Source organism: Actinia tenebrosa, unplaced genomic scaffold, assembly GCF_029948245.1.
Source record: "Actinia tenebrosa isolate PJP-AT-01 unplaced genomic scaffold, QUT_ActTen_1.0 PGA_scaffold6__47_contigs__length_16458017, whole genome shotgun sequence".
In the NCBI taxonomy this organism is placed as follows: domain Eukaryota; kingdom Metazoa; phylum Cnidaria; class Anthozoa; order Actiniaria; family Actiniidae; genus Actinia; species Actinia tenebrosa.
The window spans coordinates 8296629-8366106 of NW_028292583.1; the positions used below are offsets into that span (position 1 = coordinate 8296629).

Consider the following 69478-nt stretch of genomic DNA (forward strand, 5'->3'; position numbering starts at 1 on the left):
CGCGGCAAGGCATGCATACGGCACCTTTTTTTACAGTCATACGAAAACTGTTCTATCACAAGAAGTTAGAGTGATTTTACCTTGAAAGAAAAAGGGCTATAATTTTAGTTAGTACAAGTTTATAAAAAAAAAAAAAACAATACGTTAAGAGTATACTACTAACTATATTGGATACTATTGTTTCACAACTTCACACTCTAGGAGGGAAAGGACACCATCTTATGCAAAGATTAATATTTGTGATTAAAAAAAACACCACTCATAAATAGCAGCTGCCTACTGATAACATCTTTTATTTATCATTATTCTGGTACATTTTTACTAACAACTGATGATAACTTAGTTTTCTTGGCAACTTGCTTTCTCAGAAGCTCTCTTTCTAGTTCATTTTTTCTTTCCTTCATAACATGTAAATTTTTAATCAATTTTTCTCTTAGTTCCTTTTCTTGTTGCTCAAGTTTTTCATGTTTCATTCTTTCTTCTTCTTCCCTTTTTAATTTTTCTTCTTCTTGTTTCCTTTTATTTTCTTCAATTTGCTTTAAAATTTGTAGTTCTTTGGCTCTCTTTCTTTTTTCTGCTTCCTCTTCAGCTTTCTTTTCTTCTATTCTCTTGATCAGCTCACCCATCAAATGAATTGCTTCTTCTTTTCTTTGGTTTTCCAGTCTCAGTCTTTTCTCAGCAATTCGCCTTTCCTTTTCTTTCCTTGCCTCTTCTTTTCTTTGAACCTCTTCCAGTTTCCTCTTTCTTTTTTCTTCTCTCTGTTTTCTTCTTTCTTCCTTTTTCCTAAGTTCTTCCATCATTTGTCGAACCTTTTCGGCTTCTCGCTTTTGAATTTCTAATCTTTCCTGATTTTTTCTCCGTTCTTCTTCCTCTTTTTCTTTTCTATTCCTTTCTTCTTCTTTAAGGTCTTTTTCTATTAATTTCTGTCTTTCATTATTTCTTTTTTGAATATTTTTTGCACTGAGATGACACGTCCTATCAAAATCCACCTGGATATTTGCAGCAGCAGCTCTTCCTTCTCCTGAAATATGAACAACTTTCTTCCCTTTTAAACCAGACATAGCAGCAACAAATCCTTGATACTGTGAATACTGGATATAAACATCAAAATGTAAATGAGAACCAAAATAAAATGTCTGAAATTCATTCCCAGTTTTGCTCATTCTTTGTCTATATTTATCCAATATTGGGATGTCTATCGTGCGAATTTCCCCAAAATACTGAAAAACGGATTTGACGACCTCTTCACTAGGCTTATCACTTGCATCCTGAGATGAAAACCATTTAGACGGTAATCCTTTAATGACAACCGTGTCTGGTCGTTCGCCTGGATTACATTCATTCAGATTATTTGCGTCCCTAAAGAACGAATCCCACTCGTGTCTCGAAGGAAATTTCACCTTTGCTTCAACAGCTTTAACCCTCAAAGGCTCTGCAAAACCACTGAGTTTAATCATATTTCCATCTAGTTTACTTAAGAACTTAGATATGGCTGCTTTAGTTTCTGTTTCCCCCTCAAAACGAATAGTTTCCAAAGTCGACTCCACAACACGAAGTACAGCAAACTGATCTGGAGACACCATTGCCTTTAGTTTTTCCATTACTTCCCAGTTAGAAATTGAAACGCCAGCTACCTTAATCTCTGGAAGTGTTACTGAGATACATAGCTTGGCAATTGGCTTTAAATAAAGTTGTCTAATCGGGCAAATTTCGATAGCTTCACTAACATCACCACAGACCTGTGCCGCCATTTTGTCGTTGTCTAGATCCATGTGACTGGATGTTTGCTAAGGTTCCTGGGTTTTGTTTACATCATCGTCCAATATCATGGCGGTACTAGTAGAAGTCGGGGTACAAAGTTCAATCCATTCTTAAACCCAAACTAAATACGTAGTCAGATATACACTTCATTTAGACGATTAATTCATGGCTTGGTCATCGAATAGTTCTCCTGGGCATACATCGCAATCATTTCCAAGACACAAAGCCACTCAAATTAAGCTTCTAGAAAGGCTACGCTTGGAGAATCCAGTTTTGAATGTGGTTGCACTTCCCTCTCAACCGGTTCCATGTGGAAAGAACAAACTGAAGTTTCCTGACCCTAATAATGATTCTTATGTTATTCTTTCTTTGAATAGTCAAGCATCTAAGTTATCTTTGCCTGTTCACTACGAGTTTGAGGAAAAAGAAGAATTTGAAGAAGAAGAAGACGAATGTCGCTTTATGGGACACGTTAACGGATTATCCTACAGTTTACAACTACTGGCAGTCACGCGTTACTCACTAGATGGAGAAAAACTCTCATCTGAGCCATCAGAAAAAGCGTTCTACTGTTGCTGTCCTTTAACAGATAGAGGAAAAATTGATCAAGAGACAACCTCTGATGGTGTTTTCGGGTTTTGGTTTCGCCTTCTCAGTGAAGACATGCGTTTTCATTTCACAGTGGCATTAAGACTTGACGGACTTGATTTACTGCCCAAAGAATACTACAAGAATGACACGTATTTGTGTAATCTGAATTGCCAGGATGGGATTGTTTGCTCAGTAGAGTTTGATATCTATACCACAGCACGCCAACATGAAACATCGGGTACAATTAAAAAAACAAAAACCACTGGAATACAAGGGAATTCCGATGGAAAGACTGCATTATCTCAACTGTATTCGAACGACAAGTACAAAAAGTTAATTCAATCTGTGCATGAGCTAAAACTCGAAGCAAAATATAATGACCTAGAGCAGCTATTATCTCATGCCTCTGCTAGATATCAAGCAGACTATGATCTTAAAGTAGTTGTACTTCTAGAACAAGGGTCAGTGGCCAGTAGAAAGAGATTCTGTGATTATGCCAAGGAGCTATTTAAAAATGCAGTAGATTTAGTAGGAAGGTGCCAAAACAAGTCCCTTCTAACTGGGAGGATATATGTCTACTTGTCTGAAGTACATTTTAATGAGGGGTGTATTGGGAATGCTGGGGAAAGCCTAGCTGTCGCTAGAAAGTATCTGGAAAATTTTGATTTGTGTGAAGACCTAGGTGATCTATGTTTCTGTGAAGGGCTAATTCTGATGGTCCATGCCAAGAGAACACACACTTTCTTAAAGAATCTTATCCCTGAAGCAAGGGAAAAGTTTCTTGATGCAGCCAAGAACTACCATAGTGGTGTAAGCGTTTGCAGCATGGGTGATAAACTGAACTGTACTTATGTTAAGCTTGCATCTCTTGAATTGCAACCAATGCCTGTAGATGATGGCAAAGAACTTATTGTAACTGCTGAGCAAATGTCCAAGGCACAATCTTACCTGGAGACAGTACAGCAAGATTTTAAATCATTATCACAACAGACAAAACTATATTATTATTTATGCTCAGCTGAACTGTGCCTGGAGTTGAAGAAGGTTAATGAGGCTAATGTCAATTATAAACAAGCCTTGAGCCTTGCAGAAACTATTGGATTGCAAAACTATGTGCATGTGGACATTGCTCTAGAGGAAGTGAGACGATGTCTGGAAAATGATCTTGTGGTGGAAACACCTCTTGTTACGGAACAACAGGAAAATGATGAGACTTCAAGAGGGCAGGCTGATAACCTTGATGGTTACCTAGGAGATGAAAGTGATGAGGATGCCTAGCAAATTATAAAATGTTACACCAGTGGGGTAGGGACATTGAAGGAATGCTTCATTTTGGATGATGCAGTAACCAGATTAGAAATAAAATTACAGAATTATGATCTCAAGTGTAAGAGATAAACAACACTATTCTATGTTGTTAGTAGTTCTAGACTTAATCTTGGTTACTAGAGTCTCAAATTGATTTGATAACCTGAGGTAAACTCTTAGTTGAAAGAGCAATGTTTTCCTTTCGACTGCATCTACTTACTGTTGCAACTACTGTTGTTATGAGGTTTGCAACTTTCAAGGGTATAAATTGAAACTATTCTAATACATGTATATTTTAATGTACCATTTTAAGGACTTCTTTGGTGCCTTTCAAAAACTGATTCTAGAAGTTTTCAGGGAGATAAATGAGTTGCACGAACCCTGTTTTGTCCCAAGCAAATGCTATGCTGCCTATATCAGTTCCAATATCATGGATCAAAATACAGTCAACTCTCATCTTGCGTACACCCACAAGATGAGAGAAAAAGAAAAATCCCTGGCAAAAAATACTGACAAAGAAATGATAATAATTAATTTTGCTATTGCAGACACCATTACGGACACCAAGTAACAGTCCCAAGGGTGTGCATTGTAACAAGAATTGACCTCAATATTAAAGGAAAAAAAATCTCAAAATGTAAAGACAATAAAATTATTGGAAAAGATCAGCTGGTTTGATATTGCAATATTTTTGAAATCAAAAATTTGAACGGATTCAAGATTGTTTTATTTTTGTTGCACCTTCTTTGTCACAAAAATTTCATCAAATGAATATACACTAAAATAACTTGCTCTATAGCTTTAGCTTTGCTGCTAAATTAGAGTAATAATAATAATAATACATTTGTAAGGCACTTATTCTTATTCTTATTAGAGTAGATAGAATAAAAAGATTTTAGAGTTGTTATAAGCTTTATGAAGCAAACATACGTAGTTTGGATGGATTATTTATTTACAAGCTATTAAAACAATTGCTATTTACAAACAGTGTCATATTTCTTTTAGCAATTCTGAAAGAATTCCACTCTAAGGGTTCTGCTATTTATCATATAACTATCATGCACAAAACAGTGATCTATAATAATGAAGAGAAAATCTCATCAAGTTGTGCTTTTAAATAATGAAGTAAAATAGATAACATTCACTTCAGGATTTTGGAAATGGGTGGCTTACAAATAATTGTGTAGCACAAAAGTTTTGTAATGAAGAAGCTCAGTTTGTCAATTAGAATACCTTATCTGACAAATCGAATATTCTAAATGACTTTAACATAATTAACGATTGATGAAGAAAAATAAGTCCAAATTTCTTATGAAAAACCAGTCCAATTTAAGCACATTTTAAAATGAACTTTAAAACATGGTACCTTTAGTCCTGTAAAAGGGTTTAATATGTAATTATCAGTGTCTATGTTATACTGGAAGCAGGGTATGATAGGGCCGTAAAACATCTGGATTGATTATGAGGCTTCAAAGTTTGCATGAACCATTATGCAAAGTGTTTCTTTGGACTGAGCAGACGTCTAGATTGAGGGAATACTTCACTGTCTCCTTCATCTTTGTTCTCTGATAAACTGCTATCTCCATTCTTCTTCCTTTTGAAAAATCAGAAAGAAGTTAGATAAATACACTTTTGTTTTATCTAAGAAAAGGATTGTAGTCATGGTTCATCAGCTACTTAAAATCCTTGAAAAGCCCTGGAATTGAAAACGCATTTTCAAGTACACTTGAAAAGCCCTTGAAAATAACAAAGTTGCTGGATTCTCCTGGAATTCTCCTTGAAATTGTAACATATTTTCGATTGTAACCTTCTTGTAGCTCCAATAACGGCAAGGCATTGGTAACTCGTGCTATTTTCCTTTATCTTAAGTCAATATTACTGAGCTTCAAAACTTTTAAAGACATTGATAAAATGAAGTCATTAAAATAAGGTATTTTTGAGAACAAAATTCACAAACAAAATAGTCCTTGAATATCATAATTTTGGGCCTTGAAATGTCCTTAAAAAGTCCTTGGATTTTGTGTTTGAGATGTAGCACAAACCCTGAATTATTCTAATTAAGTTTAACCTGCTGGTATTCAATGTATGTTGATGTGGTGTTCTTAATTAGCAGTAATCTACTGCTTGCTGTAAAATTTTTATTGACAGATACTTTATAATTCTAGTTTTAAAAAAAAAAACAAAAATAAACTGCATTTTAGACCCACAAAATCTTGTTGACTGGTAACCCTTTCTTGAGTTGGACATGTGCTGTCTTCAAATAATTTGTAGGAGCCTATTAGGACTCAATGCACATGGCAGTGATGCACAAAAAATTGGAAGTTTCTGGAGGTAGGGAGGTCCTTTTATTAATTCCCTTCTGTGTGGGGCTATGGATATTTTCTGGAACTGCACAATGGTCACATGAAAAATTCTTTATTTTCCAATAATATTGAGGCTCACTTGTGGTAAGTTTGATCCCCCACACACATGCACAAACATTGAATGTGTGAATGGATTTGCATGGATATATTGCACAAAGTAAACTTACTATTTGAGTACTTACCTTTTTCCTGTTTTAGGTCTGCTGGCAGTCTTAGGTCTGCTTGCTGTTTTGGGTCGACTTGATTTTGGCCTTGATGGCTCTCCACCTGATGTTGGGTATCCTATTGAACTGTAACTCAAATACACATCTGATATGTCTGTTTCATTCATCTTGGGACAAAAAGGAACAAAATTATACATATTTAAACATTATTAATAAAAGAGGGGGTTACTGTAAAAGACGCTGAACTAAGAAAAAAATATACATACAAAACTAAAGTACATTCTGTTTGTTAAAGAAGAAATCAAACTTCTCATACAGGGGTTGCAACCTCCACAAAGATGTTATTATAACTTATAAAAAGTCAACAATATTCTGGAACAGACTCAGGGAGGTCCTTATCTTTCCCGCCCAGGAATCCCTCAAAATATAAGAAATAGCATAAAGAAAATAAAATTAACATATTATATATTTATTACAGAGTGAGCCTCAAAATCCTACATCCCCTCCAATAAAATAATATATGTGAGTGGTAAGAGCCTTGAAGTAAATCTAATAATACAATAATTATCTGAAATCAATAAAACACCCTAAAACAGCTTGAGAAGAAAAAGATTTTGTGACAGCAACACTTCTCACCTCTTTATGTTTATCTTTAGGATCAGGACTAGGTGTGGCTCTTCTCATGTTATTACCAGTATAGGCAATGAATCTCTGTAAATACACAAACCCACATACAATCAAGTTATTCAATTACGTTTTCTGAGTAGGGTTTTCATGAAATGTCATGCCTGGTCAAAAATAGTGCTTACCAACTGCCATTCACCTAACTCTTCATTCCAACATTTGTTATGATCCAATAACTCCTAGAACAACACAATGAATGTTATGTTAAAATGTTAACATATGTGAAGAAATAGTAACCTAATTTACTTCTAACTTAGAGGAGGGGGGGTACTACCACCCCAACTTAGGTAGGGTTGGCCGCCAGGACCTCAAAACCCTGACCCTATCCCAAACCTAAAATGATACCCTATCCTAGACAAAATGTCCAAAAATGATACCCTACCCCAGACCCAAAAGCCGAAATCCATACCCTATAGGGCGGCACATACCTGTATAGCAAATATAGGGGAGTACCCCCCACCCCTTGGATATTGTGGCCCTTGATAATAAAAGTGTTCATATGAGAGGTTTTTCAAATATTCTGCAAACAACATATACAAATGCATTATTCATGAAGTCTTACCTGAAATTCTGGTGGAATAAAACTGTCTATAATCATTGCCTGGCACTGTAACTCCCTCCTCAGTTCTCTGATATTTTCTAGGAGTCCTTCGGTTTCTCGTTGGTGTTCCTCTTGCTGATCAGCCATCTAAAATGTCCCAAAAAGCGAAAATTTCAACTAACAGTCTATCTCATTTTATTACAGCTGATTATGCTGGCTGAAAGACCACATTTTAAAAGGATATCTTGGGGAACAAAGTGACCCCACCCAGTACTTTGGTTTTTTTGTTGCGTAAAAAATATTTTATATCAGTCCTTTGTGTCTGTCCTCTTATTGCAGATAAATCCATCACATTATCAAAATCTCAGAAACACTACTTTGATGACACAGTTTAACTGCAATTTCCAGTTGCCAAGGACCAACTGAGACCTAAATTAAAAATGAAAAAATGATTTGTTTTGGTGGACGTCAATCAAAGTGTTTTCTTTAAAATATCTTAATATGTTGATTCTCAAAATTTCAAATACTTGACTGCAAAGCTATTGGTATTGAATTACCTGATCTTGAAGACACTTAAATCATAGTCAATACCAATAGCTTTGCAGTCAAACTTGAAATACTGTGTAATCTTCGAGAAACTTTATCCAGAGCGAGAAATTCACAGCGACAAGAAGTATGAGATAAGAGCAACGGTTTTTGCACTTTGCACATGTTCAAATGAGTAGTCACACCAGTTCTGGTGTAGAAACTGACAATAACAAAAAAATCCCTTTTGATTGACATCCATCCAAACTCAATTTTTCGTTTGCGATGATGGTGTAGTTGACCGCGTGTGACTGAGAATTGCAGTAATGTCAATAAGAGGACTTACACATAAAAACTATTAAAATAAAATGTATTCATATTTGTTAAATTCATACTTTCTAAATCTCCCCCCCCCCCTCCCCTACATTGTTCTATTACTTCTACAAACCTCAGATTTTGCACTCATTAGCATGCTCCAAACTTTCTTCAGCTTTTTTGTTTTTCCAGCAGCTTCCTCTTGAAGATTTGCATATTTCTCTTCAATATCCACTCTCTCTTGCTATACATAATATAAAATATATTAAAATTATAGAATTATCTGATGAATATTATATTAAATACATAGGGAATACCAACATATTTGAACATATAATATATTTAGGGGGGAATGTCAAGCGGGATGCAAGTTCTTTTTTTTCTCTCGCCACACCCAAGTTGTAATTAACTGTACAGTTGTATTTCTGTGGTGAATTAAATATTATGAAATTTAAAAACATTTAAAGTGCAAATGAACCCTTTGACAATACATTCAGTACTGGTTCTGCATAAAGTAAATAGTTGATTGGTAAAATATTTCTTGAGTTGAGTGATGCGTCTTTAAGTTATGAAGGTTTATACTTCCAATATGTTAATGATGATGACGTCAGGTAAGGTATTTGAGTGTTTTTGTTGTAACTAGTAATACTAAATGCTGGCCATTTTGAAAATAAAAATTGTAAATAGCTTTCATGTAAACCATGAGTAAAATAATGATGCTTTTTAAATACTGTTTCTATGAACCAGTTCGATTTTGTATATTTGATTAAGCCTTAATAGACGTCACACTCATTAGCATATTGGAAGTATAAACCTTCATAACTTAGAAACGCATCACTCAAATCAAGAAATATTTTACCATTCAACTATTTACTTTGTGTAGAATCAGTACTGAAAGTATTGTCAAAGGGTTCATGTGCACTTTAAAAAATTAAACTGATGGAAAAAGACCTTTCTCAAATTCACTTGAGTGGTCAATTAAACAATAGTTCCAAGCTGACCAGGTTGGACTTAAATAAATTATAAGTAATAAATTGTATGAAGACATCTAGTTCAACCCCAACTTGGATCCATCATAGATCATGGTCACTCTGACAAGTGAATTTGGAAAATTTGAGAAAAGTCTATTATAACCCAAAAAGTTCATTATCACGTCTTAGGAGCTACTGACCTCTTTTTCCTCAATGAGTTTCTGTAGTTCCCTTTCCCGTGCATGTCTTTCTGCTAACTCTTTTGCAGATGCTTCTAAGAGATGTTCTTGTTCCTTTGCTTTCTCCAGCTAATAGAAAAACAATGATTTCAGATTACAAAACAATAATTAAATTGTGAATACTGAATGGATAGAACTGTTGTAAACACATCAACACATCTATCAATAATTAAATTACAAAACAATTCAATAGACCACCCAATAGACCTCCTCGGCTCTGGCATAATAAGGCCATTTAAGGCCAATTATTGTCATTCCCTAAAGTATCATTTCTTTGTTTAAAGGGTGTGCTTGAATTGGTTGCACAAGAGAAGACACATGAATATGGCCGATACAACTCAAGCAAATAATCTTATTCTCAAGGGAATAATACATGATCTGAAATTCTGAAATTGGATAAGATTAAGCCCATGCCGAGGAGGTCTATAAAAAGACAGTCTAATTGTTTATCACACGTACCAAGTTTACTCCACCAACAATAATCTTGCTTTCAATTGCCTTCAGCTTATCTTGAAGCTTTTTGTGTTCTTCCCTGTTAACAAAAACAAAACATTTTAAATTCTTCCCACAATATTATTCTGAAACATGTTTGCTTTCCTTGTTGGAGTATTTTACTACTAACTATTGCTTACTATCTTTAATTAACTAAAGTTTAAAATCTGGAGCCTTCAAGATATTATATTGTTATTGACTAATTTTTAAATTAGTCCTTTGTTTAACGACTGTCAAAATGCTAGTTGGCAAACAAGATATCAATTTTTAAGGGTTGCCCTTCAAGAATAATGGTAGTAATTCTATTGCTCCACATTAGGAATGAATACTTTTGAAACTTATTTTAACTTACTGTGCTTGAAAAATATCTTTTTCTCTTTTTTCGAGTTCCTTGGCCGCAGCATTACGTTCTTCTTCAGCCATGTCTTTCTTTGCTTGTAATGCTGCCTTCTCTGCCTCTATCTTAGCCTGCATTTCTGCAATCTTTTCAGGTGGAATGGCATGAGATGCTGCTAATAAAAAATCATCCTGCTTGGTTAGGTCGGAATATCAGAGCTCCTATCTTGAATAAATACAGTCATGTCTAAAATAGGATTGTTTCTATATAATGCCTATCAGAGAGGGCAGCCATAAACAAAGTCTTACATATTTTCATTTACGTAGGAATGTTGTTGTCAAAAATCATATCTTATTTTATAAGAAGTAAGAGTTTAAAGCATAAAATAGTCAATTATCAGTGAGGAGGATGAGAGTTGTTGACAGTGCAATATTTACATGCAAACTATAAGTTAGAGTAACATATTAAATACTGAAGAGGGAAAAGGAAAAGCTGGGACACTTTCCTATCTTATTGCAATGAAACTGTGATCAATAGGTTATGTTTGATATTCAAAAATTCAGACTTGATTGCAAGGCTTTAGTCATATGGTACTACATAATATATGGTACAAACATGAGGATCATCAAATCCATTTATTGATAGGAAGAGAATATTGTACCATATATGACAATGCTAGTCAGTTCCTTTTGAGGACTTATACAATTTAATACAGTTAGAAATTTTAATATCTCAAATGTAGCTTATTAATAAGGAATCAGATGATAACTGATACTAACTTTTCCTTTTATTCTTTTTCCTTTTAACTATGACACCATTTTCTTCTACTTCTTCTTCAGAAGAGCTTTCATCTGTTGCTCCACCCTCTATATTAGAAAATAAAAACACAAGTCTTATTAAAACATATACCAGAACAGCAACTTAATAAATAGACTCATAACACCACAATTTTATGAGATGCCTGAAGGGGTAGAATGGGAACTGGGATTTGCCTGTTTTACCCTGGGGAAAATGGGATTTAGGTCACTGGAAATAATGAAAAAACAAAACAAAATGGGAATGGGAATGGGAATGGGAATGGGAATGGAAAACTGCTTAATTTAAAGTTTGGGATTTGGGCACTTTGTATTGTCTAAGGTATTGAGATGTGGTTACTGACAGACTCAATGATATTTTTCCACCCGGATGTCCTATGAAAGATCTAAATAACCCTTAAAAATCAAAATACCTTCATCTTGAAGCTGGGCTCTAAGTCTCTCAAGCTCTTTTTGGAATTCCCTAAGCATAGCATCCTTAGGATCTTCATTAATTCTAGCCTGGTTTTTGATGTTTTTAGCCCGGTTGGCATACCTGAATTAAATGAAACAAACAACATAATCATATTATTATAAATGCCTTACAAACATTTACTTAAATGTTGGTACGGAGGAGACTTTCCATCATGCAACAAGACACAGTGTCACAGTACGAATTCAACATGGGGTGGTAAGGAAAGGGGTCTCTGTACAGTTCACAGTGATTAAAAAAGGATGCTCACAGTGTGCAGAAATTAATATTAAGCATTGACAAGTCACACTTTTTAGCGCACGCTGGAATCACAAAAAAAAAAAACGGAAAATACTTTTTCCTCATCACAGATCTGACAAAAATCTAATTAAAATTTCTCAATTATGAATCATGAACCGCCCTGTTTCAAAGGTTTGTTATTGTATATAGCTGACAATAATTAAATAAATGATTTGTTATCACCTTTTCAAAAAAAAAAAAAGATTATTTGTAGGTCCATTGGAACAAAGCTTGCTCACCTCAAAGTGCTTATGGTCTCATCAAAGTTATAATCTGCAGGACCAACATTAGCAATCTGAAAAGTACAAAATTAAGTCCTGTTTCACTATAACACCTGGAAGTACACCAAGCCCAGGGGTAGGTGTTTATCTGCAGAAGTCTTATTCGAAGGATTTGACCATGTAGCTTGCACTCATAATCATAAGGGGTAATTTAAGAATTAACAAATCTTGTAACTGAAAAGATAATGCCCTAAATTACTTGAATAAATGTAAAAAGGCATGATTACATGGAAACGAATTCTACTTTCAGCAACAATTGTTACAACTTGTCCTGCAACATTTTTCTGATTGTGCTGTAGGTTACACGCCCGTTGCGAGACAAGTTGCAGAGAAAACTGCTAAGTGTAAACCCGCCTTAAGGACTCAATGCAGCTTTTTATTTTGGTCACAGTTCACTTGTTGAATCCAAGATGATTGGATGAAAGTTTTGAAAAAGAATGTTCTTTTCATGCTAATCAGCATTTCCATAGCAACAATAAAAATAAATAAAAAGGTTTTTTTCCTTAATGTCTTTTGATTTTATTTCGATTTTAAATTAATTAAAAATAATCGTAACATGAGTTTTTTCATATTTTTTTAATAATGCGGCCAAAATATTCCATGTACAGTAAGTCTCACAAATTATCCCTAAATTACCATCTTAAGCACTACTGTTACATGTATTATGTCTTACCATTACAGTCTTGGAATTGCCTCCCAAGGAGTCCTGTAGAAGCCTGGTTAATTTAGAATTCCTGTAAGGGATATGAGTACTTTTGCCGTCTACTAGAGCTGATATGACATTACCAAGAGTTGATAGTGACAGGTTGATCTTAGTTGCCTCCTTCAAACGTTGACCTGTTGCACCTGTTTTGGTTTGTCGTTCAGATCCCTGTGTGTAAAAAGTTCGAGAATTTTCAATTTATGATACACTCAATGCAAGATCCTCATTAGGCTAGAAACATAGAATATAGAAGCAGAGAACCAAAGGTATTCTGAGAAATGACAAACATATTACCTAATAAACATATTTATTTGTGGTATGCAGTCAATATAGAACATCTAAAGTGTATTCAAAGGAGCAATGTTTGAGAGCTGTTTGGCATAATCATTCCACATGTCATTAAAGTATGCATCTCATTAACATAACCTCTTTAAATATGTACCCTCAGCTTCTATATTCTCTTTTTTCTTTATCTGACAATGATTTTGCAATTCATTGTATACAGCCGACTGTGTAACGACCATCAGGAAGTACTTAAAAAATAATTAGATAATTTCTTAATTTAGTTTAGTTTAGTGCGTTTACCACCCTAGGTGGACGGCTGGATGCCTGACAGGCCTGCAGCCCAATTGATAAGGCAGCCCTGAAGATGGTCATCACCAGCGTCTTCAGTGAATCTTTAACATCCGCCTTATACAGGGTTACATAGTGAAGACAGACGGGGCCTAAGGGTTTTAAGTCCTTGTCCGAGAAGACTTAAAGGTCTAACCATTTGCAGATATAATTACATAAGGCAGCACCTTCTCCTCAGTTATTTTAAGACCCTGAGTGTTGGTCCGTTCAAGGCTTGAACCACGGTCTCCCACACAACAGACCAACGCTCTTACAAACTGAGCTAACCGGGTGGCGCTTAAGTTATGGATCACAATTCATGTATATTTGTGATAGGCACAAATGAGGAACAATGCACTTACAGCCAAGTCAACTAGGTGGAGTTTTCCCATGCGCACGTGGTGTTGTCCATCTGGACCTTTCTCACTACATTCCACTGTAATGCTAAAGATTGCATGTGAACGTGATGACCTTTCATTCATGTTTGTTGCCCCAACAGACCCTGTGATAATCAAGAAGATTCATGATTATTTTCTCCTTCAAAGGCTTTGAGAAAATGAAAAATATCATAATGGTCTGGCAAGGGTACAAACATTAAGACTATATTATACTGTAAGCAATTACTTCAAGAGGTTGGTTCCCAAGCTGGACCAGAACACATCATGTTATCTATCACTGTTAAGTAATAATAAATAAAATATATTTTTATTTAATTAAGTGTCTAGTCGCTCTAGCACTTTCAAACTAATTGAGGACACACACTACCACTTCATTCGTTCATTCAATGTTCTATGCACACAATGCTCAACTTCCATGTTGATTTTTATCTAGGGAGGGAACCAGAGAACCTGGAGAAAACCCTCGTAACATAGGAGAAAACAACACATTAAACAAACTCAATTCAAATGTGGAGACCTCAAGTGACCTGACCTGACCTGTTGGACTCACAGTGGTGAAAGACAATGCATTAGCAGCGTACCGTACACCACCCATACTATGCTTTGATCAATACCTTCACAATAATTATCAACTTACTGTTTTTATTTCCAAGTGTCATAGTTTTGTCTAAATCATCTGCATTGTTCATTACATAAGAAGATAAATCTTTGACATAAACTCCAACATCCGGTCGTTCTTTTACCTTGCAATTATACATATAATACAGGTAAGTATTAGTTTTAACTCAGCAGTTTTTAATGCAGGTTTTGCTGGATCTATTTCATCCTGCAACGTACCTGGCTGCTACAATCAATTTTTTTAGGGGTGGATCTAGTAATCTGAGAGAGGGGAGGGCCTAACATATTTGTGATGCATTGTATAAAGAGCTGTCCAGTAGTTAAGAACAGATTGAGAACTAAACTATTTCACTCTGAGAATAGAATAAATATTAAGACCCACCTCTAGACTGGCATGCTCATCTTTACCAAGAAGATCCCTTACATTCTCATTGTAGATTTCTAAGTATGAAACTCTCACAAGGAATCTATAACAAAAGATAACTGGACTGAATGAATGATGTCTTAATTCAAACCTTCCTTAAAAGAAGCATCTCATTTGAGGACTTTGCCTTATGGTTAAAGCTAAAAGTCAGATAAATCCAGGGTTACAGTAGTAACCATGATCTTTCCCTATTAATATTTCAAAACTTAATACAAAAAACCTGCCAATACTCTTTGGCTAGTTCATTATCTTCTCCTGTTATTTCAATACTTAATAAAGACCCTGGTAATCTGATTGTATGGTAAGCAGGGTCAAGGACAGTTATGGATACTTTCTGGTATGCTGTGTATGTTATCCTAAGATCAATCTTTATCCTCTTTATCATACCTAACATCACCATCAACCTTTGCTATATGACCAAAAATATGAGCAAATGAATTAGGGATAATTCCCCTCATCTCTGGGATAGAACGTATTCCTTCCATGGTAAATGTTTTGCCTGTTCCAGTCTGACCATATGCAAAAATTGTTCCTAAAAATGTAAAAAGAAAATAATATAGCAATGTAATCATTTGAATTAATTTATATCTTCCAAACAATGTGAATCCTCATAACATTTTTGATATTTTTCTCTTAATGTTATCTTAACAATAGTTTTAAAAGAGTAGCAGTCAGCTTTGAGAGCAAGGCAATTTTGGGTAAAACTTAAATATAAACAAAGTATTTTGCCTTTACTTTTGACAAAGATAATCACATCTCAGAATTAAACTATATTTGTGAATCAAAGCATGGACTGCAGGGGGATGACGGATAGGCTGTCGTGAGGTGTTTCTACCCCTTTAACGCTTTCAAATTGCAAGGACTGGACACAAGGCACGTCTTAACAACCACCCCCCCCCCCCCCCTCCTTTCGCCATTCAGGGCAATACACTTCCCCTTTTAATAATCAAAACATTGCGAAGTCCCTGATATTTACCCACCATTATAGCCTTCTAGAACTGATTCTATGATAGCCCGTGCTGCATCTGTATATACGTCTACTTGCTTAACTTCTGGCGCAAACACACGATCGAAAGTGTATCGTTTTGGAGGCTCGCCTGCCGATCGAGCCGAAGGGTTTTCCACAGTTATTGTACCATTTGCTTCGTTCACACGAACACAAACAGAACAACCAGAACCCTTTTCTTTTTCGTTTAAGGGCCGGCATCTGACGACAACACGAACATTATCACCGCCTTTTTCTTCCTGTGATAATAAAGATACAATATTTGAAAGAGTTTTTCATTGCACAATCCTCGTTCTAGTTGCTAACGTTTCTCACGAATTATTTACAATGTCATCCAAATTTTACTCTCTTTTTAAGAATAGAATACTTACAGGCATTATTGAATAGGTTCCTAAATATCTATAAATGGTTTTCCAACAAGATAAAATGTCGTCTAGAGGCGTAAAACATAGCAGAGATAATTTTTTTCGACATACTTTAAACTACCATCCGCCATCTTTTCTCTTGATGGCGTCTCCGTCTTTGTTTCTAGGGACGTCTCTAAGCACAGGGATCCCATATAACATTTTTGTGTTTCGTTATAATTGGCGGGAATCTGCAGGACAAGAAGGGAGGGCTTACTAAATAAAAAATAGAAAAGTAAAACGTCTATATATTTGTTAACGCCTTATTTACATTTTGTTTCTAAATCATTGGGCTGCTGCAAGAAATTTTTATTTCATTTATAGATTCACTAGCGCCGTATAGACAAGTTCAACCACAGGTAGCCCAAGCCGTAGTCATAAAATCACGGAATGAGTTTTAAAATCGCACGCTTTGGTTTAGTAGCTGGTCGAAATACTGAAGTAATAGAAAACACGCCCGTGTATTGCTGTGCAGTTTTAGAGCACCCGGCGTTGGCAAAACACGAGAAAAGCATGACACGTAGCAATGACGTCATCATTTTGTAATTTCTATATTAGGGTGAAATGGAATATACGCTACTAATGCATCGTCTGTCCAACGGGTTGGGTCCCGTTGTCCGAGCCCTGCGGACACCAGATATGAACAGCGAATGCGAAGGGGGGGAAATTATACATATATATATTCCGGATAGGTCGACTGCGTAGGGATAAGAGAGAGACCGCTTGCCTACAACCAACTCAGTGCAGCCTTCAATCTCGAAAGTGTGTTGGTTGGCTTGGTGAGTCCGCTGACAATAGACCGTTTTCTCAAGGTTGCGTGCGCATCCAACTTGACGGTCCACGAAACTGAAAAACGTAAATTCAGTAAAATTGAGAAGACAGTTTATATTAAGAGGAAAATGATCGATGTTATGAATTCTTATTGAAAAAAAAATCATAGCGTTTTTTGGTATCGTGCCCCGTCAAGCTCCTTAAACTTGGAGAAAACGGTCTATTGAGTTTATTAGATGTGTTGTTTTCTATCTTGTAAAGCTCGACCCTATATCAATTTAAGAGCTGAATATTCCAATGAATGTAGTAAGGAGTGCCATGGTGGATACACGGCCCCACCACCAGCTTCTAGCTTGAAAGCATACTGCGTATAAATAACAAGTTCTTTTTATTTATTGATCATGAATCTGAACGAAAAAAATATCGAAGAATAGTAAAGGCCATCCTTATTCATTTTATGAGGGATTTGAAATCAGGATGGCATTCTGTATGTAGGGCTTATGTCAATCGAAACCCCCTACCCCCGACCCCCAAGGTGGGAAATTTAACATTTATGTCGTCATATTTTGCAATTTCTCCCGGTCCCCGGAGAAAGATTTGCTATTCCCTATGACCCTTAGCTAATAATGCACGAACTTGTGCATTATATGCAGTTTAATAAAGTAATTAAAAAACACGTAATGCTTCGCCGTCTTTAATTATCATGATCTATACTAATCTATACGCATAAGACATGACGACCCAACATTTGTTAGAATTCATAAAAACAAGGATATCTCGTGAAGCTGAAATTATTTGCTATTTTATATAAAATGCTACTTTTCAACATATTGACATCCATTGATGAGGACTTTAGATACAATAGGCAATAGAGCTGTTAAGTGTGACGTGATTTGAACGAAAAACGGCTTCCGGTTCCAAATTAATAAATACTTCTACAGACATTTTTCTGTGTTTTTTTTAGCGGGATTTTCTGTTCATATATCTAGTTGTTGAAGGTAGAGAATAAATCCTGGAAATAAGTTGTGGCAAGATTTGAGCGATCTTGTTGTGTGATTGGACCCGGAAATACGTCACAACTTAAAAGCCCCGTAAGGATATCATGGTCTAGTATCAATATCGTATTCTCTCTCTCTCTTCTCCTTTTTGAATACGTGCATGACGTTGATCATCTTCCTATCACTAAGCAACACTTGTTAAACAAGCTGCATAACGATGGCGCAATTATAGGTGCTGTAATGATTCTGAAGACAGACCATGGGATTGCCAATGAGTGGACAAAGATATTTCTATTAGTTTCAGGTTATTTTCTTTATATCTACAAAATCAAGTATATCTTTATTGATTGCGTTAAGAAGTTTGTACTGTGAGTAATGCTTGTGACCGTAGTACACCTATTCCTTGATCCTCCAGCACGCATACCCGTGGGTAACCTAATTTGACGAGCCCTGCACCAATCTGGAAGAAGAAAATGTGGATTATAGATGATGGTGAGCTCATGAAAAGAAGTAGCAAAATTTAGAAAGAGAAAAGAACAAAGGAATGTCAGAAGGTTGGGAGGGAAAGGAAAAGATTATTTGGATAAGAAAGAAAGAAAAGGAAGAAAGAAAGAAAGAAAAAAGGAAAGAAAGAAAGGAAGGAAGGAAAGGGAAGGGAAGGGAAGGCAAGGGAAGGCAAGGGAAGGCAAGGGAAGGCAAGGGAAGGCAAGGGAAGGCAAGGGAAGGCAAGGGAAGGCAAGGGAAGGCAAGGGAAGGCAAAGAAGGAAGGAAGGAAGGAAGGAAGGAAGGAAGGAAGGAAGGAAGGAAGGAAGGAAGGAAGGAAGGAAGGAAAAAAGGAAGAAACTTCTTTTCAATGTCACAAAAGACTGGTAGACCACCTGATATCTAAACAGACAGGACTTCAAATCAATTGACTTACCTTGGCAGGATAATTTGTTTTATTTCCCATTACTATTACAATCTTTCCCTTAAAATTAGCCAGAGTCGCGGAAGCGTTGGATTGAGCAAGTGCACCGTCTTCGAGGAACGCCTGGTTAAAAGGGATGTTAACACTCCCTGCTACTTGACCACGATGAAATCTGAAGTTAGGGTAATAAAATCAAGGCCTTAATAACATTTGACACATCACTTCTTTATGGCTATCACACTATGTGCATTATCTACATAATAATGGGCGCAACAAAGATTATTAATTGTTTTATCGATACCCTGAAACAGCTCTAGGCTAGTAGGCAGCGCCCGACTAATATATATAACTCACAAATCGAATTGGAATTAAGCTTGTTAGGTTTTGCAGAGTAACCTGAGAAAAACCCTCGGATCAAGGAAGAGTTCTAACAAACTCTAGTCTTATGTGTTGTCGAGTCCAGGAATCCGAATCCGAGACTCGGCCAAGTACAGAAACGAGTACATTACCTTAATAGAGCGAACATGGCCTGCGTTGGACTTGAAAGGCAATAAAAATAAAAAACTTACGCTCTTTTTGAAGTTTTAAAAAGATTTGGCCTTCTTTACTTAACAAGATAATATTCAATTTCCCCCGATAACTTGCGACCTTCCTTTTCACCAAATTTTTTTTTTTTTTTTTTTTTTTTGCTTGCCGTGTAGAATGCTATCATCCTCTACATTAATAAAATGTAAGATTTATAAAGATTTGGATGGAAAGAGTCCCGATGTTTGGATAAGAATGACTTGAATAAATAAGCCTATACTAAGAAGCCTATACTAGAGCTGAACATCATTAGGTTAGGATACTCTTCCGGGGATCGCACATCTACCACAATCCCTCTCGGTTTTGCCTTCTTCTTCGGCGAGCCAGTCGTCCATGATTGAACATTATTCCCGAGTTCCATGATGCGGATTAAATTTTGTGCAGTTATTCTGCAGCATACTTCTGCTTTGAGCTGTTTTAATGGCAGGAATTCTTTTTCCTTAAGAAAATACATCATATATGGCATTAATCGAAGGGCAATAATCGTTGTTAGTTTTAATTGTTTCACTTGATGCAATATTCAATATTATATTTATTATCACTGGTTTAGGTGTAATTAAAAACCTCCACTGTATGGAACACCACACTTATATGAAACAACATGTACACCCATCTATGGAACACCAGACCCCTCTATAAAACACTGCACCCATATGTAACAACACACCCCTATATGGAACACCACACCCCCATATAAAACACTGCACCCATATGAAACAACACACCCCTATATGGAACACCACACCCATATATAAAACACTACACCCATATGAAACAACACACCCCTATATGGAACACCACACCCATATATAAAACACTGCACCCATATGAAACAACACACCCCTTTATGGAACACCACACCCCTATATAAAACACTGCACCTATATGAAACAACACACCCCTATATGGAACACCACACCCCCATATAAAACACTGCACCCATATGTAACACCACACCCCTATATAAAACACTGCACCTATATGAAACAACACACCCCTATATGGAACACCACACCCCTATATCACATCCCTATATAAAGCACTACACCCATATGAAACAACACACCCCTATATGGAACACCACACCCATATATAAAACACTGCACCTATATGAAACAACACACCCCTATATGGAACACCACACCCCCATATAAAACACTGCACCCATATGTAACACCACACCCCTATATAAAACACTGCACCTATATGAAACAACACACCCCTATATGGAACACCACACCCCTATATAAAAAACTGCACCCATATGTAACAACCCACCCCTATATGGAACACCACACCCCTATATAAAGCACTACACCCATATGAAACAACACACCCCTATATGGAACACCACACCCCTATATAAAGCACTACACCCATATGAAACAACACACCCCTATATGGAACACCACACCCATATATAAAACACTGCACCCATATGTAACAACACACCCCTATATGGAACACCACACCCCTATATAAAACACTGCACCTATATGAAACAACACACCCCTATATGGAACACCACACCCCTATATAAAACAATATATAATGCAATGTTGAATACCATGATTGTTATTGAGTGAAGCAAAGCAAAACGTACCGGCTTTCCCTTTGATGTAGCAACTGCATGCTCATGTCGCCTCAAGGAAGCAGTTCTTGGAGTCCAAGAGAATATCTTCTTTGAATCTCGAACAACTCGATCTATATCTACCTCTAAAAAAAACAAAGTTGCAAAATATCCTGGTTAGCAAAATAACAAACAACTCATACAGTTAAACTCCAATATGACGGAGTTTATGGTGTGCATATGTGCCGTGCTGTGTCGTAAGCCACGGCCCAGTTTTCTTATTTGGTCAGACATGTCAGTTGTTTTAACTAGAATGTGGAATGACATATTGAGCTGAAGAGATTTATAGGTAGCTACTGGAAGGGTGGTAGTCTTGTTTCCAGTGTTGTTTTAACATCATTTGACCTCACTTGACCTCACTTCCTGTTGAAGCGAGCGAAGGTGGCCAAACTAGAGGTTAGGAGTTGGGAACGCTCCATCTTTCGAGTTCTCTGTTGCTCAGAATTAGCCTTGATTTTATGCAAAAAATTCATGTGTTAAAGTGAAGATCCGTGTAATTTGAAAGTCTTTGTATTGTTGAAGTTGTGCATTCTTCACTTAACCCTGTGTAAATGAATCTGTAATCAAGAAACAGTAAACAGTAAAGCGGTAATTTGGAACTTGAAAAATGTGTATTATTGAGTGTAACTGATGACTTACCCGGCATATCCGAAAAGAGAAGAATGCATTCATTAAAGCCAAATGATAGAAGCTGGTCCCTCAGCTGCTGGAGAATAGCCACACCGATGCATGACGGGAAGGATGCGTTGCCTAGCAACAAGGTGTCCCATAAATGATAGATCTTGTGTAAGGGAAATACGTCTGTAGAAGAATAAACATACTTAAACACTGCTGAAAACTATACAGGGGAGGCCTTTGAACAAGAACAGCTTCACTACCTCATTGCCATATTAATTCTGTAGTTTTTCTAATTCCCAAAATTTAGTAAAGTATGAATAGGTGATAGGTCAAATCTAGTCATAGCTATTCAATATATGGAAGCCTCCTCGACCTTAACTCAGGATCTTCCCCTAACACTTTTTCAAACAAAGAATGCTCTCATAAGAAAGAAATATTTACTTACGGCAAAACATCGTCAAGAACCACGGTATTGCATACAACTGGAAAAATAGAAATTTGTCGGTAAGACAAAGGCGCTTTTTCTTTAACAACTTTGATAACGAAATAACATTGCTTGCCTTACCTCTGGAATGAAGCCAATCTCCTGCATATGGTTGAACAGTTCTGGGTCATGGAATGCAATCAGCTGAGAAAACACGGCCAGGTATTCTACAGGGTGATGAGAAGGTTAGAAAAATGCAAATAACTAAAGCGTATTTATACAAACCCTGAGGTCCATCCCCGTACTACTCCGAAATCTAAATATGGGCTTTCAAAAAGACACAGTTTCTATTTTTACCTTGAATTATTGGAGCGTTGTCTTTGAGGAAAAAATCATGCAAATACTTGGGAATGAATGCTGACAGGCAGGCGTACGCCAAGGCTACAAAAGTATATTAAAACAGCAGTCAATTACAGTGTTTTCTGCTTTCCTGCGGTTAAAACAGCTCTAGATGCTGCACATTTTTTAATATTTCAGCTTCCATTGGTCAAATTTACATTGGTCCAGATAAGTAAGATTTCGTCTGATGAAAGACAAAATCTGAGACATTTAGTAGTCGCCAAGGTCGAAGATGAATTGAGAAAAGATTCGTTAATATATAAATAATTTGGTTGGTTTAGTGCAATAATCTGTAAGGATGACCTACCTTCATCGTTAAAGTGCAAAGATAGGAAAGGCGCACAAAGGGAATCGAGGCCTGAAAACGGTTGACAAAATATGGTTGTTGAAAAATGATAACCAAACGTTTTAGTCGGTAAAACTATTGTAGCCACTCCTGCCTTCCCCAACAGCATAAGCACTTGTATCATCATCATGTGCATCATCATCATTACCTTCATCATGTCATCCACCATCACCACTACCAACAACATTGGTATCATCACTACTACCACCATCACGTGCATCATCATCATTACCTTCATCATAATGCCATCCACCTACAATACCACTACTATTAAAACCACTGCTATCACCACCACTACCACCATCACGTGGTTAACAGATTACCTTGCCAGTAACCCAGGTTTGGGTGTGACACTACCCATGCCTTCAGCACCCTTTTGAATTTTTCATGAGCAGTAGGGGAAGATAGTAGAGGGTCATACTGATGACAGCGAGGAATGTCGACTTCGATCTAAAATCAAGAACATTATGCACGTTAGTGGGCATTGTTTGTGCGCATATTTTCTGCGCATATTATCTCATCTTCAGTGACTTGTTAATTATTTGCTCATCAAACTTTCTTGATCATAGTATTTTACCATGTAAAAATTGAGAAGAAAATGGAGAACAGATTTGCCTGCGAACGTTCTTATTATAGCTGAGCTAAGAAAAAATTGCAACCCATCGAGTTGATTTTTCATGGCTTGACTACTACGTCCGTACGTCCGTGTACACAACACAGAGATCCCTCTTGATGCCAAAACAAATCTACTCTCTAACCCTACTCTCAAATACACAAAAAACATTGCTTTAAGACAAATTTAAGCACAACAACAGAAAAAATAATCATAGATCAATATGATGTTTATATATACTATTAGTGTTACCTGTCGCTATGCGTCAGTCATACCTGTCTGTCTGCTGAACTTGGAGATTCTTTGTCTATGCTGTCATATTTTCCGCGTGTATCACCCTATACATCAGAGAAGAAAACAGCCTGTATGAGATATGCAGCCCAACCGCAAACAGAAACAAGCAACTAACTGACCTGAACTCCTAGTAAGCCAGCCCAAATCTTTCCTCTCAGCAATGGTGGTATATCAGTGCGCGCTTCTCGGACTAATCTGTCTCGCGTGTAGGGATACCCCTGTCGACACAACATATACGACACGGTCATGGTATGGAAATGATGACGTTTGTTTCACTAAGGACGACCCTTAAAAATACTGGTCGTTCAATCATAATAGTCATGAAAAGACTATAGTGCTGATAAACAACTCTTAACATGAATATGACGACATAACCTCGTGTGACGTCATGTATGTTACGTCATTATCCATTTCTTTTCTCATTTCGTCGTTTTCTGTTCCGGAGAGATTAGTCATATACGTGACAACATCAGTGAGAGTGAAATTCAATCAACGACAAAGAACTCACCAGGAGAAGTCTTTGAAAAAGAACTATTCGATGAAACTGATAAAGAAAAAAGAAAAGCCAAAGTTACCATTTAAACGTCTTTACTATGCTTAACTAAGCAATAGTTTGCCATTACCTGATAGTCTACAGTTTTTTCTCGTATAGCAAGAGGTAGTTCTGCAATGTCTAGCATGGCTGATCTTGAGGCTGGGCTGTTATACAACAAGAAAATTCCAGAACTGAGAAACAAGAAAACTTTAGAAGCGATTAAGATGTCATGCGCGGTTTTATTCTTAAGCGCAATAAATCGTGGGATTTCAAGTCAAGAAAAAATGTAATGTGAGTGACGTATATGATGTCCTGCATTAAAAATGCGTATTAAAGGAAATGAAGTACAACTTATCGCTTCTATAGTGTATGAGTAATGTACAGAACCTCGATGATTGATTTAATTGTAAAGATACATAAAAAATGTAGATCCCTGAAGACAAGCCATTTTTTACAAATTTTCCAGACACTTTGTTAGTCCCAGCCCAAACCAAAACCAGTCTTGCTGATGTAGTGTTTGACCCTAGTGCCCGACTGTTTTAAATGCCAAACACAGGGTTACCAATAGTTGTAACAGAAGCCTGGCTCTTTTGACTACAAATACATACTCATTTTCTTCAATCAGTGGATAGTAAGAGCACACCCCAACATGTTCTAATCTCTAAAATAAAATCAAAATGGCGTGAGTTGACAATTTGGCATTATTCAGACAGTCTTAATTAGCTAATAAATACTAGTCAATTAAAGTCCCAATCCCCAGGGTGGTGAGACCGGGCACTCAACAGCTTAAATCCAAAGAGAGCTAAGGAATGTAACATGTAGGCACTGAGTAAATGGACTAGAAGGACTGAAGGACTGAGTATCCCGAGATCTTGGAGATAATTCCCTTAGCTTGATGAGACAATTCGATCCACCCAGGACCAGGGCCGTAGCCACCAACTTTTGATTGGTTCGGTTTTCAAGGGAGGGGGAGGGGTAGGGGGTAGGTGGAGAGGAGCAAGGAAAAGTATAGGGAAAACCTCCTACACTAAATATCTTTTCAAACCCATCCTAAAGTACTCAGATTTTGAATGTTGCGAAAGTACTTTTGCTTGACTCGTTCTCATTCTAATCATTTTTTAAAATCTTTTTTTCAACTTTTTTTCAAAGGAAAATTTTTTTTTCCTCCAAAAGTTGGTTTGGTTGAAACCGGACCAACCGTGCCGGTGGATACGGCCCTGAGGACAGAGGACACTGGACGGAAGTTGTGTCAACACTATATAATTGACCCATGACAGCAATAGATGATGAGTAAACAGACTTGAAAATATAGATTACTTATGTTTTGTGCTGAACTAAAACCAGGTGAATATGTTTACATAATGAGCTAGGTACAAAAAATACTGAAGCTGGTCATGACCATAGAATTTCCTCAAGTACAATACCATGCGAATGTTAAATGCCCCGCAATATTTGATGTACCTCTCTTAGTTGTGAAAGTGAGAGTGTAATAGTAGTTTCATCTAAAAGCAATATCTTGTCTTTTTCTGCTCCCATTTCCTCTCCTGTATACAAAAACACCCTAAAAATAGGGATTTAGAACTATTAGAATGGTGAACTATGAATTGTTCGAAGTCTAGCTAGGTAACAGAATCCCTTAGATTCATAATAGAGTAACAGTGCCGGAGAGGCCTAGATGTTACAACTAATCTAGCCAGGCCCATTAAACCAAACCCTGATTTCAAAAAACAAAGATCCCAGGAGCAGATCCAGGAATTTTAAAAGGGGGTTGACTTTTACAAAGATTTCATGAGGAATTTGAGGGAAAGGGGGGTGACTGTTACTAACAACATACAGAGAAATTTGAGGAAAAGGGGGTGACGAGTCACCCTTTTTACCACCCCTGGATCTTCCCTATGGATCCGTCCCTGGACCCCATGGACAGGATTTTCATGAAACTTACTTCGGTAAGGATAAAATTGGTGGTTTGGTCTTGATAAGTCCTTGTTTCTTTAACTCTCCTTCTATGTCTCCTCCTGCTAAGCACCACAAGTAATACACTTCACTAAGGGGTCTGTCATAACAATACAAAAACATACAGCTGATTAAAACTGTTGAATGGTTAACTTTTATCAGACAAATGTACAACAATGCCTACTGGGTAAAACATTATATACATCACTGAGAGAACTGCAAATTTCAAAGAAGATGTAATAGGATTACATATGTTAGTACAGTTTGTTAGGTCTATCCCTTGATTCACAAGGGTTTTTCTTCAGGTTCTCTAGTTTGTCTTCCTCTGCAAAGCCAGTCTGATCTGTAAGTTAGCTTTGAACTGACTTTTTGATCAGCTCAGAGGCTGTTTGAGAGTAATTTATCAAGTTCAATATAGTATAGACCTACCAATGACAAAGGAAAACAAATAATGGGGTTTAATCAAAAGTCAGACTAAACCTAATGAATCTCATAGAAAGGGATCATCTGAGAAAACTAAAAAAAACAAGTGAATTGTAAGAACCTTTTTGCAAGATGGTCTTCATCTTCTTGACCTGTCAAAATAAGCAAAAATATACTGTATTGATATACGAAAAATCTATTGATTGACGTTTGAAAACCTGCCCAACTTTGCATTCTGTGAGTGGTAGCTAACTGAGAAAGGCTGATTAAGCGTTGGGTTCTTATTACAACATGAAATGACAAGCAAGTAATTTGAAACTTAGCAGCTTGTATTTACCATTCTCTTGGGCTTCTTTACGTAAATCAGAAAGTTCTATGTCAACAGACCGATTGATTGCAGGGAATGGATGGACACCATTTTCAAGAGAGATCTAGAAAGGAATAAACAAAACCATCAAAATGTTTTTACTTTCCTACTGTATATCTAACTTAAAGAAAAGCTAAAAACTTACCTTGCTTTTATCAAAATTAGAAAATAATTCATGATTCAGAAGTTCCAATGATGATGGCCTACAGAAAAACAGAAAAGAAACAATTTATAAATGTGCTTTTAAACCAATTTAGAATAAAGAGAGTAAAGAGATTGAGTATCACTCACCTTTCACTTGGGTTGACTGTAAGACAGGCATTTAGGAAGGATACCAGTTCAGTGGGGAGGTCCTGTAACAATATCATAATTATTTAGCAATATAATAAATTATTTAGTACTATTATAATTTAAGCTTCAGGATGCCAATGTTGTTCATCACCAGAGTGTCAAAGTCCAGTAAAGTTGAATGATGTCTTATAATTACGTATAAGTGTTATAGTTATAGAAATTATTTATCATTTGTGTCTAACTAAAAGGAACTCAGAGCTCTATAGAGAAAGATGATCAGTAATTCCTATACCACTTATCCTCACTCATAAATAAATTCATCATATCATAATATTATATTATTGCATACACTTCATGTCCTGATATATGAAGATGGATACTAAGTCTGAAAACTTGACACACAAAAAACATATTACACTGTAAGTTGAAACACATGTAAACTTAAAATATGAAGAATCCAACCTACAAAGACATCACATAACTATAGGTATGACAGAGGTATTGATGGTGATGACCATGTACACATCCTTGTTCAGAAGAGTGTGATACGATGAAAATTAATACAAGTTAGAATAAGATGATACAAGCTGTAATATTTATTACCTGCAGTTTTTCTGGAGACTTGTGGTCATTTATCAATATGTTCAAACAATCTTCAAATGATTCTGGGGGGAAACATTTACAATTACCTGGGTAAGAATTTTTTTAAACATTTGAAACTATTTGAATAAAAACAAAGGAAATGAATGAATGACTTATTGATTGATTAAATAATAATTAATTCAGGATTTTGGAAAAATGTAAAATGATGGATATTTAAATGAAGAGAGGGATTAAATAAACAGATGAAGGCCATGATAAATGGCATGGCTGGATGAGGGAATGAAAAATGAAAAATAAATGAATGCATGGGATGGGATGGGATGGGATGTGTGGATGAACAAATTGATACACAAATGCTAGGGCAAAACAAGGAGAGGTTCACTAAATGCCTGAGAAGCCACTTCCAGCTAGATTGGCTCTGACTAAAAGGTAAGAAATAGCATCCCTCAGAGAACATAAAATTAACATTTCAGTCTTGACTGTGGGGTTTATCCCAAAGTCAAAATCCGAGATCTGCCACTCAAAATATGCATGGGAAAGATACTGTAGACTAGAAATAGAGGATAATATATGGTGGCGCAAAGATATGAAGTTTATCTTCGAGTGGCAAAAATAATTCATGAGTGAGCACAGTGAACAAGTGAAATATTTTTCAACACGAGAAGATAAACTTCATATTTTCAAGCCAGAGTGTAATTTTCTTTTTATTATATAGACAAATCCACAAAGAAAAACTACGCAAGTTAATCAAAACAGGTCCCGGAAAACATTGCAATTGACATCATCGATATCCTCACTAGTGAAGATATGGAAAATGTTACTCAGGTCCCAGATGTAGTTTGTACGAAAAATATGATATAATATTAAAGTGTATATGACACGAAAAAAGTTTAATGTTAAGAATGTGTAGTTTATTGGCATTAATAAGAATATCACGGTTAAATTTGTTCCAAAAACGTATTTCTCTAGAAATTCAAAAAATTTTAGCACGAGTTGTGACGTCATTTTGTTTACAAGTCTCCAGATTTAGTTGCAAATACATGAAATATGTTTGAATGTAGAATCTTAATTTCAGGTAGTACACTTTTCAATTTCCCAACATTGGAAGAGTACTACGTAAGCTATCAAATGAAGCTGACTAAAATATGTCTTTTGTTGTTAATTTATATGAATCACAATTTATATTTAGTGCATTACTACTGAATCTAGAGTACGTGTCAACAAAATGACGTCACAAATTGGGATTAACTTTCGCAAATATCTCAAGAAATAAGCTTTTGAAACAAATTTTGTTACGATGTATTTATTATTACTAACAAACTATACATTTTAAATGATGGAATGTTTTCGTGTCATATACACTTTAATAAATAATATATTATAAAGATAATATGATTCTTACCTTTTTGTCTCTTAACAAGAGATACAACTTTTGCAAAAATCTTTTCCACCTCACTACATTCATCAGTATCTGGCCAGAGTTTTCCACCCTTTGAAAAATTGTTTATAGCATGAACAAGAGTGCATATCATACTACTGGCTATAGTCATAAATCAGTAATAATAACTCTAGCATATGTACATGATTTTTGTCCTATCAACACTCATCTCTGTTGACAGACTACTTTGATATCAGCTCATTGACCAATCACAATGCAGCCTAGGGGTGGATCAAGGGAGGGGGAAAGAGGGCTCTCGCCCCCTCCCCCCAGCTTCATTCATATACAGTTTTATTTGATCAAAGTAATGGGTTTTAATGAGCTGTTACTCACAAGTCCCCAAAATTGGTGAAGCCCTCCCTGGATCTGCCCCTGCAGCCAATTACAACTAATTACACATAATTCTGCAATGAGGTACTTGTGCTGATCAAAAAAAACCATCTCAACCAGAGTAGAATTCAGGCTGTAAACATAGGTACCCCAAACTTAATTTTAGTGTTGATAGAATTACAGTAAATAGAGTTATTGACTAGTAAAATTTACTAGTTAATGATATAAGGCTGCGTTTATGATGTATGGCAGAGGGTGGGGGCAGGTGAAAAATTTGAAATGTCCAGAATAATTCTTAACACCCCCCCCCCTCCCCTCCCTTAAAGTCATGCAAAAAATATGATCCCACCTAAGCAAGGCTTGTAGCTTCTTCCAAAACTTGTGCATCCCCCCATTTTTCTGATAAAAATTTGTCCTGTCCCCCCCCCCTCTGCCATACATTATAAGCACAGCCTAAGCTAAAATTTCATTTGCATTTTTTTTAACTTGTTAGCTTGTATTGATCCTATGTGGGTCTGGGCAAATCCATTCAGTATTTCAAAAGTTACAGTAAATTTTGTTTTTCCCTTCTGCTGTAAACACTGACTACTAATACTAACTAAATGTCATATTAAAGTTACTTTCATAACTAACATGATTGATAGTATAGGATGGCTACCTACCATGATGAGATTGAAAAGAACCATACCAAGAGACCATACGTCAACCTAATAGAAAAAATGATAACTTATAATGTATAAAAGGGGGAGGTGGCGAAAGGTACATACATTCAAACTGTCTAAAAAATTGGGCAATAATGCAATGTGCAGGAAAAATCAACCAAAAAAACTGCAAACTGCATTAAGGAACTTCAATTCACATATTTACTCCAATTAAGCAAAAACTAGGAAAAGAATGGAAACCAAAATACCACAAAGATAACTAGATGTCAATGAAAACCAGTCTAAAAACTGCAAAATCTGTGCACCACAGACTTTGACAAAAAAATGATTCAAAATTACAATTTCTACAAAACTGCATCAAAAATCTAACAAGATTGCAAACCCCAATGTCCCCCTCAAATAAAAAGTTAAATGTTAGTTGCTAAGGATGTAATAATAACTATTTTAAATTGTGTCAAACCTTAGGACTTGATGGCCCAAACACTGGTGACAGACCTGGTCCAGAGGAAACTACCTCTGGTGCAAGGTACTTCGGGGACCTAAAAACAGTACATATTTTAATATGATTAAAAGTATGACATATAACAAGGATAGTACATTTGAAATATCCCGAATATTCTCTCAAGTACATGTATGAGTAACTTTTTGATTCCAAGTATTTAGTTAATAGTCAGTTTGATACCATCCCTATCAGTCAACTATTAGTTTGTGTAGGTCATTCTTACCCAATTGGAAAAGACACAAGTGAACCACTGTCAGTCATGTGATTAAGTCCGAACTTGGAGAGCTTTACCTTACCCTAAAAACACACAAAACAAAAAATGTGCTGATCAGGCAACACTATCATGATAATCCAGTGAACTTCATTATTTTATTGCTTTGAACCTTAAAAAATGGACAGATGGAGGGACAGATGGAGGGACAGACGGACGGACAGACGGATGGACAGATGGATGGAGTAAACATTTACAGATAATTTTATAAAAACATATTTGATCCTTGGATAGAAGAGAATATTTCAGAATGGACAAATAGGAAGAATTGAGTTGATGGTAAATATATAAATGCAAACAGGAACAAAAGAAGATATATGGACAAAGAGATGGGTAGAAGAATGGATGGTTGGTTGATTGGTTAATTGGGATGGGAATTAAGGGATGAGATCAGATATGTGATGGAATTAAATATATTAGTTATCCTACATATTAAATGGAAACAGCAGGAGCAAACAAAGCTCATAGAGTATACAAAGCAACAAACCAAATCACAAAGTGTGTGCACTAACCTTTGGATCCAGCAAAATATTCTGTAGGGATATGTTTCTGCTAACAATGCCATGGTTATTCAAAAAAGCAAGACCTTGAAGAGCTTCAAACATTATTCTTGTCATTTCATCATTGCTGAAAACCAATGAAATACTAGTGATTAAAATGCCAACCAATGGATTAAAATAGTCCTTGCTACCCTTGCATGTTGAAAAATGAACCAAGCTCAGGGGGGTACTCTGCCAGAATTTGGTTAGGGGTGTTCAGCTGGGATTCTGAAAGGGGTAACCTGTTTATGATAAAAAAACTCAAATTTGTAGACCCTGTTTATGACAAAAGATATAATTAATTGCACTGAGTTCCTGTTTCAATTGTCATGTCATCTCGCGTATTGTTTTTTTACGACCATAATAACCCGTTTCGGTCAAAATGAAAGTAGCTAGAATCCCTGAATATGACAAGTAACTTAGGAAGAACTTGGAACTTGAGTGAAATTGCATACCCTGTTTATGATGTATTCTGCATCTTCATACTCGGGAACCCAGGGGTAAAATTCTGTCACTTGTCTCTTGGTACCAGAGAAATGAGAGATTTTTACATACTGTATGCTTAACATTCACCAAAGAATATCAAAGAATCAAGAAGATGTAGTAATATATGACAAGGATCACCCTTGACTAATGCACCAGTCAAAGTAAACCCCCCCCCCCCCCCCCATCAAATTGTCATAGTATTTTACTTTCTTATAAAAACAACTAGTTAAGAATATACTTTTTCAATTTTAGTTCACTATTCAATACTAATCCCCACGTATATCCCGGGTTGGAGTCAGGGTTTACTTTGACTGGTGCAAAAGATAATACCCAGCTTTTATACCTGAATTTTTTACCATCTTTAATTGATTTGTGCAAGCTGTCTTCATAATGTTCTTCAGCTATAATAAGCCTTTCTAAAATTTATAAAATAATGAAGGTCTTGGGGTAACTTTTTGATAAGGGGGAGGAGTGAAGGATTGAGGGAGGGGGTACAGTGGGGAGCCAGTCCTGAAGCTGCAGTTATTAGAAGGAAGTGATCTCGTTAATTATCAAAATAAAGATATCAAGCAAGGCCATTCCTATAACAGATGCCTGAGACATGGCAAAACAAGGACCGCACACTCGTGAACCAGTGAATGACAAGTGATGGCTATCTAGTGCAGAGTATCCATTCGATCAATGTAACAATGTAACAAGGAAAAATCAAAATGTTCACTACTAAATTACGTGTACAACTCACCATGCTTGGCTCTTACGATATCCAGATACTGACAGATGTTTTCATGATATAAAGACTTTAATATTTGGAATCTTCCCATGACAACAATAGAGTTTGGTGTCAGAGGCAAGCCATTGGTTCCACACTTGTCAGTCGGATGTGGAGAAGGAATAAACGTCCAAATACCAATCTTTGCTTCTCCTAAACAACTCATCCTCAAAAATAATACCTAAATGAGCAATTAAGCCTTGTTTTTGTTACTCCAGAGTGCTACATTCGAAAGAATAAATCAAATTAGTGAGGTTTCTCAAGTTTCAAAGTTTTCCGGCCGCCATTTTGAAAAAATCAAAACAGTGACCTCCCCTTGTGCATAAGGAGCCTGGCCTTTTGAGGTTTTTCTTTTTCCACGAAGTTGAGGAAATCAAATTTTCTTTTAATTTCTGTGAATGACATTGTTTTTTAGATGTTGTTTGGCTTCTAAAGGTGTAGCACAGGGTTTCAGGTATTCAACTTTGTCATATTTATCGCGATCGACGCAGAGGTTTGGAAAAAATTTGCACGTTAATTGTTGCCTTGGTTGGACACGTGGATTGAAGAAATATTCAAAGATGGCGGATATGGTTGAAGAATACGGGAAAAGGGCAAAAATAGCTGTAAGTTTTAGAATCTAATCTCCATGAGCTTTGTCGTTCTCTGTTTTCGTGTGTGTGTGTGTGTGTGTTTTTGTTTTAAATTTTTATTGTGTTCTAAAATTTTCTAGGAAGATCAAATTGTGATCTTGAAGAAAAGGCTCGAATCTCTCAAGTCGAAGGTTGTCCCAGCAGAGCAGAACCCGGAAGAAAATGCACAAGCCTTGGGTGTGCTAGAAGACCTGGAGACAGAGAACGCCAAGCTTAAATACCAGATCAATCAATTGAAACACGTAAGATAATGATCAATTAAACAATAAGTGATTAAGTACCTATAACTGTTTCCTCATTAATATTAAGAGAAAAGGACATAAACTGTTATTAATATTAATGGTTTCGTTTAAACAACTTGATTTACATGGCATATGTGTATTTACTAAGTTGGATAAATTTATCTAATACTCAACAGTGTAACTAAATGCACTACTTAGTACTTATAGTTAGCCCAATTAGAAAGCATGTCTTCCTATATGCATTTCGCATATAATGAGCTATTGCATTTATTTACTGCACCCTAGGGCATTAGATCTATCCTGGGGGGGAGGGGGGGACTCCGGGAAAAAAACTACCAGGGAAGCTCGTCGTATCTCTTAGGGGATAAAAATTCGCAATTTGGTATCTTTTAGAGGTGTTAAATGTAAATTTTTGAAAATCAGCATTTTCTGGTATCTCTTAGGGTGTCAGAAAAGGAGAGAATCAAGCATCGATATGGCTTATCCTAGGCGCTTTTTATATAAAATTTAATATTATTTGTTGTGGTATCTCTTAGGGGTTAAAAAGCATTCAGCCACGTCCGTTTTTAAAGACTTCCGGTATCTCTTAGGGGTTTTTTGAAAATTTCCGATGAGCATCCCGGGTACTTTTTTGCCGGAGACCCCCCAACCCCCAGGAGATATATATTTGTCACTTTTTTGCTTCCTGTACCCTTAATGCCTTTTATTTCTACAGAGTATTGAGGATGAAAAAGTAAAATCTACAAAGACAATGACCAACTGCCAGTTTGTATTGAGTGAATTGTTTAAGAATGCCATTGTCAATGCTTTTCCAATGCTGGAAAATCCACCAGTGATGGTGCAGGCATCACAGGCTGAAAGATTTGGTGATTATCAATGTAACAGTGCAATGGCACTCAACCAGGTAAGACAATCAGAAATACACCTAATGAATTGCGTGCTACAGTAAGTAGATAATAAGTAAATATATATAGTTTAGAACTATAAAGTCAGCAACTCTAAGCTCACTTCCACAGAGCCCATCAAATACGCAAAAATACATTGTAGGATTATTCACTAAGTACTGTTTTCGTTGCTACACGATGATCGAAACAACAGTCGTGATATGAAAATCCAGCAACATTGCAGTCAATCAGAGTATGTAAAGGTACCAAACAATATTATTTTTTGATTGACGGTAATCTATTGCCCAATTTCCCTGTCATTCCTATCATCTCAACAGTGTGTATATGTAGCAATGACAACAGTTGAAAATGGATAGGTATACCCCTTTTTCTTTCCATCTGTGACTCAAATGAATGACTTATTGCTGTTGTAGATACTAAAGAATCAAGGCCAAAATGTAAACCCAAGGAGCATTGCTGAAGCAATCGTAGCTAACATACCTGAGAATGATGTTATAACAAAGGTATGGTCATTGATATATTTCATTATTTTATTTTATACTAGGATAATAATTGAATATACGCTTCTGTGAAAATGGTCAGTTGGAGACTTCCTGTAGCCTAATAGTACCTTTTTTATTGATAGCAGGTAGTGATTGCTCAAGCTTCTGAGCCAGAAGCTCATCTTAAGCTTTGACTCAAGGTTGAATTGGAATTTAGAGGCTGAGTTTTGCAGAGAAAGGAAGATAAAAAAACTTTACTCATACATGACCTGTGGATATAAGGGATTAAACCTACAACTGATTACCAATGCTTCTCAACTTTCTGTAGGCTATGTTAGACTACAACAATGATATGTATGATTAATTATTGGTCTGAGGCTCTGGCACTTAGATGTTCTGTTGTTGTCATTTCCAATTTATAGGATTGATAATGTTTGGCTTTGCTGTATAGTAAATTTGTAACAAAGACTCTTTTTTATGTCATAGGTAGAAATAGCTGGCCCAGGATTTATCAATGTTCATTTGAACAAAGATTTTGTGCAGAATTTGTTGAAGGATATTCTCATCAATGGTGTGCACCCACCTGCAGTAACAGTGAAAAGGAGATGCATTGTTGACTTTTCTTCACCTAACATTGCCAAAGAGATGCATGTTGGCCATCTTAGATCCACAATCATTGGTGACAGCATCTGTCGTCTATTGGAGTTTGTAGGCCATGAAGTTTTGAGGTTAGAACTCATGAGTTATCGCAGTCCAACTACATATTTAACTATAAGGGAGTGCATGGTTATAAGACGATATAAAAAAGTTAGAGTTTTTAGCTTTGCAGGCCGCCATTGAAAAACTCCTTTGGAGACATGAACTCCATGAATAAAGTTATAATTATAAGTTGAGATGTTTGGGATTTTTTCAAAACCATTGAGCATATTACCAAACAAAGGTTTGGGACATTCAACTCTAATTTAGAAAATGGGGCATAAAATAACGACCGGTCATTGGACAGTGTCTAGTCAGAATATTGAAACTTGTATTAGTCAACCTTGGCTAGCTTTCTGGTCATTTTGACCATTACTGTTGAGAGAGAAATGAGGTATGATCAAGCTAAAGCTAATTTGGTTGGTGGTCATGACAGGTAACTGACTGACCATTAATTTAAGCCCTGGGAATGGTGCAATGTTGTCAAACCTGATAATTTAGTAGGTCATGATATCAACTGGCCATAGGCTAAAAATTATCTAGCTAACCCCATCCCAACCCCTTGAGATCAAAATCCAAGTTTTAAATCTTAGAGTTCCCAGCACTTCTTCTAGCAATTTACAAGCCCACCCTGCAAAGAGCTTGCAGTTTGCCTTCCCTGGAATATTTAAAAACCCATAGATTTTAATGGACCTTGAAAATCTTTTAGACTTAACCATATTGGTGACTGGGGTACACAGTTTGGAATGATTATTGCACATCTTCAAGACCGATTCCCCAACTATGTAAAAGAGTCACCTCCAATTAGTGATTTGCAAGCCTTCTACAAGGTAAGTAGTAGTTGCTAATTGAATTAAGTCTATTGTGTTGAAGGGCATAGTTAAGGTCTTCGCCAGCTGGGCTGGGAATACTGCCGTATTGGCATTTTCAAAAGATAATTATTTGCGAAGGGTTCTTGAGATGACCACACAAGATGGTGGACCTATTTTATTCAGTGATGTTAACTCAGAGGGTTACAATTCTGACAGTGCATACCATTAGCTTGCAACCAGCAAATCGTTTATTGTGATTTATGAATGGGCTCTGCCCAGCTAGAGCATGCAAATATATCTCTGTTATTTTATAACCTTGTTTAAGTGAAGGAACCCTTTCTGTAAACCAGGAATCCAAGAAGCGCTTTGATGAAGATGAAGAATTCAAAAAGCGGGCCTATGAGAGGGTAGTTCAGCTCCAAGGTGGTGACCCAGACGTCAGGACAGCTTGGAAGTTAATCTGTGATGTCTCAAGAAAAGGTTTAGTAACATGATTGATATACCATGTTAAGCCTATGATACGTATATGTATATGATAGAGTATATGTATATGATAGCGTATATGATCTCTTTCTCTCTCTCTCTCTCTCTCTCTCTCTCTCATCATTTCCATCCCTTCGTCCCCCCCCCTCCCCCCCAAGATCTTCTAGTATTTTGCCTATCTGTAAACTGATATGTTAAAAAGCTTTTCTAGCTCACTTTTTTCATGTATTTATTTCATTGACCAGAGTTTGCCAAGATCTACGAGCGGCTTGATGTATTTCTGATTGAAAGAGGAGAATCATTTTACCAGGAAATGATGGCTGATGTTGTGCAGCTGTTGGAAAACAAAGGCGAGTTTTCCTTTATAATGCTAATTCCTGTTGCAAATATTTGCTTGACGACATCTGGCAAAGATTGACAGTGAGCAAAGGCTAAAAACAGAGCTTGAAATTCCAACTTCTGACTCAAATTTTAAAGAAAACCTTTTTATTCACATCATTTTACCTCTTTGTTTTCCAGGTCAAGTTGTGACTGAGGATGGTCGTAAAGTAGTGTTTGTTAAGGGTCACAAAGTACCACTGACTATAGTCAAGTCCGATGGAGGCTACACATATGATACCTCAGATATGTGTGCTTTGAAACAAAGGGTAGAAGATGAGAGAGGAGAATGGATGATCTATGTTACAGATGCTGGACAGGTTAAAACCCTTATGTTTTGTTCTGATCTTTATAGCCTTTGACTTTTGAATATTTTTACATAAATCAGTTGGTTAGTATGCAGCCTTCAAAACTAGAGGTACACGCTTCGATCATAGTTAGTAGAGGGGATCCCCCTCTACTAACTATGCTTTGATCCTCAGAATCTTCACATCTGTTTTGACTTAGTTCTATGTAGCTTTAACTTCAAATAACGGTAATAAGGAGAACTGATAGTTTGAGGGGGTAAAGCACAGCTCAGGAAAATTTCATGATAAGGTAAAATAAATTACCTTTACCATTTTTTAAAACTTCCTTTGTCCTCCCTGTTGGCTATTCTTAACGGTTCATGCCTAGACCGCTCTGCATTAATAGAGCAGATTTGAAGAAGTGTGGAGGTGAAGTCTCGTGGTACATGTCTTGACTTGCCTTGACCATGTCATGCCCAAGCATTATCAGTATCGTCACCACTACAATAACTATGTTTCCCAACAAAATATTTTAAAAATTATCAACCTTATCTTGAATCACTATGCACAACTCTGTGGAATAAAATCCCTGCCAAGGTCCTCACACAACCCAATATAAAAAGTTTTAGAAAACAACTGAATATTAAACTGAATATTAAAGAGGTGGTGTGCGGAATATCCAAATAGGCTACAGATCACCTCTTTAAATGCAATTCCATATAGATTTTACTATGGAATTTGTATTTTAATACAATTTGTAATTTAATTATTCATGTGTAAACAGCAAATGTATTTTTTTTATACGGCTCCCAGGAAGGGCAATTGTAAATATTGATATGGGACTCTGTATTCAAATAAAGTTGATTGATTTGATTGATTGACTATGTTCAACTCAAGGGCTAATGATGGAATAAATAATTTGTTTCTTTTCAGTCATCTCATTTTGAACTGATTTTTGGTGCAAGTCGAGAAGCAGGGATATATGACCCCAGGAGAGTCCGTGTTGACCATGTTGGATTTGGTGTAGTACTGGGAGAAGACAAGTAAGAAAAATCCTCTTATCTATTTAACAAATAGATCAGGCTTAGCTACTTATGTTCTGTTCTCTGACTTTTTGAGTGTTCTACAGCTTCAGGAGTGTTTTATCAGAGAACAGAACATAGCTAAGCCTGATCTATTCGCTTTTTAGTATTACACTAGCCGCCCATAGAATAAACGAAAAGAAAATTGAGAAATGGAAATTATGATCAAACAATTGGATCATATTCTTGTGTGACTTTGCGTGCCATAAAGTGGTTTTAAATGTGGTAATTATAGTCAGGCATAGCTAAAAGAAATACATAGGAGTTGACACTGACTGGGAATAATACTTTATTCGAAACCGAAACGTCTATATAGAAGAAAAAAGTGTTATTCTCACTGTTAATGTCAACTCCTATATATTTCAGTTTTACTGGAGTCATGTTGCACGGCAAAACAATAGAAAGTTTCTTCTTGGGAAAATAAAGCTTTTGTCTTGCAAGAACACTGAATCGTTCCTGCTCTTCAATATGGCTGTCATAGAGACGGAAGAGTGATAGCCACAAATAATTTCCAAAAGTACCCCTTCCGTTACCAGGCTGTGATAATCATGTAATCATATCTCATCATTAAATCTAAAGGAAAAAGTTCAAGACTCGATCAGGAGAGACAATCCGCTTGATTGATCTGTTGGATGAGGGAATACGAAGATCAGAGGAAAAACTAAAAGAGAAAGGACGAGACCAGGTAGTTAGTTAGCTGACTTGAAATTATTCGTATTAAAGAGCAGGTGGTCAGTCTTATGCGTCTCATGAAGGTTTTGCGAAGAGAAAGCCCTGGCTAAACTAGAAAACAAATAGGAAAACATAAAAATTTGAGAAAATATGTTTCCAGAAATATTTTTTCAAAAATATGTTTTCATAAATATGTTCACCGGCTAAGCAAAACTATGTCGCGCGTAGCAATGTTTCACACCTGTCACACGTGGCTAACTGGGGAACGTCGAGAAAACATTTGCAAAAGTGTTTTCTCTTTTGCCTGGGCTTAACCATGGTTAAACATCGTTAACTATAGTTAAATAGCGCAGCGCACTGATTCTAAAAATAGCCTAAAGATTCGCACAAACATTGCATTCTGTTTAACCGCTACGAGGATTATACGAACCGATTTTATTATTTTTACTTAAAGTTACAATAATAACCCATGTAAGCTAAGATCAACTGCGATCGGCTGTGAAAGTTATCTGCTGAAAGTAAACTTGTAAGTTTGTTTGTCCGAATTTCGCCTTTGTCTTCGTTTTTATGACGTCACGGCTGCGCTGCGCTATTAAAATTCCAGTCCCCAATTAGGTGCATAAAATAATTTACATTCAGTTGCATGTTAGAAATATGTTCTAACTGGAATCAGTTGGCCTGTTCAGTTAAGGTGCTGACACACGGTACAACATTGCATGAAAGATTGCAAGCAACAAATTTGAATCCGGGTGACACACATTGCAACAAAATAACGCAACATTGCTTGTGTCAGCCTGCAATGTTAAGATATTTGGTCAGCAGTTATATATTTGGTGCAAGCTGATAGGCTAAAAAATTTCAAAATATTGCAGGTAATGTTGCAACCATGTTCACGTGATGAAATTCGTTGCGCGCAATGTTGCAAGAGTAGAGCGCGATTCAACTTCAGGTTTGTTGCATGCAAAGTTGCGTGCAACAAGTTTGGGGTAGAAACACGCTGCAACAGTCCTGCTGTGTGCAATGTTGCACCGTGTGTCAGCACCTTTATGAGACTGAATAGTGCTGAAATTTGCAAGTTGTCGCGGTCCTGCCTTCCCTTCAAATGTAAAAAAATGCCGAATTAGGTCGGTGACACTTTCATTCTGATTATAACATTTAGGTTCTTAGCAAGGAAGAATTGAAGGCAGCCAGCGAAGCAGTTGCTTATGGATGCATTAAATATGCTGATCTCTCACACAACCGAGTCAATGACTATGTTTTTTCATTCGACAAGGTAAGTGTATGTTGTTTTATATTCGGATTCATTTTATTCTTTGGTGTATTTTTTTCTGAGAGTCTTTAAGCCCTGGCTAAACGAGGAAACATGTTTCCAGAAACATGTTTTCTTAAATGTTTCCAAAGGTGACAAAACTATCAGGAAACATGTTTACTCAATATCGGTTAGCACATGCGTACTTTCAAGAAAGAGCTAGCGTTGCTAAGTAACGAACTTTTAGAATGTTGACTTTCGTGGCTAAGCGAGGAAACATTGGGAAACATTGTTTCAATGCGTCTTGGAAGCAAAATTTGTTGCACGTAGCAATGTTTCGCATGTGGCTAAACTTGGAATCATCGGGGAACATGCGCGCGGGAAACATGTTTCTGGAAACTTCTTTCCTCGTTTAGCCAGGGCCTTAGAGTTTAAAACCTTTGAGCCGGGTTGACATTCAAATGGTTTCCTCCCTGAATCAATCAAAAGTTGAGAGTAGCATCCAATTACAACGCTGACAATGTAGAGCCATTTGAGTCGCGCCAACCGTAAAGGAGTTTCCCTTATCAATCACTATGTACAGAGGAAAGCAATAAATACAGGCTAAAATTATTGTTGTGATATGTTCTTACTAATCCTCTTTGAATACCGCCTGGGGGAAGTAGTTATAACTTTCTCAGTTTCAATTTCAAATGGCTAGACAGTCTTGAAAATGGCGTTCTCATTTCTCATTGACTGGCTTAAAAACAAGGCTCAGCCATACATCAATCAGTGCTTAGATGTAACTCTATATTTTCATTTGTTAAACAAGTAAGATTTCCATTATCAATTTTAGATGCTTGATGACAAAGGCAATACGGCTGTGTATCTACTGTATGCACTAACCAGAATCAGGTATGATTATTATCCCTCTATATGACTTTTCAACTTATAACTTAGCTCTGTAAATCCATGCTCAGACATGGAAGTCTTCACTTTTCCTTCGAGTTAGGACATGATTCAAAGGTGAAGTGATTTCTCGTAACACGATGTTTTGTTGTTCAAACAGATCAATTCAGCGTAACGCTAACGTAGATCAGGCAACACTCGAAGCAAGCTTCGCCACAACTCCAGTCAGCCTCGAACACCCAAAAGAATGGAAACTTGGCAAGTGCATAAGTCGATTTCCAGAAATCCTGTCTCGTATTCTTGACGATCTCTTGATGCACTCACTGTGTGAATACCTTTACGAGCTTGCGACCACAACTACCGAGTTTTACGACAGTTGTTACTGCATCGAGAAGAATAGAGAAACTGGTGAGATTATCAAGGTCAATATGGATCGACTATTACTCCTGGAAGCAACAGCCAGGATCATGGAGACGGCCTTCCGTATCCTGGGAATAAAAACACTCGGGAAAATGTAATATTCTAGGCTTATAGTCGTATTTAGAATTAGGAGAATTGAAGCAGATTCGAAGAACCAAAGTAATCATGGATCGACTTCATTACTTCTGGAAGCAACTGCCAGGATCATGGAGACTGCATTCCGCCTGGGAATCAAAACACTCGGGAAAATGTAATATTCTAGGCTTATAGTCGTATTTAGAATTTGGAGAATTGAAGCAGAATCGAAGAATTAAAGTAATAAAGAATGCCCAGAATTTTTCCTTTTTTCCTTTTGTGTTACAGCCTTTTCCCACCCACGGGGTAGCACACGCGGCATATTGGAGGCCGTTTAGTGGTTTTTTTGATATCATTATTTAGATAGAAAAGGGCGGATTTTGAAAAAGTCCTAATAAAACGGCCTCTTATCGCGCTGAAACTTTGCCAGAAGACTACACAAGGTACAGTCAACTACTGGACCAAGTTTTGAACAAATCGACTGCCGATTTATTCATTCTTGGTAGCCATTGCCAAACTTTTTTATTCCCTTTTTGCAGTTGGACTGATTTCATGAAATTCAGGTCATCACTTTAACTAGCTGTAATTAAAAGAGAAGAAGCTAACAAGCAAAGACCACAGAGAATCAATGTAACAAATATGCTCATCTATAACTAGTTCAGTTAGCATGCGTTCCTACCCAATAAAAAAAAGTTGCTGTAGTTAAGTACATACTATGCCGTCTGGCGGCTTTCTATCGACTTGCTCTGAGCTCTAAATTCATTATTTTCTAGCCCTGTCTAGTACCGCAAATAACAGCATATAAGAATTATCTTACGGAATATACTTCAAAAGCGAGTAACAAAACAGGGTTCGTGCTAATCCTTGAAATCCTTTAAAAGTCCTTGAAATGAGTTTTCGTATATTTTGTAAATAGCCTAGCTGAATATCTGGGTACTTGTAAGAATGCGTAAATTAAAGATCTATTTATCTAAGCTAGTGGCCCCGGCTGAATTAGCTGCACTGTAATATCGAATCAATGTTTAAACCATTTTCTAATACAAAAAACTTTGTCTTTGAAAATCGAATTTTTGTGTTTGAGAAGTGCTTTGAAAAGTCCTTGAATTTTGTAACGAAAATGTAGCACGAACCCTGATTGAAATTACTAATAGTTTAGTCTATACCTACTAGTTGGTCAAATAAATGGATATACAAACAGTTTTGAAATTAGGTTGAGAACGATAGTTACACGCCATTGTTCGTGGCTTTTAGCGTCGGAGGATTTATAATAGATCATTAATGGGTTTCGACTAATTTACAATCAGCCACCTATCGGGATTACAAGGTGGTGCCTAGCATCCAAGAAGACTCTGGTGTGCTCTGATAAGATTCCTGGATCGCCGGGCACATTGCCAGCGAGGTGAGTAGCTTTGATTTTGTCCCTCTTGATTCGATCATACACCACTTCATATGTGAGTTAGCCATGCTCTAACTTGCGAATCAGCTTGGTAAATCCTTGTTTCCATTTGTATTTATTCTTTTCAGTATAAATTTATCCATCATCAAAACCGAGAAACTTAACAAATAAACCCCATTGTAACTGAAAAACAATTTTAAAAAGCTTATAGCTAAAATCTATTACACTGCTTTAAAAGAAGAAAATCAGTCATGAAAGAAAAATAAGAATTGCTTGATTAACAAGCTCTTTCACTGCTAGAGCGCTATAGCCGCGTTAATTAATTTATCACCGCGGTATATATTATTTTTTTTATTTCGATATCAAAAGCTATATCCGTGCATTTTCGTTAGATACTAAGATTCATCCTAATAAACTATATAAAGTTCAATACCAAAACCCTAAAACTACAACTATATCAATCATAAGCTGTATCTTTTCAATAAGTACTAATTTGAGTTGAATCAAGATCAAGAGACTGCTTGAATTCTCTCCATTGCTTGCGTTTTAATTATCATTATTCAACAACCTAAGTAAACATTTTCTCTTCTTCAGCGCTGTGGTTTCCATATCAAGTATCCTAATTACGTGTGAATGAACATCTGATAAAGTCCTTGAATAAGAAAAGAAAGAAGGAAAAAGGCGGAGGTTTTCCACAAAAAGGTAAGAACACAACGACTTACATCTACAGAACAGAAAACCACTTGAAACTGATATGAAAACTGAACAATTTTTTTTATATGAATCAATAAATTATATATTAATATTTTAAGAGAGAACTTTCATATTTTTAGGATAATAATATAGAAATACTTGTGTAAGTAACATAGAGTAAGTAAGATTTACTCATCAATAATCACAAGAAGGGGGTGGTCAGGTTTATACGAACTGATAACTTTTTCCCCGCTTCGAAGAACAGACCGATAAGTCTTATAGTGGCCGCTCCTGACCTAAGTAAATACACTACCAGTTGAAAGGACTCTTACTCACTGGTGATTTTGCTAGGTTAAGAGAGTTTTAGAATCTCGTTTAGGACACGGTGAAACGTCACAGTTGACCAGAGAAATTTAAAAAATGTGAAAAGGATTCGCAAAATTTTCCAAGTTGTACCGTTAAACAAATGAATGTTATAATTGTCTTTGTTGAAAAGGGCCGGTTACAAAACGTTGAGTGAAATACAGGGAAACGATAAAAACGTTGTCAGTCAGTGTTTACCATTTGCGAGAAGAAAAAACGTTAATCTAAAATTGATAACTCGTTACTTCTAAAAAGAAATCTTCTTCTTTAAGGTATGACATGTTAAGTGCTGGCTAGAGTTGGATTTAGAACATTCAAAATGCAAAGTAATACATACAAATTGAGCAGAGAGATGTACATTTAGGCTATCTATTTTGAGTAGCTTTAATGTTCGATCTTTGATTGATGTTCTAAAGAGTGGATAGAACTGTGAAACACGCATTTTAATATTCGCCATTCCTAGTTTATGAATCTTTTTCCCTCTTCCCAGTTGTTTCAGCCTTCCCCCTGCAAACAAACAAAAAAACTTAATTAGATATTAATTAAATTGGATGATTAGAACTTCCTCTCTCCTCTCTAATCTGTTCTAATCTGTCGGCGCGTCGAATCTCTAATTTATGCTTTTTCGTGTGTTATTTTCGATAATTATGGAAAGCATATTCACTGAGCCTGAGGTGAATAATTGTTTTAGTATTAATACACAGGTGATTCTTTCAAAAAAGGGGGGGGAAACAAGATAAAAGACACATTTAAAATTAGGAAACAGCAACAAAGCGGCTGGCCGCCATTTTGGATCGCTGGAGGTGATTATCGTGTGATAATCTGAGTTTCTTGACCAATCAGCGCGCGAGATTTTCAATAATCACCTGTGTATTTATGCTAAATTATTATAACTATCAACGCATGGCTCTCGCGCTTTACTTTCTATTCTTCTAGATTTTATTGCTATACGCCGTCGAATTGAGCACACGAATTCATGACATTTTTCAAGCTTTCCCTAATTTTTCACCAAAATGCGTTATAGAAAATATGCTATCGAAAATAGTAAAAGTCATAATTAATTGTAAGTAACATGAATTTGTGTCGCCCAATTCGGTCTGTAATCATACTCAGAATAAACAAATTGGATTCCGGTTTGTTGGTCCTATGTTTTTTTCTTTATTTTTTCTTATTCAATTTCAGTGGTTAGAGCTCATTCATCACTATCATGTCTAAACGAACTAATGACAAAACTGGGCTTGCATTTTCTGGTGGTGGTGTACGGTCAGCTGCAATCTGCTCTGGTGTCCTGCGCCGTATGCTCCAAAAACAGATCTCCATCGATTACCTGAGCTGTGTTTCCGGAGGGGGGTACACAGGGGCATCGTATCTTGACTGGAAATATCGCAACGAAAACAGAGATGACCCATCCTGGCATAAAGAATACTTTGATCACCTTCTTACCCATAGTAATCCATTCTGTGACTGCAGAAACCCTTGTGTGGCAATACTAGATGCATTAATATTAGTCATACTGGTCTTCGTCGTTTCTCTCGTTCTCCCCTGGGTATCCGCCTTCACGTTTGCCATCCCAACGGCTTATATAGTGGATTTCTTCTTTGGCGACATTCTTCGCCTTCCATTCACTTGCCCTGACGAGAAGACCAACAATTTCACTAGTTCTGAGATAGTTGATAATCCAAATACCATCGTACAACTTACGCTCAATAATGGAAGTGCCGAATGCGTGCCTAAATTTGGCCCTCACATGTACAAGACTATCTCACTTTTTACTTCCATCTTGGTAGCATTCCTTCTGTTTTACTTCCTCAAGAATTTGCTAGAACGACGTCGTACACTGTACTATATTTTTCGTCTTTTCTCCAACTTCAGTGGGTTTACTTTGGCCATGACGTTTTTACCCTGGTTTATTGAGGAATACGTTGTTGTCACTCCGATGTGGGTCAATGCTCTGATCATCGTATTTAGCATCTTTATCTGGCTTGGATTCCCACCCCTCAGAGATAAGGCATCCTTGGCCTTGATTGTCTATTTCTACGCATATGCTGTTAAGTGGAGAGTCTACAAGACTCCTATCTTAGGCATCGAGTACTCACGCCTGACTTTTTGGATCATGCTCTGGATTTGTGGTGTTCTCCTTTGGTTGCACCCGTTCATTGGATTGCTGCAGCAGAATGCTGTTCATCTGTACAATGCGTAAGTATGCCGAAAGTACTTGTTTCTCTTGTCGTTTTGGCATGTCAAAGGTGGTGTGTGGCGGTATATGCGCGCTACCCCCCAACCCCCACACCCCCCCCCCCCTCCCCCCCGGCCTCGGCTTTGTCAAGGGATAAAGTTAGACAGCGGGACGGACAAAGGTAAGAAAACAATAACAATATAGATGGCAAGTACAATATTGTCCTAGTATCTCGACGCCAAACCATCAGTTGCCTGATGAAGACCACGGGTCACCCGTGTTAATTGGTCACAACGCGTAGCTGTTATAAAACTATTTCCAGTAAGTTATCATTAGGCAGATTAAGATTCCCGTTTTTCCTTCTCGCACGGCAAGCGTGACCACGTTTTCATCGTTTCCCTACATTTCACTTTACCTTTTGCAAACCTTCTCGACAAAGACAAGTATTCTTTTGTTTATCTACTGCTTGGAGATTTTTGAGATTCCTTTTCACTAATTTTAAAGAATTTGTTAATGGTCAACTGACGTTTCACGTTTGGCGTAAACGAGAATCTTAAACCATTTTATATTCGACTGGATGAGTTAACTACATACTAATATTGTCCCATGTGGCAATGGTTTCGATCCGTTGCCTTGTAAAAAGATTACCAGTATAATGATTTTTTTATTTTTTTCCATCAGGTGGAGACTTCATAAGTCGTTCTTCTCTCCAGAGAGCGCGAGAACACCTGGAGATATCTGTGCGGACATCATTCCCTGGGCCGGCTACTGCTGCCCATCGAAAGAAGAAAAACTCAACAAACCACTGACGCTGCAAGACATCGTCGATATCCAACCCGAATATAAATGCAACGTCACTGCTCATCACTGGTATAAGTCGGAGAAGAAACAGGGAAAAGACTTCGAGCTTCTTATCCTGTCCCCAACAGTAATCGAACGTCTTGACCGTGATCCACTGGATGAAGAGTTCGAAGGTACCGAGTTCATTGGACCAGCAGAAATAAAGTTGTCCTCAGCCATGGCAACATCTGCAGCAGCGTTATCTTACGACCTTGGAAATCTAGAGAACGTCAATAAACCGTTCCGTGACTTACAAATTGTCCTTGGATTGGGCCTAGGGAAGAACCTTGTGGTACAACCATCACTAAGGAACGTCAACTGTTTTGTGCGCGTAAGTAATAATGTAAAGTATTTTCACAACAAACTAAAAATACAAATACTTGGTTGTGCTGGCATACTGCAGTGACTGACGTGAAATGGCTGAGGATGTGCACGAGAACTTCCTCGAACCCTCTTCCCGAAAACAGCCGCGGAAATATCGCTGTATGGCAATGAAAAATTGTAGAAGGCTTCAACCAACTGACCACCCAAATATCTTATAGTCAATACAAATACCATTCATATATATGGGATATGATTAATTTGTCAAAGAATCAGGAATATGGATTCAACTTACTAAAGTTTCAGACGCTAGTCCTTTTACTCCGACGAAGGACTAGCGTCCGAAACGTCAGTAAGTTTTTTCATCTTTTCACGGTGTAAAATTTACACTCTTTTATCATTACTGTTTCATTAGAAACACCGACGCAGCTCACACTAGTTTTTAGCTAGTTATATCTTCTGAAACATGTATAGCTGATATATGAAACGTGTTAAAAGCCTCCATGCTCTTTGCCAGTGCAACGATTTATGAACATTTCACTACATACGACAAGCAACCAGGGTCTTCCCATGTACCATTTCGGTCTCACCTTCTATGTTCTATGTTTTTGTTTTGTTTTGTTTTGTTTGTTTGTTTGTTTTTGTTTGTTGTTTTTTTAACTCGACAATGATATGCAATTGAGTGTATAAAAAAGGCAATAATGACAAATCTTTGAAAAAGTTTTTTCTAACTTTTTTTAAAGGCTCTTCCGCTAATCATTCAGTTCCTTATGGCAGTTCCGTTGCTTGCCCTACCGTTTCTACAATACTTTGGTGGTGGACCAATTTGGGAGGAAGTAGGTGTGATTGCATTCATGACGGTATTCTTCCTTTTGACGTTGATTTCCTTGCTTCCAACCGGCTCGAAAAACCCAGGATGTTTTGAAAAACTTATAAGGTTAGAAAATCAGTACTTGAAGCTTTAAATTAATAGGTGTACATTTCAACTAACTCACTCATTTACATTACTCATCCTGCAAAATTATCCATCCTTTTTTCCTTCATGCCGTCTCTCATTTCATTCCCTTCGTTCATCCATTCATGATCACCCACCCACCGATCTTATGTAAGTGTATTTCTGATCATTCTCAATTAGGTGGTGTATAATCAACGTCTACCATGTGAGATTTATGCGCAAAGTCATAGGCGTCACGAATGCTGGCCCAAGACCCCCTGCAGTCGTGCACTTGAGCGACGGAGGTCACATAGAGAACCTAGCCGTACTCCCTCTACTCAAACTAAGACTGTCTCGAATCGTTGTTGTCAATGGTGGTTTCTTGGAGCCTGGAACTACCTATGCTACAGATCTCCTGGCGCTACTTCAACAGGCACGTGATAAGCTGCGATGCTCCTTCACGGGAATCGACGGACGAGACATTGCTGAGGACGTGCGCGAGAAGTTTGTCGAACCACCTTCCGGAAAACAACCGAGATGTTATCGCTTTCTCGTCCACTACTACGAAAAAGATAACAATGAGACAAGAAAGGTCGGGCAAGGAGAGATAATACTTCTGTCCCCGAGACACCCCGATGACGGAATCGTCCAGTTCGAGGACTATAAATGGAAGGACTTCAGTGATAACCACGTGACACTCGACCTTGACGAGTCGGACTGGGGACCAGGACCGTATCTGAAAGCCTCGGAGGTTGATCGCCTGGCAGGTTGCTGTTGTGAATGCTGTCACTGGGGTCTCTTGCGATGTCTGCTTAAAGGTATTAGTGGAAGATTTCCGTTCACTCCGACTTCCAACCAACTCTATACACCGGCTATGTTCAGCGCCTACCACAGAGAAGGCTATCGCGCATGCGTGGAGTCAAAGGCCGATAAATTCTTAAGTGGACAAACCGACCAATAACTTTGAAAATATTATGCAAGCGATAGGCAAAATGATCCAGTCAAATAGGAGTAAACTTAAATGATACGTTATGGGTTAAACGAGGTAAAACTGACGTAAAAATGTAATGAAAAAAGACTTTGGAGAAAATGAAACTGAACCCTTTCTGGTGTAATGTCGGTAGCCTGAGTGTGACCTTCTTAACCCTCACCTTAATGTGTACTTATAGAGGGAATATCTTTGACAGAAATAGATATTACTAGATAAATGGGATAATGGGAATTGATATTCAAAGGAAAAAAGAAACATAACAGTCCAAATCTAACACCGGCCGACATAGCTTGGGTTATCCAAGGGATTAAAAATAATTATAAACTTTATGTTAATTATAACTTCAGTAGTGTCAGTGGTATTAAAGTTAATGTCAACAAAAACGCGTATTATTTTTAACAAAATTGATTCAAAACACTTTAGCTGGTGTGTACATGTACCTAGCGTGGATTCAGACTTTCTCCTTCATACAGCATGCACTCTATCCCACACTCCTAGGAGAGAGTGTCTATAATGGACGTAGTTTTACTCACCCCTGGCGATATAGAAATAGGCCCTGATTTGCATAAATCAAATGTTTATCACGTGATTTGGAATTTATTTATTTCCGTAATCCCACAAGGAATTAAACTGGGAGCAATTCTATTTCTCGTCATGGTCAGAGGTGGATCGATGGATCCAGGTGTCATGAGGGGGAAGATTAGTCACCCGGCCCCAGCCCCCTTTGCGCAATAAAAATTGTGTTTATAACTGTAAACATATCAGTTTCCGACTCAACTTTCACTCCATATTTCAGTTCACCATTTCCATGTTTGTTTGTTTTTGTTTTGTTTGTTGTTTTTGTTTTGTTTTGTTTTGTTTTGTTTTTTGTTTGTTTGTTTGTGTGTGTGTGTGTGTTTTTGTTGTTGTTGTTGTTGTGTGTGTGTGTGTTTTGTTTTTGTTTTGTTTTGTTTTTGTTTTGTTTTTGTTTTTGTTTGTGCGTTAAAAAAAATTTTTTTTTTTTTTTTTTTTTTTTTTTTTTTTTTTTTGGCGCGAGACCTAGTTACTTTGTAGCAGTCAACCTCTTTAAAGAATGGAATCCTGGATTCGCCCCTTTGATAGTAAATGATCTACAATTAAATTCGCGCGCGTTGATCCTTTTGGAAGAACGTTGATGACATTGAAGTTTCTAAAGTTATTCCCGAAAATGGCGTCTCCATCCTACGGGCGGAGCTTGATAAGATCATCAGTCCCTGGGCTTCAATGAGCTATTCTATGAATAGAAATATGATGACGGACTTGAATAACTATAAATAGTTCTACACTGACAAGCGACTGACTAGCCTCTCATAAATGAAAGCTTTTATGGTTCCACGTGAGCACGGCAGGTCAGTGCACGACAATAGTTATTCACGTTAGCCGCTATACTTCTATTTGAAAGCTAAGTTTAAAAAACTGTTGTAAAGAGATATCATCTCGCGTAATCTGGAAAATGCCCCAATTCCAATTCTTATCTTCGTGATTAGTATGATGGCTGTTTTCTCTTGAAATTCAACTTTGAATTATCCCTCGTCACCCAATAAAGTCTGGGTCCAATTCTGGACTAAGGGTAATCGGATTAAACGAAAACGTGTGAATGTATTTTTTGATTCTATGGGGAAATTGATGAACTAAATGTTCATAGGATCAAAAAACATATTCACACGTTTTCGTTTTACTGGTTAGCTTTAGTCCAGAATTGGATCTAGTTTTTATTTCTGTTTGCATGTGTTCTGATCGCTCTGATGCGGGCTAAAGTGTGAAAAGTAGGTCCAGTTCTGAACTATGTTAGCCTGCATAAAAGCTTTTTTGAATTAGAGTGCATTTAGTCTCACTGTTTAATAGTTATATAAATCTATCTAACTTAGATAACCAATATTTAGTTCTAAAATAGTAAATATCTTATCTAATTTAGTTAATTTAAATTGAGGGTCAAAAGGGGTAAAATAGGAGATGGTATTAGCTTCTTTTGGTCTGGGAAAATGGGATTTTATGCACTTCAAAAAACAAAAAACAATCAAAAATGGAATGGGATTGAGATTTGAGCAAAACATAGGCTGGGACTATGGGATTTTCGCGCCATTGCCGGTAATCGAACCATGTTACAGTCACCGATACTGAGTAACCTAGCCTGTCCGCCATATTGACCAGTTGACAAGAACACAGTTGAAAACTTTCTGTACAAATTACGGCAAAATGAAAATAGAAGAAGTTAAAAGTACGACTAAAACACAACGTATAGCTGTACATAGTCATATTAAAGGCCTTGGGCTGGACGAAAATGGCTTCGCTTTGTCAATGGCGTCGGGTTTGGTTGGACAAGAGAATGCACGTGAGGTGAGTTAGTCAGTCCATGGATACCAAATAAAAGTACTCAAAAACGTCTATAAAACGGATTATCAGTATATATCTGCATTAAGTGTGAAAGATAACGCGTAATAATTGATAACTGGTAAGCTTTTGTCGGACTAAGATTTAGAAATTTATTATATTTTACGATTTTCTATATTTTTGACATGTCTGGGCACTCGACATGTCGATGTTTAATATAAACTTACTTTATAAGACTTAAATGACTAAGATCTTAAATTTAGTCGCGGACAGTATTTTATAAGCTATATTTTATGCAATAAATCTCGTTTCTAATTATTTTTAATGTTTTTATTTGAACCTGATATATGTAGTGTGCTCTAGCAACATTTGGTTATCCTACCCCTCCCCCGAAAAAGTTAATAGAAGAAACTTCAGGAAACCCATCTCTCCAATCCTTAGGATATCCCGTTAGTGTCTTTGTAATGTTATTCTAATAATATTTATGTTGTTTCATGTTACAGAGTGCTGGGGTTATTGTAGAGATGATCAAAACTAAAAAATTAGCAGGAAGAGCAATACTCTTGGCTGGTCCCCCAGGAACAGGAAAGGTCTGTAGAATAAAATCATTGCTGTTTACTTAACATAAGTAATTGGGCTGTTACCAGGACCCAGTTGTACGAAGGTTGGATAGCACTATCAGGTGAATAAACTTTATCTAGCAGATAAATTTATTTTGATAACAGCACAGACTTATCCACTGAATAAGGAATTATCCATTGGATTACACTATCCACCCTTTGTACGACCAGGCCCAGTACTGCAATATGATTGTGTTTTTGATCTGTCAGTCACAGCTCATTAGTAGAGAAAAATGATTCATTTGAATACATTTTGCTGGTAAAGTGTTTTTGGTAAAACAGTTTTTTTTTGTATATCCTTCATCTGTCTCATAAGTTTGTTTGTTACTACCTTAGCATCTGATAGAGTGTGTGGAGGGGAGAAGAATCAAAATTTTGCAGAAAGTGTTAAAATCTTTTGACAGTTTAATTTTTTTTAATTTAGATTTTTATTGTAAATACTACCAAAAACATCTAATTTTGTTGATAACTATGATTGGACAAAAATTGTCAAAATTCTGCCAATCATAAGTCAATATTATAAAAACTAGTCTTTAGGGTCTTGCAATAGCTGCAAATACATTAATGGCAAAAATAAATAAGAAGTAGTGTAAACAGCTGCCTAGAAATGACAAATGTGGAAGGTAATTTTAGTTCAGAAGAAATATTTCTGAATTTGTATAGGAAATCCCACTAACTTGAGTACTCTCCAGAATTTATAGGTACAGGTATGAGTGATGTTTCAAATGTTTTCAAAATTGGCTGAGCCTTTAAGTGAGCCCAATTTGAAAACTTTCAAAACATTAGAAAAAATTCTCTGTTAATGAGCAAAATTTAGAAAGTTCATTACTGTACTGTACCTTCTCCAAACTGCTGCTTAAAATCCATTCTTGTTGTGGGTCTAATAGTCCCCTTCACGGTTCCCTGCGCCATCTTGAAAGGTAGCCGGGCCTTTGCATCTAAGTGAGATGGACAGTGAGCTTGCAGTGATAGGGACATGTGAATAATTGTTTAAGGTGTTAAAAAAAGGTCTCTATCATTGCAAGCTCACTGTTCCTCTCGCTTCGATGCAAGGGCACGGCTACCTTTCAAGATGGCGCAGGGAACTGTGAAAGGGACTATTCTTATTGATGTACAAAATATAAAATATGTGAGATGTAATGTGTGCACTTCATGTAACAGTTTAGAGATTTGCCTACATTTTACATAGCTTATTAAATTATCGTCTTACTATTTTATCTTACTATAACTATCATATCAGACTGCTTTAGCTCTTGCTATTGCTCAAGACCTTGGACCAAAAGTGCCCTTCTGTCCAATGGTTGGCAGTGAAGTGTATTCTTCTGAAATAAAAAAGACAGAAGTTCTTATGGAGAACTTTAGAAGAGCCATTGGTCTCAGGATCAAGGAAACCAAGGAGGTGTACGAAGGGGAGGTGAGAGCTGCACTTAAATTTACATTCTAACAACAGAGTTCATACTATCTCCTTTAACTTTTTTAGTTTTGAAGGGCGCTTGAAAAGCTTTTGAATCTCAGCAGTAATTTCTGCTCAAACTCCTTGATGTATACTTTAATAGATAATGGTCAGGGACTCCAATGTTACTCACCCAAAAGTTTTGATGATCATTGTTAAGCTGCATAAAAAGGCTGCACATGAACAATGCCAGCAAATATCCTCAAGCTTAAACATTGCTTTTCTAAAGTCTTATTGCACAACCACTATGGTTGCAATAATTATCAAAAGTCTTATTTAAAAGTAAGGCAGGCATTTCTCCCCTCTAATGAGGACATACTGGGCAGGACTTGTAGCAAGTGACCATGTGAGTTTGCTTTTAAATTCTAAATAAAAATTTCTCTGTACCATAATAACTATGATAATACTCACTGAAAAACTGTTTAGAAATTGTTAGAAATGTCATGTTAGAAATTATTGCTTATAACCTTAATAAAATAACTGTTATGAATGTCGCATCTGATTGGCTTGGAGCGAGTGCTTTATGAGAGCACATAGCACGCATGCACACTTTCCATTGCATCATTCCTATCTAAAATAACGGTTATTGTAATTTATATTTCATAAAAGAAATAAAAAACTTGCTTGCTGTGCTGTGTGCCATTATAAAGCACTTGGGGATTGGCAGAACACTCGAGTAGCGTCCAGAAGCACTCCGCTATGCGTCTTGCTTCTCCTAACACTTCTCTCGTGTTCTGCCAACCCCCGCATGCTTTATGACTGCACACAGCAAGCGCGCACGTTTTCTATTTCTTCAATAATAGTTGGAAAAGTGTTTGTTTTAATATGTTGCTTGGTAATGGAATTGAGTGTCTTCAGTTGATCACCTTGCTAGTAGGGTGTATAGGAGGTTCAGCTTCCCAATCTTCTCAGGGAGTTTTTTACAAAAGAAAAATTTGCTTGATGGCCAATGGTTGCACCCGGTTGACATACATTGCATGTGTTATCAAAGGATTGATTGACCAATTAACACTTCATTCACTATATTTAAACTTGTTCTATATACGAGTTCAGCAATGCAATGAAAGATGTCTTATTTATTAAAACACTTTGGAAAGTAAATAAACTTATTCAACTATTTAAATATGTATTTAACTTCTGATTGTACTTTAGGTTACAGAGTTAACACCTTGTGAGACAGAGAATCCCATGGGAGGTGAGGTTCTAACTTGATAGTACATTTTACAAGTTCTCATTTATTACATCTACATATCAGTGATTAAAGGTTTTAATAATTGTCATGTACAGGTTATGGAAAGACTGTCAGCCATGTCGTCATAGGACTAAAAACTGCAAAAGGAACTAAACAACTTAAGGTATTAATTCATAAAATGGTATAATGTAATTTTTTGTCTGTTTTCCTTAAGATGCATTGTATTTACTTCATTTGAATGTCTTGCTTTACAGTTAGATCCCTCGATATATGAAAGCTTACAGAAGGAAAAGGTTGAGGTTGGAGACGTGATATACATAGAATCCAACAGTGGTGCAGTTAAGGTAGTTAGTTACTCCTGTAAATCTTGTCTCTATTACACTGTTCTCTATTACAATCTTAGTTTTTGAGGAGTGTTGGTCAAAAAATAAAAACAAAAATGTCTGTCATAAAGATCAAAGTTGTTGACGAATCATGCATACTATGTATCTATGTAATGATATTATCTAAATGTAGAACAGCAGTCCTCACGTATGACTTTGATGTCTTGAAATCTGTTATGATTTAGGAAAAATACAAAATTTATTAGAGATATAAATTATGTTTCAACAAGCTAAGTTTTCTCCAGGCCAGGGAGTGCCATTAACCTACAGAGAAAATTCACCATTTTGAAACATAACTTATATCTTTAATAGTTTACCAAGCACTTAACCTGATAAATATATATATATTTTTTATTCTATCAGAGACAAGGTCGTTCAGATACGTTTGCGACTGAGTTTGACCTAGAAGCTGAAGAGTATGTCCCTCTACCAAAAGGAGATGTACACAAGAAAAAAGAGATTGTACAAGATGTTACACTACATGATTTGGATATTGCTAATGCCAAACCACAGGTACATCGCAGTTCCATTGATAAACAACTATATTCTCCTACTTTGTAAAACTCTGCTGTTGGGATTTGTTTAGAGGAGAATATAGATCTTGATCTTAGGGCCTCTTTACAAAGAGAGAGGGTAATCTTACTATAGGGCTTCCCTTTGTTCTAGATTTTCTTCTTGTTTATTTTAAGATTGATATACAAGCAAACCAAGGTGACCCTACTGTAGTTAGTACTAGGGTTATACTGTCTGTTTAACAGTAACCCAGGTTTCCCCCTGTACCCTCTAAACTACATGTAGTACCTCGCCTTTTGTTTGGAACAACATTTTGTAAGTTCTGTAGCACAAATATTTTGGCCATTATCATATTTAGGTTTTTCACTGTGGTGTCACGTCATCTAACATTTTTATTTGTTCATTTGTTTTATCAGGGAGAAAAAACAGTTTACATTCAAATCTTTAGATTAACCAAATTTTATTTACAGCATGATGTCACATGGAAAACCTCAATACTGTAGCTGTAAATTAACTCCTGACAAATACAATAATAACAGGAATAATGAAAATGTTAAAATAAAAATTGCTGTTATTATTTTCTCATTTTTTATTTTATATGTTGAGCTCGTTAACCATCCTTCATTTCAAATCCTGTTTTTCATTCTTCTTTTATTGGTTATTAAGGGGTTTATTAATATTGTTTACTATTAGGGTGGACAGGATATCATGTCAATGATGGGTCAGCTGATGAAGCCAAAGAAGACTGAAATTACTGGTATGTGAAGTAAGAATGATATTTATAAATGAACATAAACCTACATCTTTTTATTCAGCATACATATCAATCAAGGAAAGAAAACAGCAAAACCCTTTTCAACCCGCAAGCATACTGTAGATGCTTTAATACTGTAGTGAGATGACTAAATGCTTTTTGCTTAACTTTGTTTTCAGATAAGTTAAGAAAAGAAATTAATAAGGCAAGTTTTGTTGTGTAAATGTTTTGAATAAAGAATGTTATCACGATCATCATTATATTGTACTTTTAAAATAGTTGTAGTAGAAATAGTACTAAATAGGTCAAGTTGAGGGAAAACTGGCTGTAGTAGGCATTGCAATGTATCGTGGGACTGTTTGAAAGGGACATATTTCCAAGATAGCATCTATTTTGTCCCCTAAAACAATCTAACAATGCACTGCAATGCCAACTTGACAGTTTTCCCTTGTCTTGGGAATGGCTCATAGTATTATTAGTAGTATTGTACTTCTGAAATAGTCTGTAGTAGTGTATCTTCACTTACTCTGTCGTCTAGCTATCAACATCAGTAGGGCTAGTAGCAGCAGCAGTACCATAATATAAGCTACTACCGTATCTTGCAGTCTTGAAACTTTCTTCACAAAATGAGGAATTACTAATAACTAGTGGTGATTATGACCTACAGGTTGTAAACAAATACATAGATCAAGGAGTAGCAGAACTTGTGCCTGGTGTACTATTTGTTGATGAGGTATAATGTAAATTCAACAAATCCTTCAAAGATTCCTATTGATTGTCCTCTTATTGATCAGAGATAATGGCTTACAGCTGTAAGATGTTTAAGACTAAAGGGGAATCACAAGCGCAGCAAGATCACAAGATTTGAAGACATCATCTACGATCAATAAGAGGACATTCAAAAGAAATCTATGGGCAATTTGTTCTTTACAATAACAAAATCCAAAAAACATCCAAAAACAAGAGAAAAGTTTTAAAGAAAAATGGTTTCAAGGGTCCTGCCATTGCCGTGCATATTTGATTCTTCATTTTATTCGTCTGTCCTCTTATTGATCATAGTTGTCAGCCAATCAAATTGCAAGATTAAGCTCTTTTATTTGTAAAATAATATCTGTACATAGCTTAGCGTTTTTGGACACACCTAACCCCAATACATATTAATAACAGGGTTTGTACGTCATGTAATTCCTGGTAAACCCACTGAAACTCCACCCATATATATGTGCATTTTATAAGGCATTAGCCTGTTCCATACTTAACTCTCTCGAAAATGTTTGTGTTATGTAGGTGCATATGTTGGATATTGAGTGTTTTACCTACCTTCACCGTGCACTTGAATCTACCATCTCTCCTATTGTTATCTTTGCTACCAATCGTGGTAGCTGTACTATCAGGTAAATAATTCATGTTATGCTAGAGTATAGCTCATGTGTAACAAAGCCTCTTGAGATTGGTGCAACCAAACACATTAAAATCTTGCAGCAAACACTGTCATACCAAGCCAAACACAAAACGTATTCTAGAACTGATATGCTGTTGGGTGTCTTTATAATAAATCTTTAAAATATATCTCCCGCAAAAATAAAAGATTTAAAATCAAGGTTTAGGACTTAACGCGTCCGACACCAGGGGGAAACGTTTGCGCATGCGTACACTTCAGCACGTTTTCTAAGAATTTTGAAGAGTTTGAGCAGTGAGAAAATCAATGTTTGTTCGCTCCAAGTATGCAAAAAAGTTCGAGAGTATACTTTTGTCAGACCAAGATATTGTATTAACAAACTCAATATGAAAGAATTAGTCTTAAGTTTCAGGCATGGACACTAAGTTTTGGCATTTTGTGAAGTTCAATTTATCAGGCATGTTTGGAAGTCAAATTTACTTATGTTTGGACTAATATGCATTCGAATTCAGAGCATGCGCAGACGTTTTTCACTCTTGTCACCGCGTCCATCATTAGAATATAAAATCAATGGTAAAACAAAAACCTCATATGGTAAACTATTCACAATTCAAATGACAAAAAAGCAACTGTAGAAAGTGTTGTTTATGTAGAACTTAATTGTAATGTGTATTGTAATGTGTATTGTAATGCTGCAGAGGTACAGATGTGGTGGCTCCCCATGGTATCCCACTAGATCTACTAGACCGTGTATTAATAGTACGAACACTACCATACTCCCAAGAAGAGATGGTCCAGATCATCAAAATACGTGCACAAACTGAAGGTATACAGTTGGACGAAGAATCCTTGGAACTCTTAGGAGAGACTGGAACAAAAACTACACTAAGGTAATCTGTTCACGTAGTTCACTGCTGGCAAAAAGCTTATTTACGAAGAGGAAGGGTGACCCTAGTGCTATTTAGACTTTATTTTGAATTCGCTCTAAGATTAAGTTCAAGGATGTCCTCTTATAACACTGTCCGATGTTCACGCCACAGATTACTGAAGACTTAATAGTTAACGAGTCTTGAGGAAGAGTCCTCTTAGCGCGCTGCGCTATGAAAAGGCTGGCTGGCTTTCTGTTTGTTTTTGTTTGTTTTTGTTTGTTTGTTTGTTTGTTCGTTGTGAAGAAGAGTGAAAAAATTTGAGTGCTCTTGGAAGCCGCTAATAAGATCCTCCACAAAGTTACATGGATTCTATTTCTATTCTAAGGCTCAGGTCAAACGTCGAACTTCACAGTAGCCGAACTTAATAACATCAAAGAAGATCGCCTTGTTATTCATTATTTCAATTTGGTTCGGCTCATGTGAAGTTCGACGTTTGAACTGAGCCTAAGACCTCCTTTTCTAACATATTTCATCTTTTATTCCAGATATGCTGTACAGTTGTTAACACCATCTAATGTCTTGGCACGAATCAACGGTAAATGCATGGAAACGTACATTGATCTTTTTTCTAAGTAAATTCTCAAATTTAGTTCGTATCTCGTTCTGGACAAAACTTTACCTTGCTTCAGTCACATTATAAACCTTTTTACCTTGACTGCGATGTTTTCCCATTTCAGACCACGTGTGGTTTTATATAGAGATCAAGATTCTTTGTTTGAATATTAGATTCATTGTATTCTCATGCGTAACCGTTAAACAAAGAAATCATACTCTAGGGAATGACACATGGTCTGAAATAGGGAAAGCTGTAAAGGTTTATCATTGGTATTTGTTTGAAGTACTGAGATCATTCTAATAATGTTGTTGCTGCTTGGTCCACTCAGGTCGTGATTGCATCAGTAAACAAGATGTGGAAGAGATAAACGAATTGTTCTATGATGCCAAATCGTCTGCTAAACTGCTAGCAGAGAAAGGCGACAAGTACATGCAGTAAAAACTAGACTTTCCCCTCCCCCCTTAGTAGATCAATCACTTCTCACCAGGCCTCTCCCTACTCCCTCGAGTGCCGAAGACAGTGACCGGAAGAAGAATCTATTCATAGGCTAATATGTTCTGACGGTGTTTAGTGAATCTTAATATTTAATCATGGTGTGCTAACGTAATGCTGTAGAGCAGTTTTCGTATGACTGTGAAAAGCTTGGTGTCGTATACGCGTCTTGCAGAGACCGTGATTTTTTCTAGAATTTTCAGTTTGTATGATTTTTTTTTCTCGCTCTCGTTCATTCCGTGTTTCGGGCAATTTGATTGGATGGAGAGTAATTCGCGCGCAACGTGATTGGTCCGGCGTATGCTTTGCCTTGTCACGACCGTGTACAGTGCTGCCAATTTTTTAACAGTTATACGAAAACTGCTCTAGTTTATTTCATTCAAATCGACGGGTTTATCCCAGGCCACTTAAAAGCCATCAGTACTCCTCAGACGAAGGTGGCTTACACTCCCACTAAGTTGTTATCAATAACTTTTGCATTTTTCTTAATCTGAAGTGTGTCTAGATTATTTTTATGTGTGGCCGGTTAAGGCGTCTGTCCAGCTATTGCTAATTTAATAAACATTGTACTGTTTATCATGGATATTATTAAACTCGCTGTGTTTGAAGCTTACTGGATTCCTCGAGTGATCAGATTTCTAATAGACGATACTCCGTTAGCATGCTGTACTCTTATCCTTTGCGTACTCTTATTCTTGTTCTTACTGGATACAATTGCCCTATAACACTATGAAAACACACGAAAACTATCTTTCGTTTTGAGTGAAGCAAAGGTTTTAAAACTGATTTGAGAATAACTTAAAATAAAAATAAATGTTGAACAAGTCCTGTAGTCTTCGTCAGAGTTATAGATCTATTGGTCGATCTTTTGTTGTACCGCTAAGATTCATGGTCGTGGTTGGGGAACAAAAGTAAACATTAACGACTCAAAAAATAAATTACCAAAAAAATGTGTTTTTGAAACTTAGAAATAGGCACCAAATACCAAATATATATTGTAGGATAAAGTACCGGTTTATAAAATGTTAGTAAACCAGACATAGTGCTTACGATTCAGCTGCAGAGCGAATCTAGTCCAAATTCTTATTATTCTTCACCCCTTATAAACAAGCTGTGATATAGAGTTATTCCATAAGTCGGTGTATTCGCTCTTTTGTCGATCGACCACAACCCAAAAACGAGCGAAAACTACGACTTATGGAATCAGTCTAGCTGTGATGGTGATATAAGGCAATTCTTGTAACAGACCAAACCTTTTCTGTTTCCCTATATGTTAGTTGTACTTCTACTATCTCGCCTTTTTCGAGCTTGATACAATATAAGTACATGTTTCTGGTTTGTTAAGGCTGGTAAAGCATTCCTCGCCAGCGAGAAATTGACTTGGGATAACCTTGATCAACCTGTTTGGTTTCACAGTTAAACCGGTAATACAGGCTTCCCTTGAAGAAGTAGGTGTGTCCGTTACTCCACACGAATACTGAGTCAATATTGTCTGGTATACCTTTCCAGAAGTTGCCAATGGGTCGTGGATAACCTTGGTCGATCTGGAAGGTCGTGTCGTTAAACCTGTAATAATCAGACCCCTTGAAGAAGTACGTTATGCCATTCACATATCTGATGAGATAAAAGCATTAGATTTTTCATTCCAGAACCTGGATCTTTCAATTTCGTGATACACCGTATTTCATTACGTCATTGCCAAAGGCAATTCGCGAAAAGCAATAGGATATAGGTCATTCCAAGATCCAAGAATAGCTGGAATGACTTGTGTTTCTGCTACTTATTCTTGTCAAGAACATAGGACCTTGGTGCTTGAGGACTGATTCGTTTTGTTTATAGTCGACAATTAAACCATATTTCCGTTTCGGAATGACCTATCGGCTTTGGTGATGACAACGTTTTTTGAGTTAGATGCAAGGTAAAAAAGCAATTCTTTCAAATGCATTTTTTCTGTTAAAGCCGCGATAACACTAAGCAATTTTCTCTGCATCTTGTCTCGCAACGGTTGCGACACAAGTTGCATGGAGCATTGCAGCGTGTAACCTACAGCGCAATTTGAAAAATGTTGCGAGACAAGTTGCAGTAATCGTTGCGAAAAGTTGAATTCCTTTCTACTTTTGGCAACGATTGCAAAGTGTACGGCACTCTTGCAACTTGTGTCGCAACGCAGTAAAAATGGAAAAATATGGGGGGAAAACTATGAAAATTGCGCCTAAAGTCGAAAGCCACTTTGCAGGCAATAGTTATATTTTTCACACCTGAAAACAGCATCTAAACCATGAGGAACGCCTTTCCAAAAATATACTATAGGTTTTGGATATCCAAGATCCAGCTCGCCAGCGGTTACATTAAAACGAAAGTACTTGGTCCCCTTGAAGAAGTACATTCTCTTATTACTCCACATGAATCCAGTATCTATATTTGTCGGTAGCCCTGTCCAGGATGACGTGATGGGCTTGGGATATTGAAAATCGACATGGTAAAGGTTGTCGTTGAATCTCCAGTATTGGTTTCCTTGGAAGAAGTAGGTGAAGCCATTACAGTGCCTAGATCATATGATAATTAGGATTAGAGATAAAAAACGAAGCTGCTTTAATGAAGCTACTTTGCAAGCCGCAAGGTAGTGGATAGGCTCAGATCTCCAGCTGTCGGGGCTTAGACAATCTCGTACCCAGAGCCGAGGAAGAACAAGGGCTCTGGCATAATTTATTTTTTTGAGATCAGATTTCTTGAACTTCCGGAACTTCCGAGCGCATGCGTTAAAAGACTTGCCAAAAAAAATTGTGTTCCCGATTTTTATTTTAATTGGAAGTAAACAGGGAACTCTGTTTTGAAAAATGAAGAAATGCCAGAAGAAGCCCAGAAGAAACGCAGGCTCTAGGGGAAGGGGTTGGGGCTTCGTTTGCTCGCGTTAATATGGGAGAGATGATAGCGGGCGCACGCAGCCCCGAAGGCAATCTGAGCCTTGGTAGTGGAGCCGGAGGTATAATTTCCAATAAATTATTTTAACAAAATATTTCTCATTAGCGTCCATTGTTAACCGCACCAAGATGGCCACCATGCATTTTTTTTTTTTTTTTTTTTTTTTTTTTTGGCTTTTGTCTCTCTTGGGATCGGATATGCTTGCAATCCATTAATATAATTTTTCCTGGTTGGCAGTGAATGGTGGTCGACGGTGCTTGATCACTATTTGAAGCAGATAATAAGATTTAAAGACTTCTATCAGCTGACTGAAACCTAGCATGCGATACATGACCCACCTGAATAGAGTGTACCCAGACAGTTCCATGGTCCCTTGCCACCATTCCCTGACTGGTTTAGGGTACCCATGAGGTACCCCCACTGCATTGTTACCGTGAAAGAAGAACCAGAACTGAGCATCCTTGAAGAAATACACCCCTCCATTGTACCAGGAGATGGCAGCTTCGATATCCTTGGGTACATCTACCCAGTAATCGCTTATGGCTTTGGGGTACCCTTCATCCACGTGACGAATTTTAGGGTTAAATCGATAGTATTGCGAACCTTTGAAAAAGTACGTGTAACTATTGGCTGAGCTGTGGATGGAAATTTTGACCCGTTTCTCATTATCAATTACCTTAGACTCGAATAGTTAATATAGAATAAATAATTATTTTACTTACCTAATGACGTCATCAATATCCGATGGAACGCCTCGCCAAAAATCGCTGATAAGCCGAGGAAACCCGGGGTCGACTCGGCTGCTCGTATCGTTATAGCGAAAATAGTACTTGCCCTTGAAAAAATAGGTTATTCCATTACCGTATCTAAAGACTCCATCTATGTCGGACGGCACACCAGGCCAATGAGATGTAATGGACCGTGGATAGCCTGGGTCGAGCCCAGGTCTTGACTCGTTATATCTGTAGTAGTTGGAGCCTGAGAACAAGTATACGTACCCATTGGACCAGCGGAATATGGCGTCTATTGTACAAGGCTCTGGAAAGAAAGAAAAGCATCTGGTCTGTATAATTATTCAATATCTGGCTTTAGCTTTATCGCTTATTGACGTGTTTAGTAAAGAGAATACAATTGCTGGGTCTCAATCAGCTAATAAAAGTATTAGAATCTAATTATCTGCTTCAAATGGTGGTCAAAAGCTGACTACCATTTGCTGTCAACCGGAAGAAAAACTAGTTTCGAAGTTGCGATTAATCTGATGAACATTCCTATTGAGACCGGAAATGACGAATGAGACCCAGCAATGAAGAAGGTAAAAATTGATTCATGATTGAGCAAACAAAGGCAGCATGTAGTGTGTGCAGAAGGTGAACCTACGTTGAGGCATCTTCATGAGACTTGGTCTGTACTTCTCTAGGGCCCACTTCATGCGTTCAATTTGACCTGTTGTGAATTCTGTCATACAGGCATCGTTCGTATCTGATATGATCCATGTGAAACATGAAAGTCAAAAAACAGCTAGAACCATTACCATATATAAGATTGCATGCTACTAACATCCCTTTGATTCTCTTCACCACGATTCAGGACTTTAACAACATCATCAAAACCTGACCTAAATAAGAAACTAGAGAAAAACCTTTGCGAATACTTGTATTTAGGAACATTTTACGATAATTCAACGGAGAGTTTTAGTGAGAACAGAAATGTTCGTTTTCTCCGACTGTAAGCCAAAGATTTTGGCACTATACTTTTGTGAGTCAAGAAATTGTATTAATAAAGTTAAGAAGATATGAAAGAATTAGCTTTACATTTCAAATACTGACTTAAAGTGTTCGAAATTGTGTAAAGTATATTTATCAGACAAGTTTGAAAGTCAAATTTGCATACAGAGTACGCGCATGTGCAGACGTTTTTCTCTCGTGTCCCTTCATAATCAATTATCATCAACGTCCTCTATCACTTGATATCCATACCATCATTTAGCTGCTGTAGCACGATTAATCACTCACATTATCTTAACTATAATTGCGAATCACCTTCATTATCATAAGGGTTAACCATCATATATCCACGTCATTGGCGGATCCAGAAATTGAAAATGGCCGCCACGCAGGAAAAGCTGGTAAGATTGGCTTCACAAAGGGGGTTCCAATTTAATTCTACTGACTGTAAAGAACATGATTGACTTCAAAAGATATCACGAAAGGGGGTTCCATGGTAAAAACCTCTAGATCCCCCACTGCTCATCACCTCAATACTCACATCCCATATAATTTCTGACGGGATCTTTTCCTGGTTGTTCTGGACAGGTGTCTGTGTCTGTGGATGGACAGCCGTACGATGGTTTACTCCTGGGTGTGTCATGCACTCCGTCATCCATGTTGTTACATTCCCCCTGCACAACCAAGAATTAAAAAAGCTCTTTTACTATATGGTCCTTGTTTTACGAGGGTATAGCCAGTGGCTAGCGAAACTGTGGCCCTCGATCCATGATCACATTGGAATTTAAAAGTATAAATTGAATCGTATAATATCCATATCCACGCCATATCGACGAGTTCACTTCTTGACTTTTAGACTTACCTCAAAAACGTGAAAAAGGCCAAAATAGTGACCAACCTTAAAGATAAAAAAAGAAAAGCTTGGTGAAACCAATGGCAAAAAATGTTGAATGCTATATATTATAAGCTGATAACTTTTAGTTTGCTACTAGCATTAATCCGATTGTGGGTCTGATGTATCGGTGGGTGTTTAAGCTATGTTAGGAGCGCCATATTTTCCACCCTTACCTACCTCATGTACCGTATTCTTTCCTTCATTGATAGGAGCATAACTACCCCCAGGTAGTGTGTCTGGGTGAACAACTATACCATGATATACACTATCCTCTTCGTACCACCAGGGCATCGCTGCACTACCTATCGTACTGTCTAGACCACTAAATTTACAAGTGTACACATTTAGAGTACTACTTGGGGACTGGGACAAGGCGCGCATGAAATCTGGGGACATTGCAAGACAGTTCTTGACCCAGGCATCGTTAGCTGTGTAATCAACTGAACTCTAAAAAGAATAAAAGGAAAATGAAAAATAACATCACAAATCATACAGCCAAAGTGAAACTGGGACTTCAGACTGTGGTGTGTGGTCGGATCAACTTAATACAGTCATGCTCATTGTATGGTCTGACTTTATTTGTAATTTTTTTTCGTCATTCCCTATGATACATTGCTGTTTGTGCGTAACCAGGGGAAATACCGCACATGTTATGATGAAGAATGATCAGAATATGCTGTACATGCATCTTATGATATTTAAAGATGCATAGGAAACACCCAGAAACAAACAGGACGAATTTTGAAGAACACTTGACTTCTTGATGTTTTGAACGTTAAAAATTAACTTAGAATGAACTGAAAACCAGATTTTTACGGGTAAAAAAGTTATATTGCATTTTTGATTGAAGTACGTGTATTTTCCTGACAGGTTTTTTTTTTTTTTTTTTCTTTTTTTCTTTTTTACGGTTAATCCCCAAAAAGCAAAACATTAAATGCATACATGGGATGTAAAAATGAAGATTATACGATTCATTTTAAATGATGGGAAATCTACCGTGATACAGACTTGTTTGTGATATTTAATGGGGGCGGGTACAAGATAGAAAGGGACAAATCGTCGATTATTTAGCTTACCATGTTGAAGATCATCGGTGTTCGTACAAAAGCATCTGAAACCAAAATTAAAATAGTCTTGGCCCGGTTGTACGAAGACTGGATAGCGCTATCCGACAGATAAATCGTATCCAGTGGATAAGTCGATGCTGTTATCCAATAATTTTATCCACTGGATAAGGATTTATCCGCCGGATAGCGCTATCCACCCTTCGTACAACCGGGCCCATGATGGTCAAAACGATAAATTAAAATAATAGAATGATTGACTATTAATGTCTAATAGACTAAAATACTGCACCTCGGTTGGTTAATGAAACCATGGGAAAAGTCACTTTGGTAAAACAAACTAATACTGAAAAATATCATCAGTTCCCCCACCCCCCTACCCCACCCTAGCTCACTCACCGTTCAACACTATGACTTGTTTTTCAAGGGTCTCCTTTGCAACTTTTCCTTCGCCACTTGTCGAATGAATAACATGCCATGCCACAGGAATAACATACTTCTCGTGACATTTGAATTTTTCATTAAAGAGGGCATTAAAAGCATCTTTGTCTCCTTGGCTTCTCGACCTGGTTATCAGCTTCGAGTCAATAGTAGACATGAACGAGAATCCCGCGGTAGGTGTGCGTGCTAGTTCTGGATGGATTTTCATGGAGTCTCTGACTGCACACCTAGATCTTTGGTTAACTTGGACGTGGGTGTATACCAATACTGAAGAGACTGATAACAGAATAAATCGAAACAATAGCCTAAAACCGGAAGAGAGAAAAGTAAAGAAAGAATTATTGCTAAGAAACTAATCCTGAGCTGAGATGCCCACCAAACATGGCAGCTCTCCGCGAGCCTTGCAAGGCCGCTTATACGGAAGCAAAGGGATAATATTATGACAATATTTTTACTAAAAACATCTTTATACAGTCGCACTCAGTGTTGAATACCAAGCACAATATGGATATATTGATCGGAATGTAAAGCTGTTTCAAAAACGTTTATTGAAGGGCCGAGTTTGTTGCATTAGGTGTCCATCTTTTCCGGAATGCTTTCTTCTCTGCTCACAGTACATGAATATATTACATCTCAAGCTTAATAAGCAACATGCAACAGAACCTTCACCATGCAATCTTTTTTGACATAGATATTTATTACTTCATAACTTAAAACTCATAGTATAGGGCCTTCTAGCTCACTATGTTCTACTCTAAGCACCTCCCCTCTTGCGTTGCGGCTTAACCATGAATCCATAGCTTATATCATTTAAGTCAATTTTGCACTTACACCGAGGACAGTCGAAGCATACAGCTCAAACTAGTTTACAAACTTCGTCTTTTGTGGCAATTATGCGGCAAACTCGGGACTGACTTGATTGCAATGGTTTGTGTACTAAATATAATATAACTTTACTTGTTTAACCCACGATCTACTGACGTTGTTGTATTATATCAGTTCAGTGGTAATGTAGGTCTTTAAAGTGTAGTTTGGTTCGCTAGTGTAGCAACTCGACCTTACCTACATTACAATGTGAATCTAGAGATCGATTTATTCATCTGATTATAACAAGACATCAATATACAAACCATGTAGTAAGGGTCTCCATCGTGTTCAGTCAAGTCATCCAAGGCAGTTCTCGGTCTATCGTCTATGGTGGGTACGAAGCAAAGCTAGCTACGCCGCCGGTCCAATTGTCTGCAGTTTAGTGACCAAGATATTTGCCGTATAGTTGTATATAGCTTTAAAAGGTCAACGTTACAACCATCCGTATCTAACATATGCAAGTTTTATATATCGTGCCCAAAGAAAACCATATTCTATTAAGGGTATGAAGTGAGTAAGGTTCCGCAATGAAAGACCAAACGGGTCATAATCGAGTGGCTTGTAATGAATAATGAACTGTTCTGCTCCTTAATTATTCATTCTGGAATGTGTGTTTGTGTCAACATTCTTTTATTAAAAAACCTTTCACAAGAATTACATCAAAAAGCAAACAAATTACAATAAAAGCATTCTTTCTATCAATAGTACTGCCATTCAAATGAAAGTTCTTGTGCTTTATGTACTTTAACATCTTAAGTCAACGAAAAAGTTCTTCGGAGTGGTTTTAATTTCTTGCTTTATTCCTTCATCTATCGACGGGATTTGGTTTATGTACACATTCTACAGCTCTT

General features: G+C 37.0%; 9 protein-coding genes across 12 annotated transcripts in view; 4 read left to right on the plus strand and 5 right to left on the minus strand.

Annotated features, from left to right (window-relative positions):
* Positions 1–259: 259 nt before the first annotated feature.
* LOC116289583 (A-kinase anchor protein 17A) lies at positions 260–1896 on the minus strand. Its single transcript, XM_031696529.2, has one exon. The coding sequence runs from the start codon at positions 1770–1772 to the stop codon at positions 303–305; it is 1470 nt and encodes a 489-aa protein (XP_031552389.2). The 5' UTR covers positions 1773–1896; the 3' UTR covers positions 260–302.
* A 14-nt stretch (positions 1897–1910) lies between these two features.
* Positions 1911–4595, plus strand: LOC116289582 (uncharacterized). The gene has a single exon (XM_031696528.2). The coding sequence runs from the start codon at positions 1927–1929 to the stop codon at positions 3628–3630; it is 1704 nt and encodes a 567-aa protein (XP_031552388.2). The 5' UTR covers positions 1911–1926; the 3' UTR covers positions 3631–4595.
* Positions 4592–16411, minus strand: LOC116289579 (kinesin-like protein KIF3A). 3 transcript variants are annotated; one of them, XM_089039061.1, is made up of 19 exons: positions 16271–16411; positions 15874–16138; positions 15281–15425; positions 14852–14936; positions 14489–14594; positions 13816–13955; positions 12812–13009; positions 12097–12152; positions 11520–11641; positions 11071–11157; positions 10307–10463; positions 9922–9994; positions 9424–9531; positions 8386–8496; positions 7434–7559; positions 6997–7050; positions 6824–6898; positions 6206–6354; positions 4592–5247 (listed from the first exon to the last, which is right to left on the minus strand). In XM_089039061.1, the coding sequence occupies exons 1-19, from the start codon at positions 16274–16276 to the stop codon at positions 5130–5132; spliced, it is 2181 nt and encodes a 726-aa protein (XP_088895187.1). In that variant the 5' UTR covers positions 16277–16411; the 3' UTR covers positions 4592–5129. The 3 variants fall into 3 exon arrangements, with proteins under 3 accessions (XP_088895187.1, XP_088895186.1, XP_088895188.1); XM_089039060.1 differs by having other exon boundaries at positions 10307–10466; XM_089039062.1 differs by having other exon boundaries at positions 4592–5254; positions 10307–10466.
* Positions 16412–17752: 1341 nt separating this feature from the next.
* On the minus strand, positions 17753–33362 carry LOC116289577 (TBC domain-containing protein kinase-like protein). 2 transcript variants are annotated; one of them, XM_031696522.2, is made up of 29 exons: positions 33031–33362; positions 32632–32704; positions 31776–31890; positions 31216–31289; positions 30951–31029; positions 30491–30535; positions 29463–29550; positions 28061–28122; positions 27458–27519; positions 27312–27369; positions 27137–27230; positions 26921–26951; positions 26366–26476; positions 25885–25984; positions 25032–25084; positions 24512–24587; positions 24397–24432; positions 24008–24106; positions 23870–23932; positions 23305–23431; positions 22943–22993; positions 22594–22677; positions 22378–22463; positions 22258–22294; positions 21834–21995; positions 21168–21280; positions 19828–20003; positions 18992–19151; positions 17753–18532 (listed from the first exon to the last, which is right to left on the minus strand). In XM_031696522.2, exons 1-29 carry the CDS (start codon positions 33221–33223, stop codon positions 18425–18427), a joined length of 2616 nt encoding a protein of 871 aa, XP_031552382.1. In that variant the 5' UTR covers positions 33224–33362; the 3' UTR covers positions 17753–18424. The 2 variants fall into 2 exon arrangements, with proteins under 2 accessions (XP_031552382.1, XP_031552381.1); XM_031696521.2 differs by having other exon boundaries at positions 28061–28146.
* A 38-nt stretch (positions 33363–33400) lies between these two features.
* LOC116289578 (arginine--tRNA ligase, cytoplasmic) lies at positions 33401–42620 on the plus strand. The gene is made up of 14 exons (XM_031696523.2): positions 33401–33662; positions 33770–33931; positions 34647–34835; positions 35250–35339; positions 35805–36046; positions 36724–36844; positions 37177–37306; positions 37555–37659; positions 37829–38007; positions 38908–39017; positions 39636–39741; positions 40888–41001; positions 41813–41871; positions 42026–42620. The coding sequence occupies exons 1-14, from the start codon at positions 33456–33458 to the stop codon at positions 42381–42383; spliced, it is 2172 nt and encodes a 723-aa protein (XP_031552383.2). The 5' UTR covers positions 33401–33455; the 3' UTR covers positions 42384–42620.
* A 1033-nt stretch (positions 42621–43653) lies between these two features.
* LOC116289605 (uncharacterized) lies at positions 43654–50457 on the plus strand. The gene is made up of 6 exons (XM_031696553.2): positions 43654–43759; positions 44351–44458; positions 45995–47008; positions 47670–48159; positions 48893–49086; positions 49285–50457. Exons 3-6 carry the CDS (start codon positions 46020–46022, stop codon positions 50042–50044), a joined length of 2433 nt encoding a protein of 810 aa, XP_031552413.2. The 5' UTR covers positions 43654–43759; positions 44351–44458; positions 45995–46019; the 3' UTR covers positions 50045–50457.
* Positions 50458–52231: 1774 nt separating this feature from the next.
* Positions 52232–61327, plus strand: LOC116289581 (ruvB-like 1). Its single transcript, XM_089038621.1, has 14 exons — positions 52232–52429; positions 52927–53013; positions 54284–54457; positions 55649–55691; positions 55784–55851; positions 55943–56032; positions 56435–56584; positions 57278–57341; positions 57518–57543; positions 58006–58071; positions 58626–58732; positions 59436–59627; positions 60152–60201; positions 60551–61327. The coding sequence occupies exons 1-14, from the start codon at positions 52289–52291 to the stop codon at positions 60658–60660; spliced, it is 1368 nt and encodes a 455-aa protein (XP_088894747.1). The 5' UTR covers positions 52232–52288; the 3' UTR covers positions 60661–61327.
* Positions 60122–69176, minus strand: LOC116289580 (uncharacterized). The gene is made up of 11 exons (XM_031696525.2): positions 68891–69176; positions 67719–68065; positions 67332–67366; positions 66433–66702; positions 66223–66258; positions 65902–66034; positions 65014–65115; positions 64359–64674; positions 63975–64271; positions 62973–63260; positions 60122–62328 (listed from the first exon to the last, which is right to left on the minus strand). Exons 1-11 carry the CDS (start codon positions 68908–68910, stop codon positions 62055–62057), a joined length of 2118 nt encoding a protein of 705 aa, XP_031552385.2. The 5' UTR covers positions 68911–69176; the 3' UTR covers positions 60122–62054.
* A 60-nt stretch (positions 69177–69236) lies between these two features.
* Positions 69237–69478, minus strand: part of LOC116289596 (protein SpAN) — a 5253-nt gene continuing 5011 nt past the window's right edge. The window contains exon 9 of the mRNA XM_089038622.1: positions 69237–69478. This exon is cut by the window's right edge and continues 95 nt beyond it. Within this exon, the coding sequence (XP_088894748.1) occupies positions 69455–69478 (24 nt within the window). The 3' untranslated portion in view covers positions 69237–69454.

Bases quoted from the DNA above. Each gene is read 5' to 3' on its own strand.
- LOC116289581 (XM_089038621.1), top strand. From the start codon at position 52,289: ATGAAAATAGAAGAAGTTAAAAGTACGACTAAAACACAACGTATAGCT. The intron at 52,430-52,926 runs GTGAGTTAGTCA...TTCATGTTACAG, and splicing joins GACAAGAGAATGCACGTGAG to AGTGCTGGGGTTATTGTAGA. The intron at 60,202-60,550 runs GTAAATGCATGG...TGGTCCACTCAG, and splicing joins TGTCTTGGCACGAATCAACG to GTCGTGATTGCATCAGTAAA.
- LOC116289580 (XM_031696525.2), bottom strand. From the start codon at position 68,910: ATGGAGACCCTTACTACATG. The intron at 66,259-66,432 runs GTAGGTAAGGGT...TTTATCTTTAAG, and splicing joins GAAAGAATACGGTACATGAG to GTTGGTCACTATTTTGGCCT. The intron at 65,116-65,901 runs GTGAGTATTGAG...GGATCATATCAG, and splicing joins CGTCAGAAATTATATGGGAT to ATACGAACGATGCCTGTATG.
- LOC116289605 (XM_031696553.2), top strand. From the start codon at position 46,020: ATGTCTAAACGAACTAATGACAAAACTGGGCTTGCATTTTCTGGTGGT. The intron at 47,009-47,669 runs GTAAGTATGCCG...TTTTTCCATCAG, and splicing joins GCTGTTCATCTGTACAATGC to GTGGAGACTTCATAAGTCGT. The intron at 48,160-48,892 runs GTAAGTAATAAT...CTTTTTTTAAAG, and splicing joins ACGTCAACTGTTTTGTGCGC to GCTCTTCCGCTAATCATTCA.
- LOC116289577 (XM_031696521.2), bottom strand. From the start codon at position 33,223: ATGAGTTGTTTAGGAGAAGCAAAGATTGGTATTTGGACGTTTATTCCT. The intron at 31,030-31,215 runs GTAAGAATGACC...TACTGTTTTTAG, and splicing joins CTTGTGTCTTTTCCAATTGG to GTCCCCGAAGTACCTTGCAC. The intron at 30,536-30,950 runs GTTTGACACAAT...TTTTTCTATTAG, and splicing joins TTGGGCCATCAAGTCCTAAG to GTTGACGTATGGTCTCTTGG.
- LOC116289582 (XM_031696528.2), top strand. From the start codon at position 1,927: ATGGCTTGGTCATCGAATAGTTCTCCTGGGCATACATCGCAATCATTT.
- LOC116289578 (XM_031696523.2), top strand. From the start codon at position 33,456: ATGACATTGTTTTTTAGATGTTGTTTGGCTTCTAAAGGTGTAGCACAG. The intron at 33,932-34,646 runs GTAAGATAATGA...TTATTTCTACAG, and splicing joins AGATCAATCAATTGAAACAC to AGTATTGAGGATGAAAAAGT. The intron at 36,845-37,176 runs GTAAGTAGTAGT...TCTGTAAACCAG, and splicing joins ATTTGCAAGCCTTCTACAAG to GAATCCAAGAAGCGCTTTGA.
- LOC116289579 (XM_089039060.1), bottom strand. The intron at 13,010-13,815 runs GTAAGTGCATTG...TTTTACACACAG, and splicing joins TCCACCTAGTTGACTTGGCT to GGATCTGAACGACAAACCAA. The intron at 11,642-12,096 runs GTGAGCAAGCTT...CATTTAATTCAG, and splicing joins GAGACCATAAGCACTTTGAG to GTATGCCAACCGGGCTAAAA.
- LOC116289583 (XM_031696529.2), bottom strand. From the start codon at position 1,772: ATGGATCTAGACAACGACAAAATGGCGGCACAGGTCTGTGGTGATGTT.